The following is a 72,089-nucleotide window of genomic DNA, read 5'->3' as shown; positions in this document are numbered from 1 at the left end:
CTACTTGTAACGCGTATTCTGGGTTTATTTTGATTAACATTCACAATTTGATTGATTGATTGATTGATTGGTCGATCGATCGATCGCTTGATTGATTGATTGATTGATTGATTGATTGATTGATTGATTGATTGATTGATTGTGCGGCTTGACGCGCTGACACAACCTAGGCGATGAGGCGCGCCGTAGTGGAGGGCTCCGGAATAATTTTAACCACCTGGGGACTTTAAACTTGCGCCGAAATCTCGTATATACGGGCGTTTTTGCTTTTCGCCTCCATCAGAATAGTGGCCGCGGCCTGGAATTGAATCTACGGCCTCGTGCTCAGCAGCACAATGCCTTAGCCACTTATCAACCGCGGAGGGTAACATTCACAATTTAAACGGGGTTTGTTGTATCTTGTTTTTATACCAAAGGCTACATATTTTTACGTTCTCATAGTTCGAAGAGACTGTCAAAATGGAAACTACTTGTTGACAAACAGGCAGCCACTGGAATAAAATGACTTCATAAATGACTTGTCTACTTTAACTGAAAGATGAGATGGCGTTTGGCGTCATACGTACGGTATGAAGTTTTGCAAAAACTACTCAGATAAATGATGTGGTACAGACGCGCAGCATCGTTCGGCCCTAAGTAGTAGACACGTGTTTGTAGCATTGCAATAAATACCCATTGTTCTCCAACCAAAAATGATCCACCGTATTACGACGGCACTCAGTTGCCTAATTAAAACAAATTCCTTCATGAATCATGATGGCGGCTATTTCGCTCGTCCTTTGCATTATCACTATTTTTCTCCTGAGATAAAAAACTGCAACCCTTCCTTCTCGTTCAGGAATGCTAAATTGTCCTTTCTTTACAAACCTGAAGTAGTGTTCCCTTTGATTGTCTCGTTCACGGTGACGATTGTAAAGAAAGATCATGTAAAAGTGGCACCATGAGTTTCGTTTTAAAACAGACTCTAATTTGTTGACAAGTCCCTAGGACCAATTTTTTCTGATGTAACATTCTTCACACCATACAATCATATAACGAAACAGCTGCCAAAGCACTATTTAGCACGTACTAATGGAAAAAAGTGTTTGTTTTGAGTTCGCCTCGTTTGGGCCAAGTATGTGTGGATAAATCCCGTCGCAAAGGCATTCGACGGCCAAGCGAAGGTTTCGTGGCACAAGTGAACCTACACACTTGTCCTACGCCAAGAATCGTAAAAACGTGTTTACCTTTCAGATAATCGCTTCGGATTATATTCACTGTCATGTCAACTCCAGTTCTACTTTCTTCTAATTACACAGGCTCAAAATAACGGAAACTGAAAACAAAAGTTTTAAATGAGCCCTATAAAGACATTGCGTCCCAGAAACAACAAAAACGAAACTAGAAAGTAGTCTCAAATAGAGATTGCTCGAATGTAGACAAAGTGACTTTGCACTCGTGCGTGAACGGGATCTCAACTTTCACGCGAGTGGTACGGTGAAAAGCTTCGACACGGTAAGCAATGCCCCAGATATGTTCCTGGCCAAAATAGAACCAGATTAGTCCCTGGGGGAATCCGTTTCAAATGGCTGCGCCCTCCCCTTATATTTCCCCGTAATTCTGATGATGATGGTTGGAGTTTTTTTGGCGCAAGGCCAGATGGGGCAAAGAGCGCCAAACAAATCCCTGTAATTCTGCCAGGTTGTTGGCACGTGTAAGCGTTGGGCCCTGCTGTGCGCCTGGGTGAACCCTTTACCAGGGTTGACGGCATGGTATAGTTAATGTTTCGGAAATGTTATGTGGCGAAAATTGGCTCTGAGAGACGAGAGAGTCGGCGGGAACTTCTTTTGAAGGCCAGGCGAAGATTTCGTAGGGCAAGTGAACCGACCCGCTTGTCCTACGCCAGGCATCGTAAAAACGTCTGTTTACCTTGTAAGATAATCACTTCAAATTTTCTGCACTGTCATCTCGATCCGGTTTTACATTCTTCAAATTTAACTGGCTTAGAATAACGGAAAATGAAAAAAATTGTTTTGAAGGAGCCCCGAAGACCTTAAGTCCAAGAAACGACTAAAAAAAGTAGAAAACAGTCTCAGACGCAGAATGCCGAAATGTCAACAAAGTGAATTACCCGCTCGTGCACGAACAGGATGTTAACTTTCACTGGAGTGGTACAGCGACAAGCGTCGATGCAGTAAGCAATGTCCAAAACATCTTCCAGGCAAAATCAGAAACAATCCAGCCTCTGGCGGAATTCGTTTGAGTTGCCTGCGCCCTTCTGTTACTTTTCTTTGTAATTTAGCCAGTTTGTTGGCACGTGTAAGCGTTGGGTCGTGCTGTGTGCGCGGGTGAACCCTTTACCAGAGCTGACAGCACGATATGGTTAAGGCTTCGGACATGTTATGTGGCGAAAATTGGCTCTGAGAGACGTCAGAGTCGCCGAGAACTTCTTTAGGACAAAGAAACATGTGTAACTCTTGTGGAAAGTGCTTGTTTTTGGCTTTCCCGTGCGTTCACAGCTATGATCGTCAACTTTGATCAATGTTGTATAGTCAGAGTGAAAAACACCTTTTCTGGAAGAAAATACCTCATTGAATTGGAAACGAAGTAACTCGTTCACGGGAACACCAACAACATTGCAACTGTGCTTTTACAGTTAAGAATACGACCTTTAGAGTCAAGGAAACAAAACGTCGGAATTTGAAGTTCAAGCTATTTTGCAAATGTGCATCTCATTTAAAGATGACTAACATAGGGCCATTTTACAGGGTTTTATGCTGATAGCTTCCCTAACGTAGACCGGAAACTCATTGTTCAGGAGAAACTCAATGTTCTAGTACAGACATGCGCTTTGATGAAATGCCTCCACGATATAGAAAAAAAAACAATCTAAAAGAACATGCTTTTACATTACGTGTATACAATAGCTGAAAGATGGGAAGGATGTTTGCATTAAACGGTACATAATTATAATTTTTTCCACACCACTACGATTAACCCCGTATACTGAATCCCTCCTCCACTCCAGGTTCCAGTGAACAAGATCATTGAAAGCAATTTTCGCATGTGAAAGCATTGTGGCATCCTCTACCCACGGAGTGGATAGAAAACATGAAGTTGAGATGGACTTAGAATACCGCCAAACGTATATCGAACTACGTTCGCCGAAATCGCGAAGACAAGGGTGTTTTTCGCTTTTCGCCTTCATCAGAAAAGCGGCCGCCGCGCCCAGAAATCGAACCCCCGTCGTTGGGCTCAGCAGCACGTCGCCATAGCCACTCTGCCACCGCAGCGGGCTTGTTATGATGGCAACGTGGAGATCAAAACGTCGTTTTGGCTGTTAAATTATCATTTATTGTATCCTTAAAGGATCATGTGTCTTTTGCCGAAGATATACATGGCTTTTACAAATCTGAGGGAAGTCGTTACAATTACGGTACGTCGGGAAAAGCTGGGTGGATAGGGCTCCACGCTCGCGCTTCAGGAACAAGGTGTGGCAACATGATTTTTATGATTATGCAAGTGCATCTAAGGGCAAATATCTGGGCACAATGGGAGAAAAAACGATGTCTTTTTATATACGCTCCTAAACTTTGTGTTTTTCAATTTTTTCTTCGAACTTGCGTGCTTGTTGCATCTTGACCGTGCGGTACACCTTTATAATATTCAACGTAATAAGGGCAAATTGCACAGAAAGCTTGCCGGCTACGAACGCCGGGGTGGCCGGTGGGTTTTAGTGTTACCGTTGGAACTTTTTTCTCCACACAAGAAATTTTTTAGCTTTAGCCGCACGCTTCCTTGTTCCAGCAATAATGTGGGCAAAAAGGAAACCTAACTTTGATAATATTTGAACATCACTTTGGGAATCGCAGTCCGAGAAATGTCCGATGCTTCACACCAAAGAACAATGATACTAAAAAAAGCAGTGACATTGGTTTCCGGCCTCTGATTTTGCAGCCCGCCAATGTCAGTCTTCCCTAGCCGCCATTTCCATTTGTTCACCTAAACCAAGCGCAGTGGCGGAAGAATCAATTTTTAACAAATACGAGCAGTCGCGGTAGTCGCAAGGCACGTCGAGCCAGCGGCAGCTGGCGCTTCGTGCTTCAGCTTGTCGGCATGGCACCGTTCCGAGGTTCCCAAGGCTCACCTCGCCAATTCTCCACTCGGTCGTTTTCTGCTCCTCTATCGCTCTCTCTCTGGTTGCAGGACGACAAGAATGTGATAGCGCAATAAAAGGTTTGCTGAGATGCCGAAATAATTACTAACCCACTAACCAATTCAGTTGGCCCACAACTTTTTGTTCGCCAGTGGTAGTTGGGCTAGCAGCAATTGCGATATAAGCAACTTCTACATTTGGCTGATCTTTACACTTAAAAGGACACTGAAATGATTTGTAAACACTGCGCGATTACGAGCGAAAATTGTAGTCCGGAGTCGCTAGGCCCTGTTTCGATCACTCTGAGCGCGTTTACGCGAATTTATTTAGTCGAAAAATCAATTCAAAAATGCTGTCTTCCTGTCTGGACCCTCGTCCATTTTCTGTGGTGTTTTCGGGTGACGCCGGCACGAGATGAGCTGGGAATTGGCTGCGCTACTGCACGGCTTCCCGGCCTTCAGACAGGGTCAGTCGGCCCAGCGTTTCGTCCGCCGGTCACCGACGGGTCGTCGCAATTAGTTCGCTCAGTTGAAACGAAGCCAGGACACGTTTGTAAATGGAAGAATGTGCCTTTGTTTACTTCGTTAGTTTGTACACTGTATCTAGCTCCAAGTCAAGGTCGCTTCACACAAGCGCTGCACAAGCGCACATGCGACGCTTCGCTAACTGCTACGCCAGTAGGAAAATAGAAGGCCTCTTGAGCGCGGGAGAAGAGTAAGCAAAGTCAATATACGTACTAAGGAAATCACATCAACTGATACTTTTACCGTACCGCTTAAAACGAGGGCGCGGGAAGCACTTTCTTGCGGTGGGCGAACAAGCACAGCTGTCAGCCGCACGTCCACGCATCTGAGAACGCTTTTCCGTCTAAGAAAGGCGATTTTTAGACGTGAGATATTGTTGAAACTTGTAGGACGCTTACTGCACGAGCGCAATACAACAAATAGTAACCTAAGCTACTGAAAATGCTAAAACTAAATAAAAGGGTAAACAGGTTAAACATTATATACCTTACATTTTCAAGGTCGGCAGCACTCGCCCTTTGCCGATTCAGTGCATAGGATTTTCGCAGGGTGACTGGCAAAGTAGGCCAGTGTTTTTCGAGAACATGTTTTGGACGATAACTCCGGCCAGGTGTCTGGGCATCCCACTTGAAAACTACCAGGACGCCAGAGAGTACTGGGACGGAGAAACTGATACAGTTAGAGAGAAATTAACACAATTGGGGGGAACGAATCTGTCAATGTTTGCCCGTGCATCAGTATGCAATGTGTTTGCTGTTGCCAAGTTATGGTACGTTCTACAGGCGATTTGTATGTTAAGAAGAAACATACAAAAGCTTCACAGAGTGTTTGCGGTGTTTTTGTGGGGCTCAAGTTGGGAGCGCATGAGTCGAACTAATTTGTTTCGCTCAGTGAAAAATGGGGTATTGGGACTGGCACATTTGTTTATCTGCCAAATAGTTTCCAGGTTTATGTTTCTGAGAGATCAGAGAGATTGCTTTCTACGTACTGTGGTACAAGATCCGGACTACGTGATGCTATACCAGACTATGTAGCTTCAACTTCTGAAATGCGATGTGTACGTGTGCGTGGGTTCTTGCGCGAAGTTGTGGAGGCTTTTAGGATTTCAAGAGTTAGGTTTTCCTCGGAGTATTTGAGTAGTGTACAGCGGAAACATTTTTACAAAGATATGATTGATGTGTGTCTGTCTGTTCCGGTTTATCGTCAGTTATATGCAGTGGGTTCAGGAAAAGATGTTCTAAAAAGAGTGAAACACATGCCAGTACGTTCATCGGTTAAATCTTTCTTTTTTAAACTTCATAGCAGCACGGCACCGGTAAAACCCTGGCTGCAGAAAAAAGGACTATATGTACACCCATGGAGACTTAACTGTAGATTATGCCAAAAGCTGGAAACAATTGAGCACATCTTTCTGGACTTTTGGGATGTGGTGTTTCACTGGGACATCCTCCGACGAACCCTGATAAAAGACTTGCCATTAACGCCTTATGGCATTCGCTTTTTCCCGTAAACAATGATGGAGGCGTGCCCTATGATATGTTCATTGCACTTAGTCTGCATTCTATGTGGAAAACTCGCATAGCGGTTCAAAATGACGAAGAGGATGCTCGCACAGCGCGAGAGTACTTCATTGAAAGCGTTGCTTAAATAAGAGAAGTTTATCGAGTCATGCCGGAAGAACCTGAGTGGTTACCCATTCTGGATGTTCTAGCGCAATTTAAGATGTTTTAAGCCCCTCCATTCAGCCGATTGGTGGCTGGAGCTACTAATTTGTGTACTGAGCAGTGCGTATTGTGTTGTCGCCAAGCAGGCAATAAAGAAAAAAAAAGCCCGTGCCCGATTTGTCTGGAGCGCTAGGTATGTCATTGCAAGTGTTTTGCAAGTCACGAGTTCGAATCCCCACGGGTTCATTCTTTTTTTACAGGTTAACTTTTTCGTTTTGCGCCGATATTTTCTGTGCGGAGTTCACCTTTTTTTGGGCCGCAACGTTCATTGCTCCACGAACTAGGTCACAGAACGCGCGCAGGCGGACACTGGTGCGCTAGCAAGTTCTCTTTGGCGTGCTGTTGCCATAAGCATCGACTGCTTGCGGGCAGTGGGCACAGGCCAGAATCAACGCACTCTTGGCCTGGTGCCAACACGCTTTTTACGATACAGGCATGCGTGAGGCAAGCTTTAAATATGGGGGAAAAGCGCATGGCATTTGAGCGTCTGCGCGGACGCGGAGGGCGTTCGTACACTGCGTAGGCCTCGGCTAGTGATTCCAAGCCGTCCTGGGAGGCTTATCTTATGCATTTTATAGCCGACGACATGGCAGAAGCGCGGGACGACGATTACCGAGGTATTGCGAATGCCCATCCAAGGATGCCGTCGGATGTCAAGCACGTTGTTTTACAGAACCGAAACCGAAACTTGTTTGGTTGCTAACCTTGGGCATCGTCCAATCACGGTGCGGCTCCTCCTGTCGTCACAGCCTTTAGTTGGTGCGGCCGCCGCAAACCGCGCAAGCTAGTTTTTCTTCTTTCGCGCTTTGTAAAATAATTACCGACTTGTCAACCGCATAAACGATGAAAAGTGTGCTAATTTTAGCCAGCCTACGCAGTGCAAGAGGAAACGGGAGCTTGAGACATTCATTTCAGTGTCCCTTTAATAGCGTTTCCATCTAACGCCAATATAATAAATGGACGCGGGAAACTTAACAGGAGGCTGGCCGAATTTTCGAAGGGGCACTATACACAACGGGGTTCGCCATTCCTCAAGGCTTACTTGTGGGGGGCATATTTAAAGCCATTGTTGTTCCTTCTTAAAGACGCTAACAGAACTATGAGCCGAATTTAAGCTTTAGGGAACGCATATTGTGTTATTTTTACTTTAGAGAACGCATATTGTGTTATTTTTACTCAAACATCAACACCACCCGATGCATTTGTTAAATCGTAGGCATACATTTTGCCTGGTAATCTATTTTAAACCATGTTTTTCCAGTTATATCTAAGGTTTGGCGAAGCGGCTGCCAGACAGCCGCTTTTGTGGGAGCAACTGCGGCATCCTCAAATGCACCACGGAAAACAAGCTGGCGCTGCTAAGCACCACTGGTGCTAAAGCGAAGTGAAACTGCGCAGTGAGCGCGCAGTGTACGAAGTGAAGCCGATTGCTATAAGCGATAGCTCGGTTTTCGCGGCAAGAGCGCGCTGTGAACCGGCGCCCGAGGCGCCAGCTTGACCTTGGCTGAGCTTATATGTCAGAGGGGCACTGCCAAGCGTTTCGTGTGTTTGAAGCTGCAGGAATAGGCTTCGTTAAAAAAATTTCACCGTCTTCTCGTAGGCGAAGCCTGAGTAGTATGCGTAGCGGCCATGGGGTCGACTCTAGTTCCCAAAAGTTTTCAGTTCGTTCGCGGCGTTTCGGGAAGAGATTGAGGGGAGCGGAGTGCGCGCGCGCGTCATTTATACCGCTGAGCTACAGTGGCGCTCCCAGCGGAGTATGCAGGGGCTACCGTCGCGTCTCTAACGCTAAGCTGCTTCGTAATATTGCGCGCGGAGCCGCAGGTGTTGCCATTCGTTTCGCAATCTCGGAGAGGAAAGGAGTTTCGGAGAGGAGAGGAGGAATGCCGCAAAGGAGAGCAGCGTCGGAGAGGAGAGGAAGAAAGCCTCGCATATTACTCAGGGTTCCCCTGCGGGAAGATGATGATGGTGGTTGAACGCGAAGCTATCTCGTGATGGATTCTTTGGTTGCCCAATCCCTAGGGGCATCCTGCCACAATCATCATCGACAGCGCCCACACAACGTAGTAGGGAACAGGCTCGACTATAAGCTGCTTCGCATCTAAAAACCGCCCTCCTTTTTATAATGAAATTGCGCTAGAAGTGCGGCCATTTGAAACTGAAAATGTTCAAGAGCCTGTACCCCATCGATGAGTGGGGTTAAAGGAAATATAAAAAAATCACTCTTTAATGGAACAATAACGCTGCCTACTCGGAAGAGTTGACCTTTAAAAATGCCGTGATGTTTGCGCACTCCAGAAAATAAAAACAGTTTTTTTCATTAAAAATCATGCAGCCCCGTCTATGTTCGAACACAAAGATTTGTCGTCATGGATTCCTTTGTTGTCGTGTGTGTTTGGTCTTTGACTCGCAGACCATTCAGACTTTGATTCGTTGAGCCTTAATTTTGACGTGCACACAGTTTGTACTGTTGTTTGGAGCGGATGTTCCTTCCATCCTTCACCATTTGATTTCGCATGACGAAAGGTTCGAATTTAATTATCGTCGTCAATAGAGGGAAGGGTGCATAATTTTTTCTGATTTTAAAAATCTGTGCACCCTGCTCGAAATTCTAACTCCCTAATTTGTGTCGGAATGGTGCGATCGAATCAATGTTGGCGTGATACTGCTAAGGACCCCAGTTGAATTGCAACAATGCGAAGTGTGTTTTAATCTCAATTTAACCACGATCATCATCATCGTCAGAGAAAGTTGACATTCCTGCAGTGCGTTTGCGAGGCGACATAAGCCTCAGTAAGACATGGCAAGCTTCGCCTTAAAATGGCAGTACACGTGTAAAAATTGCAGATCCGACTGGGAACAGGGAGTTGCAAATTACTATCAAAGCACAAAAACAGACAGATAAGACACACTGGTGTGGCACGATCGCAGACAGATAAGACACACTGGTGTGGCACGATCGCTAGTGAGGGCAAAGGTGTATAGCTTTCGCTGGAAATGCTTATAAAGACAGGTATAAATACGTGAAAAATCATAGTGGGTAACGAAAACCGAGGGAAGCGGGCAACAGCAAAACGTGTAGTGATTACACGGCATAATGACGCCATTATGGGGAACGTGCAGTAGCCAAGTTTCAAAGGTCATGTCTTCGCTAATGCTGCCCCAGCGGAAAATAGCTGTAACCCAAGGAAGACACGTCAAGTCGGAGATACGAAGCGTATCACCGCACTAGCAGGATGGCAGACATGGCTTAAAAGGTGGGCGTCCCAGGCGTGAATATGGGGAATCACGATGTATTAGCACCACCGGCAGATTTCGCCTCTTTTAAGCACGGCGTGTCCCCAGAGCTGTAAGATAAGCGCTCATTTTGCCTAAGTCATATCGAGGTCTTACATGTGTCACTGCGACGACGTGGGCAGTCTGGAAAGATAAAATTAAACGTTTCCACCGGACTTACATAATTATGGCTAGAAAAGACCCCATAGTAAGTGCGACGTGGATGTTGAAGAACAAAGACCGGGGAGCTGCTTCCCGATAAGCTCAAAGTAACGGTACAATCCTTAAAACTATTTTTTATTCCTGGCTCAATTTTCTGAAAAATACTGGGTTTGTTTTGGCTTTGGAAGGTTATTGCGCTTGTTTACTTTGTCACGTCATGAAATAGGAGCCTTAACATCGCATCCTGCCAGGTTTCTGCAGAACTTTGTCTTGGATTTTCAAATGGGGTGTATTGTGAAGTGCTTTGTTCTTTTTGTACAAGAGCTGCCTGAAGACTATGTTCGGCAAAGAGCGACTGTGTGATTCATAAAGCTTTGCTGAAGGATCTCTGCTCAAAGCGTGTATAGTTTTGGCTAGATAGAGGCAAACAAGAAAGGCAACGACGGAGCATGCAGAACGATGTCCTTCATCATGGCATGCTAAGATAAAATTTACCTTGTTTGTCGCACACGCGATAGCCGATACCTTCTTTTCTCTGAGATCGGTCGTATGCGGTTTTCTCACATACACTATATTCTTTTGTTCATTTCCACGTTCATTGTTGTGGTAATGTTAGTGGGAGCTCGGTAGACCGGGAAGAAGGGCAGGACCTAGACGGACAGATCCAGTATCAGCAAATACCTGTTTCTTATATTAACCTTATCAGCGGCCTGTTTCTGCGGGCAGGCAGAAGGACATCTTGGTGTAAAGGCTCCTTCCTTGAAAGAGAAGCGAAGCATATAGAATAAAATCACTTCTGCAACGCATTTTTATAACATTGTGCCAGCTGTTCAAAATTTTGTAGATGCTATTTTTGACCTGTTTTTTTATTTTGGGTGTGACTCATTTGTCATTGTGTTACAGTTGTGTTAATTTACGTATTCTAATAATTATTTTGCCTATTGGTGGTAATGTGCTAATTTCTGTTGTGTTATACTGGCGTTCGCACCCTATCTGCCGTATCATGTACTCAAAATTTGCTATTCATTTTTGTCTTGCAGCGTGCTTTGCACTATGTATACGGCAATCTTTCGTGTTTTTTTGTGATTATAAAAATTCCGTTGTATTGCTGTAGTAAATTTAAGCCCGGATCCCAACCATGAGGCAGAGATAATTAGAAGGACAAGAATGAAATGGAGTGCATTCGGAAGGCATTCTCATATAACGAATGGCAGCCTACCATTGTCGCTAAAGAAGAAAGGGTGTGACAGCTGCATCTTACCGGTACTCACCTACGAGGCATAAACTAGGAGGGTCACTAAAAGGATCAACTTAAATTGAAGACGACTCAGTGAGCAATGGAACGGAAGATGATGGGTGTAACATTAACGGACAAGAAGAAAGCGAAGTGGTTCAGGGAACAAACGCATGTTAAGGACATATTAGTAGAAATTAAAAAAAAGAAATGGGTGAGGGCAGGGCGTGCAATGCGAAGGCAAGATAACCGTTGGTCATTAAGGGCAACAGAGTAGATCTCTAGAGAAAGCATGAGTGGCAGGGGGCGGCAGAAAGTTAGATGGGCAGATGAGATCAAGATGTTTGTACGAATAAATTGGTCGCAGTTTGCACGGGACCGAGACCATTGGGGATATGTGGGAAAGGGTTTTGCCCTACTGTGGGCGTGAATCTGATGATGATGACGATGACAATGATGATGATGATAATATTTTATGTGTTATGACAGTAAAGAAGCCCCGTGGGCTGTCAAGCTGGCCTATTTCAGCTTTATGGCCGGTATCTCGCGTCAAGCGGATAATAAAATATGAAGTTTTGTTTCATTATTTCACAGTAAACGGACTTAACCAAGCAGCATTTTGGCAATTGGACCTTTGTTTCTTGCATACCAGCACTAAACTGAAGAAATCCGCTGCGCAGGATGATCGGCAAGTGTAACTAGCACACTGAGTTATCTGCACAAGCAGTGGCAGACGGCCTCCCAAGGATTGAAGAGGGAAGAATGAACACGACTGCGGAAACAAGTATGTTTCTTGAAAAGACTGATGTCTGGGGAAACTCCGATAATCACGAAGGTATAAACCAATCGAATAATCTGTAGCCTTCTGTATATATACAATAATATGGAACTGGGAAAAAAGCTGTTCAATGCAGCTTGGCGAATTTGCATCCGGCGTAAAACGTTGGTAGCCTTATGGCTAAAAGCATACGCTTAATACAGAAGAAAGACCAATAACTAACACTCCGAAGAAACCGAAATGAATAAAAATATTCAAAAGAAAGATAGAATAATAAAAACTTCAACAAGCAACCGCGTATAAGGAGCATAATTTTTTCACCGTCATATTATCCCCAAAACACTAAAAAGCATTGTACAAAAATCCACTCAGCCTTTCCTCGGGAAGTAGTTGTGTTCGATTTGTCTCATAAAATATTTTTTCATCATTAGCGGGAAACAGACACTGTTTTCATCAATGTTCTTTTACGATGGACTGAGGCGTTGACGGGGCTTTAAAAGTATTTCCTCTTAAAGGAACTTACGTCCACTGGCACCCCACCCAGCCTCTATTTTCGCCATAGCCACCTGCAAGGCGGCACTTTTTCGTGACATATTCAATGTAAACCGTTAACCCATATTTATAACAGATGAACATGTCTTAAAGGTAAATAAAAGTTACCATTGAAACACCAATAATTATTGAGCTAAAGGATGCATAGCCTAATTTTATTTTAAATAACATAAACATTGTTGGGCACTTCAATTGCTGTGCACTCAATGGTTTCAAGAACCCGCGGTTTTAATTCTTTTGAGCGCACCTTTTACCGATTACCGAATGGTTCCACGCAAGATAACGCGTGTTTTATTGAACAAGTTCGCGCTTCAAGCTTGGAGGACTACTTGTCGAAATGCTCGGATCCTTACAACTGAAAACAGCGCTTATGCTTCCCCGTTATAATGTAACGTAACCACCCGAATAACAGCAGTCAGATGTAGCAGTGTGTTGAACGCCAGTTGGAAAAGCACATAATAAAAAGTGAAGGCTCTCACTTTCGCTTTGTTTGGGCATTTGTAAAAATTATGAAGCTGAAGAAAGTGCGTCTCAGAGAGCGAACGTTTTGAGTATTGGAGTAAACCCTCTAAGCTTTTTGTGCCTTTTTTAGCAAGAGTGCCTTACTTAGAACGCCTGTGGACTTTGTGTGGACAAGCATGGGAACAATCATGGGAACGCGTGTGAACCTAATTTCTAGGGTGAAACACCCCTCGACCACAAAATATGGTTTCTAGGTTGACAGCTAACTTTTGGCAATGAATAACATCATTATTTAATGTACAAACCGCATTCTAGGAAAGGCTTTCTGCTATCCGACTCCCCACACTAGAAACTTGTAAGGCGCAACATTGCAAAAATGTGTTTCCACAGTGGCCTATACAAGAGCTGCCTTCCCTTTGTTGAGCAGGGCTTCGGCCAACAGGTGGAGGGGCTGATAGCCGCCGGGTGGCAGTGGCAGAAACGCTGTTAAAAATTTAAAACAAACCCTCAGAACACCAATAACGCCTCAAACACATGAGGATCTGGGAATGAAAACCGCAGTAATGTCTTACTCCCGTGCTCGGGCACAACCTAAAGAAGAAACCACTAAGGCACAACGCACGTTTGGTATTCTCGTTCCCCACAAAGCTGTCAGGCTTGTGTCCTCGCATTGAAAAGAAGGACCAGAAGCAAGGTGCCTGTCACCCGCAGCACCGCACCGAATTCGCTCAATGCGCAGAGGGTACGGTTTCTTCCATTGCATGGCCTGTAAAAGGGTCCACATCGGCAAAACGGGCCTGTGCGTTAACGACCGCATGCGCGCGCACCAAAAGGCCTCATCGATGGCGCAGGAAGTCACTTGGTGCAGAACGTGCGTGAGTGGAAGTGGCAGTACACTCCTGATTGGAAATGTGTGGCCATTGACGGGCGGGGTGCATTGAAGAACGAGCGAGAACTGATAGAGGCCTTTGTGATCAAGAAAGGAGAAAATGCATCTGTGAGCCTTCAGTGTCATGAACGGATGAAGCAATTGCGTTTCTTAATGCGAAATCAAATGAAACGTGCGTGAGAAGAGGTTTTATGGTGATATTGAACTTTTGTAAGGGATTAGGAGTAACGCAGCTGCGGGTGCGCCATTGTGGGCGAAAAACGAAGAACTTATGGGTGCTCCTTCAATACAGTTTTGTTGGTCCAGTGAATCTCCCTGTGTCTTGTCTTTCATTTTGTGTAGCGTGTTTTCCTTGGTTTTTTTTCCTGAATATCATTAACCAGCATTTCCAGGCCTCCAATTTACCTAATTAGATTTGTATTTGGAAAATTGCTTTTGTCAGTTGTACTCTAAGCAAACTGTCCACCAACATCCCCCTTATGCAGCCAATAACTCTACAGCCTGCGAACTATACCATCAAACCTGTTAACGCATTAGTAATGTCTTTGTGCGCAGTGAGTTTGAGAGTTTTGTTGAATTTGTTTTGGTATCCTGTAACGATTTATTGCTGTCTTCCTCCGTTCTGCCCACAGGTGAGGACATCTATGTCAGTGCTATACCTGTTGCGTCGTTTTGCCCTTCTCAATTTTTTTGCAAGCACTTTTGAAGCACTAGAATGTGTCTAAGAAATATTGAATTGTTTGCAGAAACCCGACGCTTCCCAAATCGCTAAATATTTAAGCAAGTGATTCTGTATTAAACACCGGAATTTGTACCTGGGCAAAACATAGCGGTAATGAACGGTAAAAAAACAAGTGTTGGAAAATAGCTTTCCTCAGTTGTGTTCTGTAAAACTGTCAAACAACCGCCACTTATTCCATCCAATAATTGTGCAGCCTGCGGGCTGTGGTATCAAACCATCTAAAGCATGTTACTACAGAAAATCACCTCGAGAAAGGAGGTTCTGGTTCGTACCTACTTTATCCTGTGGCAAGGCTACACGAATGCCTATGGCCAACAGCTTGGCACAGTTAAGACAAATTTGATCTTGCCCGCAGAAAGTAATTCTGTGTCAAAAGGGGCCGAGGAAACGACCTTTCATGTTACAGGTTATGATAGGCATACGAATACGAATTGCTGGCTGGCCCAGATGAACAAGGAACTTGCATAACAAAAAGAAAAAGATTTTATAGCGCAGCATATTCACGAGACGTTTCATGACCTGGTAGTGTTCCTGACACAGTTGTCTTCCTGGGCCCTGTGTGCGCTGTCTTTTTGAACCTGGTCTGAATCGTCACAAAGAGCCAAACCCACACAAATACTTTCCTGTCACATTTTCAATGACGCTTCATTATAAAGTCCTTAATGATGCGAAATATCCAAAACACTACTTTCTCTGAAAACATTACCTGCCACCCAAATGGTAGGTTGAACAACTAGAAATATATGCCAAGTGAATAATCATACATCACAGATCTCAGATCCCACGTCGCCAATGCTGCGTATGACCTTCAGCGAAAGCTAGTTATAGAGCGTAGAATGCGGAATAGTCAACTAAAGAGGCCTTCTGAATAAGGCTTTGCCAGACAGGCTTCCCATAAAAGGCTTCACAATACATGCTTCACAAAACAGGTTTCAAAAAGCTGGCTTCACGATTTGCGCCAAACAGGCAACGGTATATATGACAATAGAGCTTTTGCAATAACGTGGTAAAATGTTCAGAACACATTTCATCTGCATAAGAAAAAAATGTTTTAGCTGTTGTCAAGGTCGTAAAGAAAGCAGATGGCAAAATGTGTTTGTAGAGAAATGCACGACAAATACAGGAGCATGAGAAACATGAAGGAAAGGCAAGTGTATACCCGCTAAAACGTAGGAGGATGGAAGGAACGGTGCTCGAGTACAATTTTCCATCACGAAGCGGCCCTTCATAATTTATTTCTATACTTACATGCTTATTCATTACAACGCCGCACCCCCAGAAAACCCGCGCGATAATGAATGCGAGATTAAACAGCTACATTTCACTACGAGCTGATATCTGCGATCATATTTTTTACATTGCGAAGCGATTGTATGGGGTAAAATATCAATCAAACGCACAGAAGACTCAAAGGGAATCTTTTTGCACAGACTTGTAAATCAAAACTACTTGAGGTAAAAGAACTACTAATGCACAAAAAACTGCGAAGGGGGCGTGGCGCTTCAGGCAGCCTTATTACCCAGAAGGCTAGAGAATCAAAAATGCTGCCAGCTAAATTTTAGCTACTCAGACACATTACAAGGAACTTAAAGTAGTCGGCCATACATTATTCCAAACCTTTTCGCAGCAAAGTGTGCACTTTAACTAAAACAAGCGTAAGGCAGATGACAGCGCTGTGATCTTCTTTCCAAACTATTATTGCTCATCACAGGAACAATTTTTTCTTTATGACTACATACGACATATTCGACTCGAAGTAAGTGAGTCCTTCTCAAACGGTCTAGTTACCTCTTAAGGCCATTGCATCTCATTTTCAATCTAGAATAGGAATACCCATTCCTTCGTAGAGATGTGAGCAGTTGAAAAAAACAAAAAAGCATTAGGAAAAAAACATGTTTTTTTCGTTTTTTTCAACTAAGGTAAAATTGAAAAAAACACAGTACCCCCCTCCCCTCCTCCGCGGAATTGTGTTGTTATGCAGCTCCTTTTGACGTGCTTGAAAGTTTCTTGTTTAACTTTTAGTAATTGTACTATTTTTGTGCTTCTTTCTTACCGCTCCATTTATTTCGCGTTAGTGATCCCCAGGAAACGGGGGTGCAAGCCTTGCTGTTTCCGAACAACCGAACGTTACACCACTGCGGCTTCAGTTGCGTAGTCTCTGCTAGGGCACCACGGCGTCAGCGGCTAGCGCCGATACAACGGCAGCCGTATCAGATAGCGCGCGCGCGTGCTTAGCGCGGCGGCAACGCCCAATATCGCGCCTGCGCCAAATTCAATACAGCACAGTAGTGCTGCGCTAGTGAAGTGAACGGATGGGCGTTTGAGCACCTTTTTTCAATTACCCTGCGATTATTTCAGTCAATCCAACAAGCTATTCATGAGTACTTCAGCGTAGAAAATATAACCCAGTTTCCGCTATGGTACGTCCGCGGTCGCACGTTTGGAAACATTTTAACGTCTGCGACTCGCCTCCCTCGGGGATGAAGCAGCAAGCCTTCTGCAAGTACTGCAATGCATCCCATGGTTTCCTCAACGCTACCCGCCTTACGAAACATCTTTGGTCCTGCAAAAAGTGCCCACAAGAGGTTAAGGAGCGGTACGGCTTTCCATCCGAAAAAAAGCAACCAAGGATCTCATCGGCGGCCTCGTCAAGTGAGTACCAAAGCACCGGTATCTCAGCAGCAAGCTTCTCAGTTGTAAAATCAGCAAGTCTCTCGTCTTTTGTTGACATAATTACACCTGAAATGCAACAAAAAATTGTCGGGTTTTTAAAACAGTGTGCGCACAAGTCTTTTTTTTCCAAGTTTTCGTAATTTTCTGAAAAAAACTAGAAAAAACCTGTTTTTTTCAAGCACCTCAAATTTTCATGAAAACTTGCATCTCTATTCCTTCGCACGCCAGAGGATGCGCCGTCGACCGGAAAGTGAACTTGCCAATCGCGACTATTCTTGGCGCTACAGGAACCGGACTGATCTCCTCATCTGTTGATGCTATTAATATCTCGAGGTAATAATAGCGAGATAATACGCGGCATGGTTTAATAGGATACTTTGCGACCTTCTTCTGACCCCCAGATGAATTCCTCCACTTCTTTGTCAATTAGGTAACTTCTTCTTTTGCGCTCTCAGGATAATCAGCTCTGATTTTGTCCTTTCCATACCGTTGATTACATGAGTCAGTTTGTGGTTGAAAAGATCCTAAAGCCCATAAACTAGCTCAGCCGAGGTAAAAAAAAAACATTGTCTCAGTCACCCGCTAGCTCCCAGAGCGGGGGGGGGGGGGTGAAGGACCTGAGGAGGGGTGTGCGTGCGTGTGTGTGTGTGTGTGTGTGTGTGTGTGTGTGTGTGTGTGTGTGTGTGTGTGTGTGTGTGTGTGTGTGTGCGTGTATGTGTGTGTGTGTGTGTGTGTGTGTGTGTGTGATCGTGTGTGTGTGCGTGCGTGTGCGTGCGTGTGTTTGTGCGTGTGTGTGCGTGTGTGTGTGTGAGAGAGAGAGAGCGATAGACATCACCTCAGAATCTGCAACCAACAGAACGGGAATTGATCGGTTATTGCGCAAAGCGTGGCTACGCGTGCACGACCCGACACTCCCGCCCCCCCCCCCCCCTCTACATCATACCCACCTCTGCACGAATTATGCAACCGGTCTTCTTCTAGTTCTTAGACGTCAAAAACGCCTACCAAAACGCCACTTCAGTACTCCGTCAAGCTGGAAATGAACTCTGGCCAAAACGTCACCCCGGTGCCTTGAAGAGGGAAACCCAAATGACTTGTTCTTCGGGACTGTTGTGCCAGAGCGCCTGGCCCAAAGGCGTTGCACGAGGCGACGCGCCGACAGCGAGGCTGAGTCACGCCTCTCCCTTTGTCGCTGCGGCGCGGCCGAATCCTGCATCTCGAAACGCTGCGGCGCGGCCGACTCCTGCATCTCGAAACGCTTAGGCGCGGCCGAATCTCTCAGCGGAGAACGACCCAAACAAGGGCACGTCGCTACGCCCGGAGGCGAGGTCACGGAGACGGCGGCGGCATCGCTCTCCCTTTCCCCATTGGCGGCGCAGCTGACTCACCGCTTCGCTACCATTCGTCGGAATTCAAACTTCAGGCAGCGAGAGCCCTGATTGGAGCATTTCGAACTTCTTGGGGCCACAACGAACTCCCGGGCTATAAAAGAAGCCCGGAGGCTCTCATCGTCGGCTTTCCTCGGCGGCTTCTCTCCGGCACCAGTCTCTTCGGAAGCACCGAGTGAAAGGGTGCTGTCGCCTTTGTGCGAATGATGTAACTTTTGCTTACCCTGTAAATACTGTATATAAATGTTACTTCAACTCTTCGTCGGCTCGAGGACTTCGTCGCTCTGCTCTGCGCCGCGTCGATAGCGGACGGAGCAAGGCAACATCGCTACACCGGTGACTGCGCTCGGGTGGCCAGTCGCAACAGTGGTGGCAGCGGTGGGATGGCTGATTCCCAACCTCGGTGACGAGCAGGAAGGCGAGTCACAACCTTGGCGACCGCCCTGGGATCGTCATTCCCAAAAGGGGTGCCAGCGGTGGGGTCGTCATTCCCAACAGTGGCGGCAGCGGTGGGATCAGCTCTTTCCCAACATTGGATGGCAGCTGCGGGATCGACCGGCAACGGCTACTACCTGGTGTGGTAAGCGCTCGACGTTTTCTCTCAGTTCACCAGACTTCTCTAGCACAGGTTATGGTAGTTTAGAGAAGGGCTGGGTGAAGCACTGTGTATAGCTTTGAGTGTTTCAAGCCTAGAGAAAGTGCGTTGAAACCAAAGCTAGTGCCGAGAGGTAAACAAAAGAGCGTAGAGAATTACTTGCGCGTGTCTTACTAGTAGCTCGATAGTACAGGAACGGCAAGGGAATTCTAAAGCGGGTAAGCAGCAAGAGGCCAGTGCAAACGATGGAGGACCTTAAAGTGAAGGAACTCATCGAAATTTGCGAGGAGCTGGGCCTTGACTTAGGCCGTGCGAAACGGAAGCATGCGATCCTTGAGATCATGCGGAAGGAGAACGTAACGGCTGAGGAAGTCAATGAGGCCAGGGATGATATCAAAGAGCGCCGCGAGCGCGAGGAGGCCGTAGAAGAAGAGCGCCGCGAGCGCGAGGAAGCGGAATGGCAGAAACGGAGAGAGGAAGCGGAAAAGCAGGAACGGAGGGAGGAAGCTGAAAGGCAGAAACGGGAAGCCAAAAGGCAGCTCGAGTTGATGAGGCTAGAGTCGGAGCTCCGGCAGGGTTCGCCGGCGCCTAGCGTGACTTGTCTAACGGTTCAGGCGAGCGGTCCGAGAAGTCAGGACCAACGGCCGCCGTTCGCTGTTGAGAGGTCAGGGCCGGAAGACGGAGCGCGCCAGGGCAAACGCGAAGCGACCGCACTCGTATTCTTGGACAGAGAAGCGAGCCAGGAAAGCGAGAACGGCGCGGAGGCAGAGAAGCCGCTTCGAAATAAAGGTTTCGAAACGCGCGCACAGTCCGCGAGCAGTGGCCAGTGCATGGCACTTACGAGTTCGCAAGCGGGGAAGCTCTCGGAGAATGTTGACTCTTCCCCAGCGAGCGAGACGCGAAAGGACGCCGAGCAACGTAGCTCGAACTGCGAGCCGACCGAAAACTCTCGCGGTAGGTTAGTCGAATCGCCAGCGGCTGAGGCGGGTTGCGTGAAACCCTTCGGTGGAGAAACGGAGCCGGGCGACACGGAGAGTACGTTGTCACCGTTTTCCGATCAGCCGTTACGCGAAGACGAGCTCAAGGTCGAAGCGCTGCCGAGAGAGATATCCAGTCAACTCGTAGCGAGTGAAGTTGACAGAGACTGTACCGCCGTCTCGGAGAGCAATGGCATACCTAAAGTAGATAACGCACTTGCTGAGACGTCCGATAGAGGGCCGTGCGGGTCCGCTGATCGTGTTCATGTGTCGGTCTCAGGTTCAACGATCTCGGCAGAACGCTCAGAATCAGAGGAGGCCTCAGAGACGGTTTCCAACAGGATCGCGCTCAGTGCGCGAGATAGCGAGGTTTCGCAGGAAAGTTTGGACGGCGAGGCTAGCCAGACGAGGCCGCTAGAGTCCCCGGAAACAGAAAGCGTTCCTTCGGGTACGAGCTCTAGCGCTGGCGATGTGATGGCTAAGCCTGCGAGCGGGACACGAGAGACGCGCGAGCAACGAAGGCCGAGCGGCGAGCGGACCGAAAGCTCTGGCAGTAGCTTAGCGGAGCCGCCGACGGCCGAAGCGGGTTGCGTCATCCCCATCGGCGGGGAAACCCAGGTGGCCGAGTGTTGCGAGGCGAACTCGATGTTGTCCCCAGTTCGTGATGACTTGCTTGAAAGCAAGGTGGGGCACTTTCACCCGCATTTCAAGCCAGTGGAGCGAAGACGCACAGTGCGAAAGCGAAAGTTCAGAGCTTTCTGCTATGAGCGGAAACGCGGTTGCGAGGCATGCGTGCCGGCCGCGATGTTGGCCTTGAAGTCAGCTCCGCGCGAGATTACGGGCGTCAGCTTTGCGAGGCTTGTATATGACCGCGGAAAGAGAACGCGTTTCGAATAAGGACTTTTCGGGTTTGACTGGATATGGCTAAACTTAGCGGAGAGATTACTCAGCACTGGCTAGTCCTTTGACTGACGCCTTCAGAAAGACTGAGCCAGTGAGGGTAGAATGGGGCACAGAGTAGGAGGACGCGTTTTAAGCGCTGAAACGAGCTTTGAGCGAGGAGCCAGTTCTAACGGTCCCCGACTTTTCGAAAGGTTCGTTATTCAGTGCGATCGAGCGATCGTGGCATGGAAGTTGTACTATGCCAAGAGGATGCGAACGGCCGGGAACCGCCAGTTTGTACTTAAGTCGCAAGTTCACTTGCCGGGAAGAGGCTTACAGTAATTCTGGAAAGGAATGTGGCTGCGTCGTGTGAGCAGTGCAGAAGTTTGCATGCTCTGTAGCCGGTAACTCAGACGCACTAAGCCGTGCGTTCTAAGTAAGGCTACATTCGTCCTCCCCGTGTCTTTCGTTTCGTTTCCTCGTGAGTAGCTTTTATCTTAGCAGGTAGATGGGAGCAAAATTATTGCCCTGATTTGCTGCCTCAGTTGATTATTTCCGCACCGCGTGATTTCAAGTAATCAACCTTAGTTATCATTTAATGTCGTGTGTTACGTTTGACACTTAGTGTGAGTTTTTCTTTTAAGAGTTTTACGTCCCGCATGGGCCTCTTGGTGTAGAGGGTCCAAATTTGGGGATAGACACTTAGCTAGGACAGTTTGTCACGCTTTGGAGTCTGGTGTTCTGACAGAGGACAGAGGGTGCTTGCGTGCGCTTGGTGTTGCCTGTTGTCGGTCGGTTCTTTGCAAGCTCCAGAACGATAAGCAACCGGTGCTAAGGACAGACCGGAAGAGCCGGACGAAGCTGGTCGAGACACCTGGGCAGCACGGCGAGGTACCTGTGATCCAGACCTGGCAGGCAGTACCTGTTCAAGGAGAGGAACTTGGTGGAGCCACCCTTTTCCTGGGGCACTGGAGGTGTACCTGGATGAGCCTGGCGAACGAGCGCGCCCAGCATCCGAGCCACGTGGAGGCAGCTCGTCTTCACGGCGCATTGTCTGGCGGCGGGGGTGCTGTTGTGCCAGAGCGCCTGGCCCAAAGGCGTTGCACGAGGCGACGCGCCGACAGCGAGGCTGAGTCACGCCTCTCCCTTTGTCGCTGCGGCGCGGCCGAATCCTGCATCTCGAAACGCTGCGGCGCGGCCGACTCCTGTAAGGTCCCTAAAATTACTAAGGTAGCGCCATCTTTAGATCTCGCCGCCTTTCGCCCTCGCCCGCGCTCCTCTCTTACTTCGTTTTTTGCCATTTTCTTTTTCGCCGGCGAACGCCGCGCGCCATTGGCCAAGGGAAAAGTCACGTGGTTTTGTTTTTTTTGCTCCGCCGACGGGTCGCCTCGCCGATGCCTCGCCGGCTGGGACATTGCGCAACGCCGCCGCTGCGACGCCATTGCTGGCTTCCGAGCCACCGTCGCCACCGTGCTTCAGCACCGGAAGTAGCTGCTCGCTTCGAAAAAATGTCGCACCGGTGTCGTTTTAGGTTGCTTCTCGGTGTCGATGTGTTGTGCCTTAGGCAGCGCGAATATCGTCGGGCAGGGCACAAGACTTCGTTATTCCGTCCGGGAAACGCGACGCAGAAAGGAGAAAAGTTTGGTTGCATAGATTTGAACGGGCATACTTCAGGCCGACGCTACCATCACTCTTTTGCGAGGTAAGTTTCTGAATGCTTGTTCTTGCTCTGTTAAATTCTGCGCGAGCTTGAGCGGTCACTTACGAAGAAATGCGTATTCCCTTCGCGACCGTCGTCCACGCTTTGTTCTGAGTAGGCATTGCGCGCAGCGCCGAGTTCGTCCCGTCGTAAGCTTTGGTTTGGATAAGAGGCCGTGTATTTGTCATGTGCGCACTTAACTTCCAGCATCAATATCAGCGGCGTAGCATGTTCAGTCAGTTGTCGTAAGGGTTTCGTGACGCGAGAATTGTTCACCTGAATTCATGCTTGTTTTGGCCGACGGCAGCTTGCGTCTGACCATGTATCGTGTGCGTTCCGAGTGCGTGTACGCTCTTTTTGGCGTGAAGTCATGTTTTGTGTGTTAGCTACCCGGGTGGTATTATAATCCCGTTGTTATGACATCGGAGTGATTTGCTGCGTAATATGGGCTTGGTCGGTGCGGCGCAAATTGAGGCTGTTGCGAGAAAAAAAAAATTGCGGCTAGGTAAAACAATTTAAGGTCAGCTAATATAGTGACCGCGCCGTTGACGTACGTTTGATGCGCAATTTCTGTTATCGCTTTATTAAATTCGCGCACGTTTGAATGAGCACTTCAAATGCATATTCGCACCGTAACGGCTGTACGCCCTTTCTTCCGTGTATGCACAGAGGAACGTTAATTACGACTTACGTTTGCATTACACGTGATGCCGTACATTTGCAGTGTGCGCGCTTACTTCATCTTAATAGTCAATGGCGCAGCGTATCCAGTCATTGCGATTTGAACCAAAACACACTGGGCGACTATATTATTTTCAGCAGACGTATTTTTGTCCAGTAAAGCGCTTGCTAAACGGGTTTAGTGTAGCGAGTTGAGCGGACGCGGCACTGAGCAGATGCGCGAACACGAATTTGACCATGCTACGGTAGAACAGTCACTAACTCCCTTCTGCAATGCATTATTGCCTATATTTGCGGAGTGTTTGTGGCGCATCTCAAACTCGGTGGCGACATTTCTTTTCCCTTCTCAATAGGATTATTTCACGGATCAATTTGAGCAACGGATATTGGAGAAGCTTGGCGTTAAAAAAACTAAACCCAAATGCCACTCCCAACATTTTTTCTCACGGGAAGCCACGTCAGCAGCACAAGCCACCTGCACGACGTCATTACGGACGTTTGTTCCAATAAAATATCTATTTGCTGGCACCAATTCATTTTTGTGATTTATTGTTTTCTCTTGATAATCATCGTGACATTGGTCCTCTTTCGAATTTCTTTCGGGTGTATCCCTGTGTTAGTGCAATGTACAAATCTGCCAGAATATATCCCAGCACAAAACAATTCTGTCCAGGCGCCTCCATTAATAACGGCTGTAAACGACCGCGCCCGGTGAAAAAACGTATTGCATGATTAATTAACTGCAGTAACTAGTTACATAATTTGTACATAGAGGGACTGTAATTTCAGTTTACCCGATCGATTGATCGCAGTCTTCTCTGGCGCGTATTCCCAGAATTACAAGTCTGCGTTTTTCACTAGGTTCGCACATGAACGTACGGCCGCGAGTGTAGTTTAGTGTATCCGGCTGCGAAGTCGGGGAAGCAGGGGCTTTTCACGTCGCTGTACGTGCACACACGCACAACAGCATGTGTATGTTTTTAGTCTACTCACAGCAGCCTATAACGACATGAAGGTGAAGGAAACATTTCTACAAAAACGGCAAAGCACTCTAAACTGCGCGTAATTAAGGTAGGCTGTAGGTCGTTAGTAAAAGCGGGCGCAGAGTGAACGCCGCTGAGGATACACAATTATCGCAAGAAAGGCGAGTGCAAGGACGCCAGCGCAGCGCTCGAACTACGGCATTTGCGAATGAAGCGCACTGTATACTGCCGCGAACCGTGCGCAAGACCTCTGTGCAGTGATTGCACGACCACAGTCACGCGAATGCAAGAACGGAACCACCGTAACAGAGCAGTTTGAAATGTCCACGCTCGATCCTTTCGCATTCACGAGCTATCCTGAGGTGTTACAGAATGCCGCACACGTAAACAAAAACCGCGCTGTGCGTATGCGCCAGCGGCATCCGCCCCGCAAATATCCCCTTGTAGACAAAAATATAAAACAAAACACTATCACTCAGTGCCTGTTGGTAAAACGGGGCTCTAGAAATCCTATAAATGCTACCAAAGAGCGATTTCGGCGCGAAAACAAGAGCAAACTGCAGCGAGCGCCCTGGAGCGTAGCGAGGGCGTCTGCTCTCAAGTGGCCAACAAATATGGCGGCCCCGCCGCGGAGTTAAAGGGACGGCGGCACCGCGGGTGAGGGGAGAGAAAAAAGAGGAGGGCAGCGGAGAAGGAGGGAGCAGTTGGCGCTACCTTAGTTCTTTGAGGGACCTTAGACTCCTGCATCTCGAAACGCTGCGGCGCGGCCGAATCTCTCAGCGGAGAACGACCCAAACAAGGGCATGTCGCTACGCCCGGAGGCGAGGTCACGGAGACGGCGGCGGCATCGCTCTCCCTTTCCCCATTGGCGGCGCAGCTGACTCACCGCTTCGCTACCATTCGTCGGAATTCAAACTTCAGGCAGCGAGAGCCCTGATTGGAGCATTTCGAACTTCTTGGGGCCACAACGAACTCCCGGGCTATAAAAGAAGCCCGGAGGCTCTCATCGTCGGCTTTCCTCGGCGGCTTCTCTCCGGCACCAGTCTCTTCGGAAGCACCGAGTGAAAGGGTGCTGTCGCCTTTGTGCGAATGATGTAACTTTTGCTTACCCTGTAAATACTGTATATAAATGTTACTTCAACTCTTCGTCGGCTCGAGGACTTCGTCGCTCTGCTCTGCGCCGCGTCGATAGCGGACGGAGCAAGGCAACATCGCTACACCGGTGACTGCGCTCGGGTGGCCAGTCGCAACAGTGGTGGCAGCGGTGGGATGGCTGATTCCCAACCTCGGTGACGAGCAGGAAGGCGAGTCACAACCTTGGCGACCGCCCTGGGATCGTCATTCCCAAAAGGGGTGCCAGCGGTGGGGTCGTCATTCCCAACAGGACACAAAAATTTCCGTTATACCCTGATTTCTCTACGCAGACGGATACATACACAACTATGCTTGGAAATGTTCTTCCACCAAAGCATTTGGGTTTAGAAGTGATGTCGTATATAGGGTCGTTGTAAGCAATATTACTCAAAGCTGGCTTTTCCACATTGTGTGTTGCATAGTGAAGCGTGCTCAACATTACGCCTAAGGCTTCCGTGGCGCCACGGCACGGTTTGAGTTGGAGTTCGCGTTCCCCAGGTAACCCATAAACCGTTCCACTGGTCATCCACACCATCACAGAATGGAATGGCACATAATTTTTACGATAGAAGCAGGAAATGAACCCCCTCTTTAGTCCATCTTTGGTGAAATAGAAAGGCCCCTGAGCGGCTTACATTATTCTGCAGTCCTACAAAATGCAATCATTCAGGCGAGAAGGTGATAAAAGGAATCAAGACGAATGTGCCTCACCTCCGTACCACTGTTGATTTGTGAGTGCCACGGGGATACCGCACTAGCACTTGGAGCTGTTGGTTGAGGAGGCAAATAATATACATAAATGACTGCAACTAAAACTTCCCAAGTTCTAGATAAAAATCAGCTTCATTACTTCTCTTCACGAGAAGAGTCTCGCCATCTTTAAAATACTGTTTGTTGGCTAAATCTTCGCAGTAGAAACCATGTTACGCGATTTTAGTTAGTATCTCTTCTGGTGAAGCTACGAAGGCAAGGCAAAATAAATCTACATAAATCGCATTCCCATGGCAAATTCTCCCAGTGGATAATTTTATTCAAGGAGAGGTCATAGGAAAGCAGTTATTCTAGAAACGGATGTAAGAGCAGCTCATTTGTAAGGGGGAAGAGGAACACATATTACAATAGTAATGTTTTTGTAATGCAGCTCCCCTCAAACGTATTGATCATAGCAACATTTTGTGCCCACTCGCACTGACAGAGGCAGAATTTACAAAAAAATGGCAGCATCTCCACTCTGTGGATAATGTGGAGGCTGCGTTGTACGAGGACTCGAAATGATATCCAATTTGCTCCCCGAGCGACATCCGATTGTCACCCCGACCTTCATTCAATTTGAGCCGTGACTTGCACCTTGATTATTCCCTGAATGAAGCTGCAACTCATGGCCCAAATCTATTTTCGCTTGATTTTCGCTTGATGATGGTGTGCGCACGGATAGACGAGGACGACGTTGGGTGGTCCTAAGGTACTCCGCGGTTAAAAGCGAGGGAGTAAGCCGGTTGACTCTCGAGAACTAACTCACGGTCGTAGCCCCCTAGGTAAAACGACTGACACTAACTCCTCCTGGTCTACCAGAAACAGGCTCAAATCCTGCCGGTGGCTCGGTGATTTTTTGCGATTTTGACGGACATTAGGCCGTCTAAGGTGCTCCGCACCTAAAAATCTATCTTTTATTTTGAGGTCTAATTTCAGGTGGGCTGAGCAAACCGTGGATTTTCTTTGACGCGGCTCTACGTTTGACCTAATGAGTACACGACTTTCTTCGACCGTTCCACTGTAACCTCGGCCATTATCTTCTTCGGGGGTTCATCAAGCACCGCGCGCAAGTTCCTAACTCAGAGCCATTTCAACACGCCTTGTAACAGTAATGACCTCTAGGTTAAGTTTAACTAACAGTCTTCTGAACGTTGCGCAATGTAAATTCATGCTGGGAGAGTGCTAATGGCGAAAGCTTCACTTGAACACGTTTGTCAAGTGACGTGCCAAAAAAGAGGACCTTGGTGACGTAGCGCCATAACAAGTAGGTCGTACGACCACAATATGCGGCACAAATGACCTTGTGCCGTCCCCTGGAGAGCTCTCTGGTCACGTAAGTATGAATGTCGATTACCAACCTACCACGCATCGAGAGCAGCCTCGTTTTTACCGGGGCGAACTCCTATTTAGCCGGCGGGGGAGTGACCCCAGGAGCTCGGGTGCGTAAAGTGATGCCGTAATTAGGGGGTGCCGATGATCCTTCGAAAAACCCAGAAGAATAATTTCGGATGCTGCGAGGGTAAGTGGTCACTACATAAACTGCAGCTGGGCGCATTACCATTCCACTATAAAAATTGCATCAAATTAGGTTTAGACAGAATGTGCCTTCAAACTTTGAACCCGACGACATTTTTTTCTTTCCAAATCTGTACTCATAACACGACGACGTCCTGAACCGATTTATTTTTACATATAAAAAAGTTACACAGTAATTTAGAACAAGCTACCAAGATTATACGAAAGAACCATGGCTAATTTGCACATAAGAAGGTACTACATTTTATGCTTACGTGTTGCGACCTAGCCTACTGTGACACCCTACTTCAGCTTCAGCCAAGCTCAGGTACGTCAGGTCCTACCCTTAAAGGAGTACTGACACGAAATTTTCGTGTTACGTTTTTTTCGCTGCTATGTGTGCCTGCCAGCCCACTAATCATAGAATGACAGATATGACGGTCGAGTGCAGCGTAAACATTCATTTACGGCGTCATTTATTCGTGCCAGTTTCGGTTTCGACTGAAAAACGCCCAGCGGCCGCCATAACAGGATGTATCACATGACGTCACCATTCTTGCCGCATCGCTGCCTCTCTGGAAGCGCGCGCGAGCGAGCGCACGCTCGCGCCCAGACCGGCCGAGGTTTTCGCCGTCATCACAGGCCCGGGCAGCATGACGTCAGTCCCAAAACCATGACGTGTAGATACGCCCGAGCAGCGCGCGCAAACCACAGCCAGCGCGTCAGCTTTGTCACGGGAGCCCCGACGTCGGCAGTTTGGGGCAAGTAGCACATGATGTCATGTCGGCCCGCTCTGGGCTTTCTCGTGCGGGCGAAGATTAAAATGGATTTTAAATATGTTTCGCTGAACTGTTGCTGTTGAAACTTGCTGGGAGATATCTCCTGATAAAAAGGAAGCGTTTTACATAGTTACCACAGCATTGAAATTTCGTGTCAGTACTCCTTTAAGAACTCAGTAATTGCTCCAAGTCACACTCGGTTAATGAGTGAGAGAAGAGCATTAATTGAGGGTTTTAATGGGCTACAGAAACGTGGGTTTTTTGGTCAAATTGGAGAAAGGGGTCGAGCGATACAAGGGACACTGAAGACAAAAAACCAGTTGCTATAGATCGAATATTAAACTACCGAAAACACAAATATACCACTGTTAGGTTTTTTTGTTTTAAAAACATTTTGGTCTTGATCTTCGCTGTTAAACAATTAAATGCGTTAATTACTTCAAATATGGATTCATACGCAGATGTACGGCGTTGATGGTTCCTGGTGGGGGTACTCGGGAAACAATGCTTACCAATTAAAGGGGCGCATGACCAACATATCAGGGAGCTGCACGGTACTAAATCTTCAGCGCAGGCCGCTAGCTGACAATCGTGCTGCTGGCTAGTACTGCCAAGTAAGGCGCTGCCATGTGCTACTTTCGAGAGAAACTAAGCGTTGCGGCTGAAATCTTGAGAGATTGAAGTGTACTGACAAGGAACAACCAACATTCGCACTGAGGTATTTTTACAGCAGGAGCTGGGCCGGGAGGTGTCACGCCGATAGTTCTTGCATGCCGCTCGCGTTGTCCGTTTTATTCCGTTTTATTTTGTGGCCGCCTATACTGCACTACCTTCTGCTGAAGGCTAATTAACAACAGATTAAAGAATTTTAAACGCTTTTTTAGGTGGTGGTCGGAGAACTGATGTCGGCAAGAAAAATATTGCTGTGAGGAAAGCTTTACATCATTTTCTGAAAATGTTTCACGCTCTTTTGCACGAAAGTTGACTGCGAATTGTTTTGAGACCTAAAATATAAAAGATAACTTATAAAGCTGTTCTACTTTACCAATATGTTACGGAAGGGTCAAGCTAGCTTGGTAAATATAAGAGCCGCTTCATCCTTGATATCCTGCTTCATTTGAAGTCATGCACGGTGTAAGAAAGTTACGTGACAGTAGCATCCCTTCTTGAGGTCGCACATCCAACCCGTTGGTTGTTTCGGCCACGGAATCTCCAGTTTAAATAATGGGATATCCATCTGTGCCAGATAATCATATGTCTTTAGGTACTGTAGGAAAAAAGCATTTATAATAACGTAGCCCAGTAGCTAGATGCCAATAAAGGCTGAAGTAAATTTGGCGAACGACAAAGACATAAATATGCTGAGAACTGGAATCAATGTATGGTATAGTACGAGACAATGCACTGCAATTTAATAGGTGAGTACTGACGTGCTGCATCCTCGTAATGAGTACAGTCCGACGCAACTTTCCAAAATATCCAGTTTAAGATCAAGAAAGGCGAGATAACACGGAGTCTGCCCTGAGGAATAAAGTGTGCAATACAAAGTTACTTACAAAGTAAACTGTGGAAAGGAAGCCTTAAGGACTAAACACACTGAAGTAGGGATGCAAAGTTATCATCATCATCATCATAATCATCATCATTATCAAATACGAAAACACCAACAGAAGCAGCAGGCTACCCAGGTTCACAGTAGTACGGAGGCCTCTCCCATTGGCTTCCAACCACTACGGTCATGCACTTCTCGAGTCCACGGTCGGCCTTCGAATTTTGTTCTTTTATCCCTCCGTCGTTTTATTGGCCTTCTCCCATTTCTAGACAGATGTTTTGGTGTGCACCCTGTTACTCTAATTGTCCACCGCTTGTCGGTTCGTTTCACTATGTGGCCAGCCCAAGCCCATTTCTTTTTCTCTACTTGAACTATGATATCATCTAATTGAGTTTGTTCCCCGATCCAGGAAGCTCGTTTCCAGTACCTACGTGTTACTTCTGTTATTATACGTTTCACGGCCTTGTTTACCCAGTCTAAGTCTACCTTCCAGTTGTTTAGACGGGCGGCTAGTTTCATCTGCGTGTGTCATCCCTGGCAGCATACACTATTTGTACATTTTTCTTTTGAGGGATCGACGTTGCTTACTTTGTATTATTTGGGAGCGGTTGCATATCTCTCCCCAGCCATTACCTATTCTTCGCCGAATGTGTATTACGGTTTGGTCAGCACTAACCATCTGTCGGAGGTACTTATATTTTTTTCCTTCTTCAGGCATTTTATTTCTTATTCGCCCACTTCGGGCCGACCTGGACGGCTCTGCCATTCGGCCAGGACACCACTCGTCCTTCTTGGAAGCAGATCTTCAGAGCATCCTCAGCGCGATGAACCACCTGACCTGCAGCATTGCAACGCCACCCCCTCAACGTTTTCGGATCCTCACGGACTCCCGTCAGGCACTTCAAGAAACTAAGCAAGCCCCTGAGTGATAACCTAACTGTACACTAAATCGAAGACATGATCGTCATTGTGGCTCGCATTGGCAGACACTGTCCGTTTGACATGGGGGCAAGGTCACACAGACTTGGATGGGGACAACCAGGCTGCACACGATGCAGCAAGAGAGTGTATCGCTAGTACCCCTCACCTAGACTACGACGACTCGCGCCCCTCTCCTGACCCTCGCCTTCAACTTGACCACGCATGCCACGCTCGGAAGATACCCCTTGCACCCATTACTCCCAGGGCGGCTTGGCTCTGGCTCACCCGATGCTTCGCTCTGCAAAATTCTTAAACCAAACAATTGCTAATGCAGTCCTCACACCCCACATTATGATAAAATGAATTCACCCGCCAAGATCTCCACCTGCGCACTGTCCCTGCTGTCAAATGTCAGTGTTCGCCACCCTCAACCACTTATTCTGGCACTGCGCCACATTTTTTTTCTACCGCCATATGCTCATTAACGCTTTTCCACGTGGCGCCTCTAAAGACGGCCCCTTCTTCGAAGACCCTAATTTTCTCACAGCCCTTGGGGTGTTCGGCCTAGAGAGTGGTCTTTACGATTAGTGCAAAGCAGGCCCTACGCCATCATAATAGTTGACTCATATGATCCCAACACTAACCTGGCCCTGCTGACGGCAGTGATCTCTTCGATGGTGTTCAAGGACTCGCCATTTGTGCTACTCGCCTACTGCTCCCTGCCTCTTCCCGTACTTTGGCCGCATGGCCTTCCCTTTGAAATAAAGGACTACAACAACAACAATTTCGTATACTGAACAGGGCCTTGAAGAGGGTGCAACAAGAAACAAATTTCGAATGAATTCGTACCGCAGTGTTCGTGAACCGGTTAAAGAAAGAAATAAATGTCCCTGTGATCAGCAAGAAAAAGTGTAAAACTAAATGTGGGATTCTTTAGCCACTAAGGACGAGAGAGGCCTTCAGACAACGGATGGAGCGACCGAGCGGTGGGAAGGTTTATTGGCGACTTAAAAGAAGAGGTAGCGCGAGCGCACGCCGATCGTGCAATGACGACAGGCTTCGATGATGGTGATGTCTTCGGTGCAACGTTGACGATGATAGATTCTACAGTAAATATAGGCAAATAATTCAATACAGGGCCTGCTATCAGTGGAGCGGTGGCATTATGGTTACCTGTTTTTCTGGACAACGGCGTATGCGAAGGAAATCACCAGCTTTGTTACTGTCGGCGATGTTGCATTTGTATGAGAAGATAAGTAGTACGCTTTGTTTTCAAAATCCGGCTACGTCAGTAAGTGAGGCACAGCTTTCCTCATCATTTATTGTTGCAACGGAAGACAATTTTTATATGGTGCTTCCGGAAGAAACTGATATGTGGCGTCTCAGCAACGCCCGAGGCGCGCATAACAGGGATGTGCACGCGAGTTCAAAGTTCACTTCTTCAGCAACCAAGCAATATCACGCTGAGGTTTCTTTTATCGGTATAATGACTCATTGTTTGAGATAAATAAAAATTTAGGTTGCTTTTATTGCTTACGAATTTATCATGGCAATGGTGCAATTCCACACATGACAGCAAAGAGTAGAAAGGTGACTGCTGTATTTATAATGTTAAGACCGCTTTTACCGATAGAGGCACGTAATATGAATATTCACTTACCTCCGCCCGGCTTCACCCATATCTTTTCTCTGAAACCATTGATGGCAGCGCTAAAAATAATAATATACAGAGCGAAGTAATATCTTGAAATTCTAAACATTGTACTATCTGCCTGTTCTTTTACACTTAAAACATTCTGCCGTTAGTTGTAAAGGAAGGTTGTAGAGTGAATAAAAAAATTTGGTCACGCTTTTGCTATCTTCCCTCGTCAAAAACCCATAGCTTTCCGCCACCTCTGCCATATAACTGATTTGTTTCTATGAGCCCCAGTCGCACATTAGGGACGTTTGCGCTTCGTGTTCCCCTTACGTATTTGTTCCTTCTTGGGCCGTGCGTGCAAATTTGGTTTTCAAAATGTCTTATCAAACACGATGGCCTTCTCGGCTACAAAATTGTCCATCTGCAGTGACTACGCTGTCTTTTTGTTAAACCACCGCATGATGGCCTCGAATTTTTAAAGCAGTTCGTTTGGCTCTTCTCGAAATATGTTACGCGCATTCACTGGATTTTGTCTGCTACAAATCAGTTTAGTGTCCTTGTTTCTTGACTGAGATTACCTCTCTTCAAGATTGTGTAATGATGACTCGCCTTGAATGTGCCAGTAATTCAGTTGGCGTTGCACATGTTGACATGCAATAAATTTGCAACGGGCGTCTATACGTATGCAAGTGTGTTTACCCTATATATACGCTTTAATTGAAAGCTGGTATATACAAAGGAATTGCCCGTGAGGGAAGTTGGCTCCAAGTTGCGGCGTCAAGAATGTTCAGGGTTTGGCCAACCTGAGCTTCACACACACGCATAAAGGATAAGCGACTTTACTAACTGCAGGGTATTTCAAATGCTTGTTCAGGAAGACAATAGCAAAGGAACGACACGTGGGAGAAAGTTAGGATTGTTGATGTCAACGATACCGCTCGGGGCATACGTTTTCGCGCGGATATTTGTACCTTTAATATCTTATGTATTGCCCCGAGTACAGCGGCTAAGACGAAGATACACGAACGTCTGACACCAGTGCATTATGCATCCAAGCATCAAGCCGACCATTTCCCGCATAGATGAGGCGAACTTGCGGCACAGAAAGCAGCTCGGCGAAATGACTCTAAGAGAAGCTAAACAAGACTTACGGTGTTTATCCTCACTTATGTCATGAGGCCTCGGGCCATATCGTAAAGCCACGGGGACGACCTCGAACACGCGACGACGTCATGTCGTAAATATTGCCCACGTGTAACGTTCCCTCCACTTTGTGGCTGTAGTTCATGTATCCGTTAGAACGAAGTATGTGCCGGGTTATACAGCAGCCGCGACCCTCCATTAGGAGGATATATTTTTAATGCAGCTTACCCAGCACATCAAGCTTCCAAACGAAGCTAAAGTGCCATCAATGGAGCATAAAATGCGGCGGGTAAACAGTATGTCTTTAAGAATAAACAAAGCCGGAAGACGGAATTCTGTGTTGGTAACTGATAGGGGCCTTGGGGTCGTCCTTGTTTGTGACCTGCTTGGGCTTTTGAACGAAATCTGCACAAGGAGCATATCGTGTCACAGGCCGCGTCTATATGTGATATAGCTTTGGGTAATGTTGTTGAAGAGGAGTACACATAAGTAAGAGGACGCGAATCACGTGAAGTGCGTTGGGCAGGCATTCTCAGATTATGAATGGCAGCCTACCATTGTCCCTGAATAAGAAAGTGTATGAGAGATGCATCTTACCGGTACTCACCGAAGGGGCAGAAACTTGGAGGCTCACTAAGAGGGCTCAACTTAAATTGAGAACGACTCAGCGGGCAATGGGAGGGAAGATGGTCGGTGTAACGTTAAGGGACAAGAAGAGAGCGGAGTGGGTCAAGGGACAAATGCATGTTATGGACATCTTTATAGAAATTAGAAGAATATATGGGTAGGGGCAGGGCATACATTGCGAAGGTAAGGTAACCATAACCGTTGGCGGAGTGGTGGAGTGGTTAGCGGAGTGGATCCCTCGGGAAGGCAACCGTGGCAGGAGGCGACAGAGGGTTCGATGAGCAGATGAGATTAATAAGCTTGCGGGGATAAATTTGTAACTGTTAGCCCAGGACCTCGATAATTGGAGATCTATGGGAGAGTCCTTTGTCCTGAAGTGGGCGTAGACAGGCTGATAATGACGATGATCATGAGGATTACACGGTGATGATGAGACCTCCGCCAGTGCACTGATTGATTGATTGATTGTAGGGTTTAACGCGCCGACGCAACGCAGGCGATGAGGCGCGCCGTAGTGGAGGGCTCCGGATTAATTTTGACCACCTGGGGATCTTTAACGTGCGCCGAAATCTCGTACACACGGGCGTTTTTGCTTTTCGCCTCCCGCCGCTCTACTGGCAGCTGTGGCCATTTTCTGATTGTTGGGACCACACTTCCCTACGTTTGCACACTTCTGCCTTTTTCCATTCAATATATCAGTCCCCTAACTTTTCTGTCGTCGTGCCTTATTGTTTATCTCACTACTGCTAAATTATTTTCACGGTTCCTCATTATACTATTGGAGTCGGTCCTATTCCATCACCTCATTTTTTAGTTACAAGATAAAAGCGTTCTGTCCAAAATACACTGGAACTGTAGGAGTCAACGGTGCTTTGGTTGCAACTATTTGAAATACCTTTTCATTCTTCGCGTTCAATGTCGAGCGCTATAAAGTTGTATGCACAGCTTCACGTGGACCTAATAGTCCAGGCGGCAAACAACAATGCACATTTTCTACAAAACGCCGAACTCCAACTGCCTGCGAAAATCGTAGTGATAAATGATTTTGGAATAAAACACTTGCCTGCAACGTGAGTAGAAACAAAAAATGTTTTGCTATTTGATGCCATCATGGTAAAATGGTAGCCGGCAAGAGGTTTGCGAGAAACGGGCCGAGGTTTCCCTTTATTATAGCAATATGGGAACCTTGCATGCACGTTTCTTGTTGTATAAGGTGATGTAGTACACCTGTGGTTACATAGGAAGCGGGAGACAGCCCCAGCACACACCTATATAACAAAGAAATGAATTTATGTTAATGTTGCACATTCAAGCCACATGGTAGTCAACCGCTATGGGAATACGGGACTACCTTAATTCGATAGCGTACCAGTAAAACAATTTGTGTGATTCGGCCCCACCAGCAGTGAATCATTCAGACTCGGACAGCAGTAAACCGGCGCAACTTTCATTTTGATAAATATACAGGTTCAAAACCTGAACACAAATTACATGGCACAATGAATATGCTGTCGCCTGGTACTTCCTTGTGAGAAAATATTGGGAAGGATGTCAACATCTTTAATTATACGGTGTCATACTGGACAACAGACCGCAAAGAGAAAGTAACAAGTGCAACGGCAGTGCTCGCGGAATCTATAGGAACCAATGTGGCAGCTCCCAGCTGGCTGAACTGGTATTGTTCGCTCCTATCTATACGGAGAACCGGTGGAAAGTTTTCGCAATAACTTTATTCCTCTCTATCCCCCATTACGAGTATCTACTCACCCCTTCTTATAAAATTGTCCGGCTATCTAGAGCATAAAATAAAATGTTCGTAAATGATTAGATTTATGAAAGGGCTAGTGTGAGGGTCTTTGAATTTGAAATCTGGACAAATAATCAGGGACATTTCAAATCAGTTATCATGTCAGTAATAAAATTCTAGGACAATTTCTATAAAAGACTACGCTCAATAAATGAGGACTAGGATAGATCACTAAGCGGCGATTTCCCCAAATGACACCCATACATAAACCTTATATTTCAGTGTTGACCATTTGGCCACGGCGTTTGGAGCGTTCCTAATAGGCACGACCTCAGAAAATTTAGATTTGATGTGCGGTACGCTTCATGCAGCACTTTTACATAGAGAGGAAGAAAGTTCGTGTGAGCCAAACTTAGGATAAATTAGAGACAGAAAGATTATCTGAAGATTGAAGACTACATTTGCCTCTTGAAATTGTTCATTCGTTTAAATTTGTATAACAGATTTTGATTTGATTTGGCCTGTTGACAGTGTGCAGGTTAACTTGAGGCGCTTGTTTCGAAGCATGGTTTTTTTATTGGTGGAAGGATTGAATCTTCTTGTTCTTGGGGTATAAACCCGTTGACGGACGTAACCAGTGTGAACCATTGCAAGTTGTACTATTTTTATTACGACTCAGATAGTTCAAAAATCGAATATCAAACCACTAACCAGTACACAAGAAATTGTTGTTTCGAATTACCCCCCACCCCATGCATTGTTTACGGGTTTTTTTGTTAACGAGAACCGAAGAGGTTCAATACATGGTCGGGAACAGATGGAAAGGAATCGCTCATAGGTTTTACCATGACAGTGATAGCTGCGTCCTTGTACCTGTTATTCAACATATGAAAGTAGCATTTTTTATTTCAGCGATGTTTATGATGGCGCATGCGTTTTTGGGGTCGTTTTTTTTATAAATATGCCTCTATTACATGAACATCATTGTAGCGAACAAAAGTAAAAAACGAAAAAAGCGCAGACCTTTGATGACACGCTGTATCGCCCATCTAAAACGCAAAATAAACAATTGAAAAAACCGGACCTGGACCGAATTGTTGATTGGTTTGATTGATTATGGAGTTTAACGAACCGACGATACTCACGCGATTAGGCCCGCTGTAGTGGAGGGCTCCGGGTTAATTTTGACCACCTGGAGGTCTTTAGCATACACCCGAAATTTCGAACGCACGGTCGTTTTTTTCTTTCCGACTCTATGAGAAATGCGGCCGCCGTGCCCAGTAATCCAACCTGCGTCCGTGGGCTCAACAGCACAACGCCTTGACCACTCAGCTGCCGCAGCTGGTGCCATTCGAATTGAGATTCAAGAGCTACAAAGCAGCGTTGCAAATGAGGTGAAAATTTCTGAGCGCGTTCGCATATTCAGCAATACGTGGGCCTAATACGTTTTTTTTTTCTTTTTTGGCCGATAAACTTTGCCATAGCGGGGAGGTGACGAACATTTTTACTTTTACCTCCTGTGATACACATAGTGGATTCCGTCTTCAAGATTGTACTCCTGACTCTGACAATCGGAAACATGAAAAAAAAAGCGAGGTGTGTGCATACTTGCCGTCATCATATACCGCAGGACCACCTTGATGCGCAGAAATTCACCATGACAACACCCAATTGCAAAGTCAGAGGGCACAGTAAATTTAGGGGCAAAATCAATTTCACGTCTCTGGAATGCGGGAGCAGAACGCAATTAACGTCACGCCTGTACGGCACCCTTCCTGAGCATGGCAGCAGCCGTTATGATTGATGATCTGAGATGAAAAATGTCCATGTTTTGAATCTTCCCCCGTCCGCTTCCACCGCGATACATTCCCTGCCTTTTTGTCACCAAGTGTACCTGGTACGTATGAGCACTCTACAGTGTCGGCCAATGAGGACGCTTACCAAATTGCTATTTATCTTGCGAAGGCATGAAACACGAGAAAGAAAACCAAAAAAATTGACCAACACAGAAAAAAAATGTTACTATGGTCCACCCAAGCCGTCTGTTTGGCGCTTCTCCTATGATTAATAAGGGCTGCTAGCTTTCCGTACCGCTTCGTGTCCATGCGACTCTTCACGTAAATGCATGCTATGTCAGTCTTTCTGCTCATGATTTCCCAGTCATGCCTGATTTTTCTTTAGGGTGCGAACCGGCACGTTCATCAATTTTGTTTCTGAAGGTGAATGTATTGTAAGGATGGTTTTGTAATTTACTGAACGAGCCGTGTAGTTGTGATTGCGAGAAATGGTGTTATGCCATTTTGCGTTGCTTCCGTTTTGCTTTTTTACGCCACCTGATACCACTACGTTGATAATACCCTGCCTTACCAAAACAATCATGCTTCATTGTTATTTCTTTATTTACCAGAATGAAATAACAGTTTACCGCGTGGTGTATTCCTGTTTTATTTTGCCCCCCCCCCCCCCTACGCAATGCTCTTCAGAGCCTGTGAAGTACTGTGAAATAAATAAATAAATAAATAAATAAATAAATAAATAAATAAATAATAAAAATAAATAAATAAAAAGTAAATAAGTAAATAAATAAATAAATAAAAAATAAATAAATAACTGACGCATCACAGCATCACGTCTGAAGGTATTTGGTATCGATGACTTAGGTACAAGACGTATCAACTGTGTATATAAACCTGCCAAAGCTATAAAGCAGCCAAAGTCAATGTTCTCTAAATTCCAAGATTCAGTTGAGATGCTGCGTTTATTTTAAAATGTTTGTAAAGTACAGCACAACAGTGGTACAAACTTTGTTATTGGACATTGCTGAATCTCTTCCTGATTGCTGTTGCGCAACCATGAAAGGTGAGCTGTAATATTTTGTTGTAGCTTAGAAGCAGGTCACCTGAATGGCCTAGGTACAGTATAGATTGTAAAAATGGAATTGGGGGAGGCCCTTTTTGTTGAACACCCTGCAACCACCTTATGTTATTCTGAACTAGGGCATTCCCAAGGTCATTACAGGAAGACAATACATTTTGGCATTTACGAAGCATTTTACTGCAAGAAACTGGTGAGGCTTCAGAGTGAGATTATATGGTTTAACGCGCCAAAACTTCGACTTGGCTCTAAGCTGTGCCATAGTCGACGGCTCCGGAATAATTTTGACCACCTGGGACTGGCTTCCAAACCTCTACACACGGACGTTATCGCATTTCGCCTCTCCAGAAAAGCAGTTACCGAGGCCAGGATCGAAACGGCAATAGGTTTATTTACCCGCCGCCATATCTAAACGGCTAAGTCCGGTGGCAGTGTTTGTACTTGTCAACATTGTTGAACAAGAACAAGACATTACCCTTATCTGGGGCGATAAATCAATAATAAGAAATACGCGCAGCGTTTTAATTATAAACATACACGTATGGTTGATTAAAAAAAGATACGTCCAGAAAGACATAAAAGTGGTCGTCCACGATTTCCCTAGCCGCTTTTTGAATATTCAATCGGCAACACTAACGAAAGGTTCTTCTAGATAGTTTTCACGTTGCGCTTGGAACGCACGTGGAGTAAAAGGGTGCCTCGATTCACGCAAGTCTCCGCCGTGCGGGAGCGCTTTCGTAGAGGCATTCGGCGTGGAGCAGTGAAACTTGGTAATTTTAAATTTACTTTAGTGAACCGCCAGCGTTTCTATCTTGGGAGGAGCAAGACGGCAGCGGAACAGCATGAAAAGCGAGTACGAAAGGTACGGGAGACACTTACTTTGCAGGGACGCGAAATGACTGTAGTCTTTCGTCGACGTTTGAAACGAAGTGAGGAGGTACACTGCCAATTTTTTTTGTTTCTGCGTGAGCTGGGCTCCAGTCATCACACAGCTCCACAGCTACTGAGCTACCACGGCTGGTCAAACTTTTTTGTTAGGTTTCCTTTAGCCATTCCCGCTTTACTGCTGGTGGTAATTCTTGTCAGTATTTTTTTTCTCCTACTCCTCGTGAACATTCGATTGGTTCGTCCCAGTTAAAGTTTCCATCAAGCTTCAATGGGGCCTGAGGGAAAGAAAAATAATATCTGTACGCGGAATATTTAAAAATCCAAAATGGCTGTCAGTCTGATGAAAATATTCATAGTAAACTAATTTTGTCGATTATATCTCTGTTGCAGTGTTTAAGCGGCAAATGAGGACGCGTGTTCCTGGATGTTCGTTTCTCGCCTCATCATTTACCAGACGCATTTCGTATAGCAAATGCAACTTTGAAGTTTATCACAAAAGCATACCTCACAGAATAATGGGCAATGCTCCAAGACAAAACAATATTCAGTCAACAATTAACCTATTGAATCCAGATTTAACAAAAGTCCAATTTGACGAAGATATCCCGAACACCCCCTCACAGGCCCATTGACCCTAACGCTTTGACCAACTCGAAATAACGAAACCAATATCGTGATCTGTCCCTTGTTAACAATCCTTTTCTCAAAATATGCAGCTCACAAAGTTTCCTTTTTGGTTTATTTTATTGATAACGCATCAAAGTTGAGTCATGGTGCTCCAATGTTAACATCACAGAGAACCTTCGCCCAGTTTTTACGAAACCGCGTTGCGCAAAACGGGAGTTGTACTTTTCAGTTAAACTCACCAGATGGCTCCAGGAGTAAAAAAACGTTTTGGTCGGATTTTTTCGGCCGTGCTTTATGTTCTTGAGAACCAGTTGGGCTTGTTGGTCCCGTCGTCCCGTCGGTAGCGCTCGTCCCGTCTTGTTGGTAGCGCTCGTCCCGTCTGTTCCTTACTTGTCCGTCGTCGTTTCTGCGCTGCAACCATTTTAACAGTGCTTTATGTTGTTCGTTTGGCATCATTCTGTGGTTAGACCCCGCGCTTTCGCGTTTCTTTTACTTCGTTCTCTGTTAGAACTCATCTTGTTTTCTTGTGTTCAAGTTCTTTAGCGTACAATTCATCTACCATTGCTACTCGTGTCCAAGAGAGCGCACAACTAAACCTTCAGACGAGCGTATCGGACGTGGAACCCACAGTCTCGTGCACCAGAGGGATCATGCCTGAGAACACCTATACTCAATGGACGATGTGCCCGTCGGGATAAGCTTCTCTGAATACGTGAGCGCCGAAGGAAACGCAGGGACTACGGAAGTTTTGGATGTGCGAGATTCTTCAGATTCTTTAGGTAACAATTTTTGTGGTCTCTTTTCATACGCGCAAGCCGCAATTGTATTTTCGGAGCATTTACGCTTCGCAAATAGGACTCCGCAAAACATCCTGGATGCCGTTACGGTGTACAAGCAAATACTCCAAAGTAAGTAACCAGGAAATTGTCTAACTCGATTGCACGAAGTTCTTGATTTAATTGAATATCTTGCGACTCCCTTCAACTTCGTTAAGCCCAGTTTTCTCTGTATGCCGCATCCCTCCGATCATCACAGTACTCCAAACCCTGTTGTTGATTTCAGTGGTCTTCAATTGTTATGACCCTATGTTAATTTGTTATGTTGATATGACCTTTAAATACCCCCCTTTGCTGACTATGGTATTGCCCCGACCTTCTGTGGTAGAAAGCAGTGAACAGGTGTAGCACAGCTGCTCGTGGTTGATAGGCTTTCTGCATGCAAATAAATCCTCGCACAGTGACACACTGGATAAAACCCGCGGTACTATTCACTTTATTCGTATACACTTAATAAGTATGTTGGGAGCAATAAAAGTTATCAAACCTAAGGGCTAGCAACGTTCCTGGCAGTAATATGAATACAATTGGCTGGATTACCAATGTTCCTCAACTAATGAGAACGCTATCGGAGTATGAAGGGGCAAAAACCAAATGTCTTTACAACATTTTCGTTAAAACATATCCTGAGGGCGCGATTATGATTTGCATTCGCCGGACATTAGTCGTGGGATATAACATTGGTGGAATTTAAAGAAGTGAAGGAATTTAACAGCCTCTAAAGTGTTTCCAGTGCTGATACAAACATATAATTCAGTATACAATATGCATAAACAGGTGTGCATTCAGGAAGCACTTTCGGGGAACAAATATTGGAATGATTTTACAACCGAAAATGAGTGGAAAAAAGGCTCATCATGGCAGTGGAAAGAACTAATTTGGGGACTCACCGTAAGGTTGAAATATCTGTTGGGTCACATCTAGGAGCTGCGCAACGAGAGAGACAAAACGAATAAATAAATAAATAAATAAATAAATAAATAAATAAATAAATAAATAAATAAATAAATAAATAAATAAATAAATAAATAAATAAATAAATAAATAAGAATAGAGGTAATGCCGTACCACGTGGAAAACAAGCAAGGCGAATAAAGAAAAAAAATAAAGCAGCCGTTCCACTCAATGTGGAAGCTGTCGGAATCGCAGAGCAGTAATTTGCCATGATGGGGTGTACCGCCGTTACAGAATAACTGCTACTACCCAATGCAGATCAATTTTCCCGCCTTCGCAATGCTCGCGAGCCCCCTGCCTGAAACTGCGCAAGCAGGAATTCTGTTCTTTTTCTGCGTGCTTTTGTTGTGCGCAAGTGCCGGCGTTGCACTGCCCATTGTTCGGCTTACTATTGTAAAAACCAACCCAACAAGCGTTCCTAACTAAATTAAGGCGGTGCTGCCGGTTATTTACGTATATTTTGCCTGAAATGTAGCTGCAGTTTTCTTTGAGCTAAACAATGGGGAGATGTATGACAAGCGCAAGCGGTTCACGAGTTTCGAACGCTTAGGACTATATAAACCGTTTCGCTTTCGAACCCTCGGGGTTACGCCGCGACGACCGCCGCGAATGAAAGCTGTGTGGCTCTGCATGGGTCTTGCGAGCGAGCTACGACGACACGGCGAGCTCCTTAAGTGCTCTGCACTTTAAAGCTCTGAGTAAAGGTGTCGCAACTCAAATTACGGGAAAGAAGTAAAGATAGGCAGTGCATGTGTTTCGGATAACAAAAAACAGCTGGGCAGTGCCCATTTGTATAAGGCAATACTCGCCACCTAATGAGATTTGTCCTCAGATACATAAAAAAAGACCATATCATATTAGAATGTCGAAGTATTCGCCCAATATGATACAGAACGCTCACCTATCTCTGAAACCCGGTTTTACAGTTGATAGAACCGTGTGCATTAGAGGGTATGAAGCGCAAACTGCGGTACTGGTAAAAAGCACCGAAAGGGCATCGACAGGACCTTTCCAAAAGACAGCTGGTTTAAGCACATGAACAAAAATGTGAAAGAAGTTCAAAAAACAACAACGAACCACGCCCACTAAATTACTTGCACGCGCAAAGCGCCATTTTGAATGACTCCAAGGGAAAATGGAACCACATTGCTAACATCGCCGTCAGGTATGTGCAGAAACAAGACTTGAAATTGTAGAAGACTCGATGGCGGGATGAGGTTGAAACTTCAGAGCAAATGAACATTCAGATGACACAATGGCGGTAAAGTTTGCATTATCAGAGATGCCGACGCCCTGCGACCAAAACAAGCTGGTGATAACAATTATAAATGTATTGATGCTGTGAATACTCTTCCGGTTGACCACTGGCAAGAGAAGAAATACGTTGTCATTACGACATTCAACACTGCATGTTGTATTTTATCTCGCGCTGCTTTTGCGTGGTATGAAACAGAAAATAACGAGGCATTACCTTAATTTGGGCAGAGATATTATGATTGCCAAATTATAAGAAAACATTTTCTTCTATGTACTAAACGTATATAAGCGAGTGTTACAAAAAGGCGGACATTGTGACTTTCTTAGTCAAACATGCAGGGCTGTTAACACACTTCTGATACTAAGGCAAAGACCATGTCGAGTACAATATTTTCATCCAAGTACTCGACACGAGCTTTGCCTAATGGCACATGTGTGCGAACAGCCCTGGAATTTTTATCAAGGAAGTCACAATTTCCGCCTTTTTGTAACACTAGTTCTTCCACTAAGTTTTCATGTATTGTATGTCGGCAGATTGCCTCCCTTGATGCAGCGAAGAACCTATGCTATATTAAAAATTCTTATTGGGGTTTCATCTCTCGGGAAAGCAAAGCAGGGTTGCCTAACACAGTTATTTCCCCATCACTTAATGTGCCAACGTGGCAATAGTGGCACCTAAGCTGTACCCCAATACCGTCTGTTGAAATTAAAGTGTGCGTGTGTTTTTTAAACATTATATTTTACGGCACAACGGCGCATCTTTAAATAAAAATAAAAAGGAATAACTCTGCTTTAAATTGTGTCTCTCAATGCAACAAGAAAACAGACGGCATAAACTTTCGTTCTTTCGGTTGCTACACTAAACCAAAAACCATCGGTATTTTTTTAATTGAGCTTCAAAAAAAAGCGCAAAATAAAATTTTCAGAAAAATTTGTATTTTGTCTTCATGATCCCTTTACTCTTACTCTCGTGTTAATTACAGAACTCTTAATCCTCATATTCTGAAAGAATAACTCTGTCAGGAGCAGATTAAGCTGCAGCTTTTGAACCGCGTCAAAGAACGACAAGGCCCAATAGTTGCTGGCCAATGTAACACTAACAGCATTGCTACAAAGATGGTTGCAACGAGACAAAACTAAATAACGAGCACAGATTCGGAGCTATTCCCCCGCTGTATAAACAACGCCATTTCATTGAGACCGCAAAGTATGAAGGAAACGGCTTTTTTGGAATAAATTAAGTTGACCGGATATCTTGGCTTGATCTGGACCCTAGAAGTGACGTGAGCGAAGTCTGAATTGAGGGCAGCCAAGGACACTCATTCCTCACAGCAGGCAATCACAGTCCAGGGCAAAAAAAACGCAACTGACACGAGGTCGAAGTTCATGTAAGTAAGGTCTCGTTGAGGGACTTCAGACAAACCACAGAAAAATATCCAGGAGCTAGACCTATTTGACGAAGACAAGAGATCTATTTTTTCCGCGTTTCGTGAGAGCGCTGATATTATTTTCAAGAAAAATATACGCAGTAACGCATTTGTCGTACTGAAAGAAATATTGTGAGAAGACAAATACGGCTCATGGAAGATGTTTAGGCTTATTTGCAAAGCGGCCCTTGTGGCACTCCAGTGACCGTCAAGCGCAGAACACCGCTGAATAGAACATCACGATCGACCCTCGTGTTGGTGCAAGAGTACCGACGACACGAAATTTCAGAAGCGGTTAAAATATTCACATTACTCAGTACCTCAATTTATGACCCCTCACACACTTCTGAGAACGCCCAAACCTTAAGCATACTTACTTCAAACTTTTTAAGCAACGTAAAACATACCCTTCTGGTACCCCTTGATTTCTTCGGACCATAACAAAGCGGTACACAACAGCTACGGCATAACTGATTTGCTTTTTACGTGTGTTTATTTATTCGGAAGTGCCTACCAACCTAATCAGGCGTTTAGGGTTTACGCAGTAATAATATAGAAAACTGCGGACAAAAAAAATAATGAAATATGGGTGCTAGATGCAGAGTGCAGTGAATAACGAAACGTAGTGTATATACAATCGCACAAACACACACACGCATGCCCGCACGCACACGCACACGGACCGCTACACCCAGACACATCCGTACCCGCGCACACACGCGCGCACACGTACACATACGCGGACACTCACACACGCACAAACTCTGCGCCACTTGGTGAACAATGAAGTACAAAAAAATACCACTACTCTAAAAGCAACCTGATTGTTGGTCCGGGCATTGTTTGCTAAAATGCCTAATATAACACTAAAAATTCGAACGTGAAGCAAACACACAACGAGCGCATTTCCATTGTCTTCTGTCTGACGGATGGGTCGCAGTGCCAAGCAGTGGATCATTCCGCATCCGAGTAATTTAGCTTCGCTGCTCTCTTCTGTGCACTCTCGTATTGCCAACAGATAATTTCAATTGTTGAAGTTGTTTGATATTTATAAAAAGACCATCTTTTCAAATAACGAATTTTTTCTGTTAACGCACTTCACATCAGGCGAAAGCATTACATACTTCAATGCGATCACTGTTCTTGGCCTGCTTCATCCAGTTTGTGGTGCGTTGGTTGTCTAGTTCATCATTTTAAACAATAGGTGTGTGCGGACAATTTTGTACTGTGGGAATAGGTGTAATCGTTTTACTGACGCCCGTATAACTCTCAAGATGCGCAATTTGGCATAAGCAACAAAGTAGACAGCGAAAGGGTGAAAGGGTGCCGGAGGAGCTCAAAGAGAAATGAATTTAAAGGCGCAATCTGACCACTCAAAATATTAACGATGAAGGCGTAATGAGAGGGACTGGAATGAGGCAACGAAGCAGGGCGCGGGGGGGAGGAGGGGGGGTCTGACGGACGACAAGGGGAATGGCAGGAGAAGCGTTTCTGGACAAGGTTAATGCAAGGAGTCTGCACTAAGCGTGTAACAAAAAGGTTGCTAGTGGTATGTTGATATGTGTGTGGCATGCATTTTCGATGAGTGGCAAAATTAACAACACGATAAATTTGTGCATTGTAAGAACAAGGAGACTAGAAAACTAGGTGGAACCTGGTGCTCTATCGACAACAAAGCGTTTATATGTTTTATGAGGGTCTACACGTTATATACTTTGCTCTTATTCACCAAATATTGCTTTTGTAGGATCTCCAGAAAGCGGAAGATGTATGCCTCTTGATGCCATATATTTCAAACAGTGAAATCAGAAAACAGAATAACCTCCTAAACTAGGCTAATTGGAGGGGGATTAATTAAGGTTGTTGCAGCTGTGGAATCCTTGTGCGTACGTCAGACTGTTGGCAGTTTTCTGTCGCAACGCTTAACTTCAACGTTTGCATATTTATAGTGCAATTTTCATGTATTAAAAACTACGTGAAGTAGTGCGAAGCGCTAGGCGATTCTTTCTTATATCCCACCTTTACGGGAAAAAATGTATTGACTTTTCCGCTGCAAGCAAATGGAAACTTCAGAAATCTGATTACTATCGCAGCTGACATCTGTCAGTACGCCTTTTGCGCAGTTACATTTCATACAATATATTTTTTCTTTAGTTCGGGGATTCGGGGGTGACTTGGCAAGTTTTACTGGTCAACGTTATTTTGTTAACGTCTGCCCATCACCTCAGACGGCTTTATCCTTGAGCGCTCACGTTCGGGTCTCATTAAACTGGTCGTGCGAGTAGCCAATTTGTGAGGTTAATCAATCGAGTAAATTAGAAGCGACATTCTTGAAAAAGCAAGCCATCTTCCTCATCCACTACGCGCACTAACAAGACTTGTTTATTTTGTCATTGTTCTGCAGTAACAGTGATGCATTCCAGGCCAAGTAAACATCGTCAGGTGCCCCACCACTGACCTTAAATAAGCAGTGAAATCTCTACCTTTTCCTTATTTTGATCCTCAGCTCCAATTTATTTCAACGTACAGTTACCTTATCCGGAATGGGCGTGGTGACAAGCCTAAAGCTCAGGAATTCAAGTTGTATTTACTTAACGTTCTTAGCTGTGGCATTTGTCAAGAGCAGTACATAATTTGATATAAGGAAGCCAACGAACATTAAACCGAAGTTGAAAAATAGCAAGAAGAATTTTTCAAAGTACTCTGCAACTTGAAAACTCTTGGCTTCATATCTGAGAAGTATCGAAGTGAATGCACAAACGTAAATCTCAATCACCATGCGAATATAAAAAATGGCTGTGGACCTAAAACCGAAGGTTGTATTTGAGACTTCTAGCCTCCTCAAGCCATGTGCCTTTCAAGCAGTCACCATTACTCATGTTTACTCGTGTCCGGAATCTTCCCAGAGGGAATATTTTAATGGTGATGTATCTTTCGAGAACCTCGGTACAATGTCAGATTTTTGGTATGTGGCAGATGCATATTCAGAACACTGTCAAAATATTGTAGAACAAAATGTTGTAGACTTGTTTGATATGTTTGGTTTCTACAGCTCCCCTAGCAAATGTGCACGACAGTTCAGACGTGACAATTATTGCTGAACGGCTTTACTGCAGAGAGAATATCGATGGGGGGCTGGTGGCCGTTATGCTTGTCGGACATGGAATGTTTCGGGGGTGTTCTACTAATTTTGGGTGTCATACAGGCTAAGAACTGCTTGATTGCTCTAAAGGTTTTTGTAGCATGAGCTACACTGGCCGAGATTGAGCAGTCTCGCGTGGCTCCTGGAGAGCCGTGCTGCTCAAGTGCTAGGAGCAGTGATGTCTCGTGGCACACAGTTGGCGCGCCGGAGCCGCCACCGCCGCCACTGGACTGGACTGGACTGGACTGGATTGAATTATATTGAATTCAATTGGATTGTAAATAGTTTTACCAGCAGTAAGCATGATAATCAGACAATCCTAGACAACCAGAAAACCTGAGAACAGCCAGCTGAGCCATAGCTTACGCTACGTATATCCTGGCATAACCGAACTAAGCCACTGCTAATTTTTGATAAACGTTACTTTTTGTGGTTTTTGTAGCGCCGCTTTTCCAATAATTTCGTGCAAAGGAACCATTACATAGCCGGGACAATAGAGAGTGGCATATATCAAAGCAACACTGCCCACGTATTAGGGCAGCACTGCTGCCCTTAAAAAACAAAGCCAACAAAAACTCTAAATTCTAAAAGGCACCTAGCTTTACCTATTGAAATGCGTACTTGTATATTATACGTCGAGGCTCTAGGCACATGTACATGTGGAGTTAGTAGCGCAGCAAACGTCTTCCACTCGAATCTGAATTCCCTGCGGGAAAGAATGATTGCTTGAGTTGTGACGCAGTCATAGGTGTCCGTGTCATCGCAGTCACGGTTTTAGTATTCCTACATGTTACAACTTCTAGCCTCAACATTCCAAGACGAGACCGCTTTACTGCATGTAGATACACCAGCGAGATTACGAAATACGTGTATCACGTCTGAAGGAATATAGGCCTAACAGCCGGTTGTCGTTTAGTCTGCCGATGCGCCAGCTCACAAGTCTCTTCACTTAAGCCATCTTGCTTCCGTCGCGATCATTTTTGCCCAGTGATAATTTACTTCATTTATCAGTGTTCTGGAAACTAAAACCACGACCTGATTCCTGTGTGCCTCGATTTCAAACCGGTCTCTCATGATGCATGCATTGCGACTTGATGCAAGTCGATCGCATTTTTCAAAGATAGGTATAATACTAAGCTAATGTTTCCTAAAGTCATTTAGGGTAGCAAAAAGGGTAATCCACCGAAATACGCGCCGGAGGATTGACTGACGTCAGTAGGCGGCAGGGAGATTTTTTCTCATTTGTGGTTACCGTTGGTTTCTCTAGGTATAAAGGCGAATTATATATAGCCTGAAATAATAAATAGGCATAACAAACTGAAATTTCAATGTTTAAACCTATTGATAGGACACGTGCACATATAGTTATATATATGTTATAAATGTATGAATTTAAAGTTACAAATTTAGATATACAAATACCTGGAACTATAAATTATGGCAGGCTTCAGAAGAGCGCTTCGTTTCGCCACGCTAAATGTGCGAGGCATTGGTGACAGGCGCAAACAGTACCAGCTGAAAAGGATAATGCTGGAAAAAGAAGTGCAGAACAAAAAGTGGTGAAGGCCTTGTAGGAACCCACCCTGGCCATCGACGCTTGGACAAGTGCGTGTGTTTACGTGCGAGCATTGAAGCAGCGCGACCGGCATATCTTGTTGATCGCGCACCAGGAAAGAGCCTCGCGATTACCCTGCGCAGAAGTATGCGCGGTGGCTCGGATGATTCTGTATAACCGGCGTGCGCGCCAGCACGGGGGGCTCTTTTTCTTGCTTGCTTGCAGGGACAGCTGCTGACGACTGCGCCGGACACCACCCCCGCGGAGCAAGGCCCGCGGAAAGGACCCTGCCACGTTTGGGCCTTCTGCAAAGACCCCCGGGTCTTACGAGGCCACCTGTGGCACCGTTCTGTGGCCATCCGGGCTGAGCCGTGGGAGCCTCTGTGGAAGGCGGACGCCTTCACGCAGGGTCCCTGTCGAGAGTGCCGGCGACTGCAGCTGAGGGCAGCCAGCGTCGGCCGTGAACGCGCCGCCGCCGATACTTCGGGAAGGACCACCCGGTTTTGGAAGATCGCCACTGGCGCCCGACTGCACCCGTCAAGCACCAATTGTGTTGTGATCGGCGAATAAACCGCTGCGTTTTTGAGCCACTGCTTCAGCGTATGCTCCTTGCCGGTAGCAGCAAGGCCAATTTTGCAACAGTGGCGCCCAACGTGGTTTTGCAACCGGCTTGTGTGCTACGTTTTATCGGTGGTTCCGTGACTTCGTTTAGTATATGCTGTTCACTGCTGTGATTGTCGGTTTTTGTTGGCAGCGATGGTGAATGCAGACGACGTCCTTGGGGAAAGTGGCCAGCCTTCGCGACGTCATCACTAACCGCCTCTTGCTGTTGGAAAATTCAGCACCACCACCGCCAGTCACCGTTCCAGTACATGGCGGCTACGATGACCCGCAGAGCGTTGCGGACTTTTTGGACCGCCTGGGCGTCTACAAAGCAGCTTTCGGAGCATAGGAGAGTCGCATGCTCAAGCGGGTAGTGCCGCTGGCATTTCGTGGTTCAGCGGCATGTTGGTGGCGCCTGCAGGCTCCATTCCACACCTGGGACGAGTTCTGTTGGCGTTTCCGCGGCGAATTCTTGCCTCCAGGGTATGAATACCGTATACTCCGTGAACTTGACCTTCGAACCCAGCATCCGAACGAATGTCTTTTGGAGTACGTTCGAGCTCTGGAGGACTTGTACCGCAGAGCAAGCCCGCTAACGCCAGAGTCTGACCGCGTAGCGAGGCTTCTGCGACAGTGCCACGCTCGCTTCATGCGTTACCTTCATGTTCGCAGATTTTCGAGCCTTGAGGACGTTGCCAAACATGCGCGTTCTATTCAGGACTGCTTGCTCGCAGCCGCGGAGTACGTGCCTCCACCGCCATGCGACGTGTCCTTGGAACCCAGCTGTGCCTGGAGGGGACACCCTGACTACGAACCATGGCCTTCAGCACCCGCAGCAAGGAGGCCTAAGCGGTACCATTCCCGCGCCTCCAACAGAGCGGGCTACGGGGCCAGAGGCTACCCGGTCTTAGACGACGCGGGCTACGGGGCCAGAGGCCACCCGTTCACAGATGGCGCGGTCTATGGGGCCAGGGGCCACCCTGTTCCTGCTAACGCGAGCTACGGAGCTGAGAGCCACCCGGTCCTAGACGAACCTACAACTTGGTCGCATTTGCTTGTTCGTGAAGAAGCGAACCTGGATGGTGAGCCGCCTGCTGCCGCTAATTCTGGTGAGCCCGCCCTGATACCCTCTGTTTGCCGCGTCCCAATTCTGCCAGGGTCGCTTGAACCAAAAATAAGCGTCAAAGTGCTCCGTACGATGGTAACAGCACTGCTAGACACCGGTTCGAGTATTCCCTTATTGGTGACTTTCTATGCGAGCACTGCAAAGCAAAGAACGTAAGGTTTCGAGACGCCAACGTTCAATTACGCATGGCATCAAACACCGCAGTTGTGAGTAAGAGCGCTGTACGTCTACGTATCACGCTGGATGGAAAGGTTTTTACACCTCTCGCACATGCCGGTCGAAATGATCCTGGGGCGAGACTTTATTGCAGATAGCAAGATGTTGCTTGACATCGCCGCTGGTAGTTGCAAGCTTGGTGCGGAGGGCGCCTTTATCCCATTTGCGACGCTGCCTGAGAGCGTCCCGGTTATCACGGAAACCTCGGCCGCTGTTCGAGCAACGCTGCCAGAGCCTGTACAACACCAGCTGTAAAAATGCCAAGGAACAGCAGGTCAGAGGAAGCGGCTCGAAACGCTTTTGACGCAGTTTGCCAGTATGCTTACAGAGAAACCAGGAAAAACGACTGTGTTAAAACATTGTGTAGACACCAGCAACGCCCGCTCTTGGCGGTGCAATTCAAGGCCGCTGAGCCACCGGAAAAGAGTGGGCGTTGATAAGGCATTAGATGAAATGTTAGCAACCGGCACGATCCGCCCGTCCAAAAGCTTGTGGGCGTTTCCAATTGTCCCCGTGGAAAAGAAAGATGGGTCGACACGTATTTGTGTGGACTACCGCAAGCTAAATGAGATAACCGTCAGAGATGCCTACCCTTTTCCGTCTATTCAGGAAATCACCTATGCAATGTCTATTGCAACGTACTTCACTACCCTTGACTGCTCTCGTGGGAATTTGCAAATTGAAATGCACCGGGCTGACGTGCAAAAGACTGCGTTCACTTCTCACCGCGGGCTGTTTGAATTTGTACGCATGCCCTTTGGTTTGAGCAACAGTCCAAGTACCTATCAAAGAATGATGGACATAGTTCTCTGCGATGCAAAACACAAATTCGCCCTTTGGTATTTGGATGATGTGACTGTCTTTTCACGCTCATTTGAAGAGCACATTGAACATTTGCGTATTATACTCGAGCGCATGCGTGCTGCCGGGCTCACGCTTCACCCCAGTAAAATTCAGCTCGCGACTGATAAGATTGACCTGTTGGGTTTTGTGATCGAGAAAGGCCACCTTCGGCCTAATCCGGACAAGCTGCAGGCAAATCTTCAGTACCCACCACCACGGGGTGTGAAAAGTTTGCAGCGCTTTCTTGGCATGCTTGCATTTTCTCGGCAGTTTATCCCACAGTGCGTAAACATTTCCCGGCCGTTAACCCAGCTCTTGCGCAAAGGTACGAAGTGTGGCTGGGGGAAAGATCAGCAGAGCGCTTTTGTGACGCTGCTTCAAACAATAGCTGAAAACGCATCGTTGAAACTGCCGGACCTTAACAAACCGTTTGTTTTGCAGACAGACGCCAGTGAGTTTGGATTGGGAGCCGTCTTGCTTCAGAAGAGCGATAACGCTCTGAGGCCTGTGGCGTTCGCCAGTCAAACGCTCACCCCGGCCGAACGCAACTATTCGGTAACTGAAAAGGAGTGCCTGGCCATTATCTTTGCACTTAAAAACTTTGACATGTTTTTAGATGGAGCTGAATTCATGATCCAGACAGATCACCAAGCCCTGTCCTGGCTGAAACTTCTTCATAACCCGGCTGGTCGACTGGCGAGATGGGCGCTGACATTACAGCGCTACAATTACTCCATTGAGTACAGAAAGGGATCCACGAACGCAGTTGCCGATGCGCTCTCACGTGCTCCTGTTGGTACTCACGCGCAGGTAGAACCGGACGAAGGAGCGCTAGTCGCTGCTGTGCAGGAAACCATGGACAACTGCTGGGGTAGCTTGATGAGCACTGAGGACCTCCGCTCCGCCCAACACGAGGACGGATTATGCCGTAAAGTGATCGACAAGCTCGCCACGCAAGAATCAGTCGACAGCGCAAGCGACGAGGAATTTGACTCCTATGTGCTGGGAGACGGTGGCTTGCTGTACCGCTACATCCCTCAGGCTGACGAAAACATGGGCGAGCCAGTCCGGGTCGTTGTCCCCCGCCAACTGCGTAAGTCATTCATCCGCTACTACCACGATTCTGCCCTTGCTGGTCATGCATCCGGGCAGAAAACTTTCGAGAAACTGTGCAGGACAGTGACTTGGCCTGGGATGCGCCAAGATGTTTTGCGTTACGTACGCTCCTGCTCTGTTTGCCAGAAAGCGAAGCCACGTGGTGCTTTCCCCCTTGGGACAATGAACTCTGTAGACAGCAACGTGCCATGACAAGTCGTTGCTTGTGATGTGATGGGCCGTTTTCGTAGAAGCCCTCGCGGAAATCAATTTCTTCTTGTTGTCACTGACCACTTCACTAAGTGGGTCGAGCTCATTCCATTGCGGAAACTGACTTCTCAGAAAGTGTGGGAGTCTTTGGTTGAAGTCTTAACTAGGTTCGGCTTCCCTTCCCGCCTGATCACGGACAACGCGACGTACTTCACGAGCAAGGTATTCGTAGACTGCTGTGATACACTGCGAATTCATCACGCTCGAACGTCAACCTACCACCCACAGGCAAACATCACCGCAAGGGTAAACCGAAATTTGAAATCCATGCTTGTCGCCCACACTGTCCGCCACAAGGACTGGGATTTAAAGCTTCCTGAAATGGCTTTTGCGACACGCACCACGGTTAAAAGATCAACTGGCTTTTCTCCTGCACAACTGAACTTTGGGAAGGAGTTACAATTTTTTCTGGACAATTTGTTGCAGCCGGCTGCAGTTGGAGTTTCGACATCTCACGCAAAGTTCCCAGGTGACCTCCGCAAGCGGCTGACGGAAACCATACGAGAGGCTCGCGAACAACTGGCGGTTTCGAGACTGGAACAAGCCGAACAGTATGACAAGCGCCGACGAGATGTTAGGTTCAACGTTGGCGATCTGGTACTGAGGCGTACACATCCCCTCAGTGACGCAGCACGAGGGTTTACGGCGTCACTTGCAAACAGGTTGGATGGACCCTACAGAGTGAGTACTCGGTCACGGCTGTCGTACCTGTTGCCTAACTGCGCTACAGGGGAACAGTGCGGCCCAATTCTTGTTTCCGATCTTAAGCAGTTTCACCAGGCCGAGGAACAAGACGAAGGCCAAGAGGGTGCCTCATCACCCGCTCCCGGCCCGGAAGAACAGCGCTCCGCCGGAGGGTTAATTCCTCCCTCCCGGCGTTACAGTCTGCGCCGCCACCCCCGAGGGCCAGAATTGCATTGTCAACCGCGGGACTGACTTCCCTGCGGTTTCGTTTTGAGAGGGGGGGAGTGTAGGAACCCACGCTGGCCATTGACGCTTGGACACGTGTGTGTGTTTACGTGCGAGCATTGAAGCAGCGCGACCGGCATATCTTGTCGATCGCGCACCAGGAAAGAGCCTCGCGATTACCCTGCGCAGAAGTATGCGCGGTGGCTCGGATGATTCTTTATAACCGGCGTGCGCGCCAGCCCGGGGGGCTATTTTTCTTTCTTGCTTGCAGGGACAGCTGCTGACGACTGCGCCGGACACCACCCCCGCGGAGCAAGGCCCGCGGACAGGACCCTGCCACGTTTGGGCCTCCTGCAAGGACCCCCGGTTCTTAGGAGGCCACCTGTGGCACCGTTCTGCTGCCATCCGGGCTCAGCTGTGGGAGCCTCTGTTGAAGGCGGACGCCTTCACGCAGGGTCCCTGTCGAGAGTGCCGGCGACTGCAGCTGAGGGCAGCCAGCGTCGGCCGTGAACGCGCCGCCGCCGATACTTCGGGAAGGACCACCCAGTTTTGGAAGATCACCACTGGCGCCCGACTGCACCCGTCAAGCACCAATTGTGTTTTGATCGGCGAATAAACCGGTGTGTTTTTGAACCACTGCTTCAGCGTATGCTCCTTGCCGGTAGCAGCAAGGCCAATTTTGCAACAGCCTCTAATAAATGGCATGTGGACGTACAACGGAACGATGCTGTGCGGAATGAGTAACTGCGGGAAGCCCGTTAACGGTCCATACCGGGTTTCTGTTTTAATTTGGAAATAAGCTAGCCACACGTGTCGCTAATGGGTTCGGGGGATATGAAATTGGTACATAGTTCCCGAAGCTTCACTTACTCTCAGCTCTGCTCTCCGATTATCCTTTGACCTTTGCGAGCTCACACCGACGCTAAGCGTGTTGATGATTTGAAGGCAGTGACCCCGAAGCCGATGTTCAACGTTACCTCTCTCGACCTTTACTTATCGTTTTCGTTCATGGTAATGAGCGTAAGCGAAGTGTAGAAAGTCAGGGTCAATCGCGGGGACAACCTTATTCATCATAGGTTTATTTGTTTTGTTGTGCGGAAAGATTCAGATAAACCTCGAAAAGGTCGGGCAGATATAATCCGTGCTTCCTTTCCTACATTCATTTTGACCTTTGTTAAGGATCAGTAGTTTCCAGTTATCGTTACTTTTGACGCTTCATAGAACAACTAGGAAAAGCCCTGAAGGTGAGTTTAGGTTACCGGAGACAAACATTATTGCGAGCAAAGTGCATCCGGATGTTTTAACGACTTTCCTGGATTAAAATCGTTTCGTTGTTTGCTATGTCTTGTTCAAAGCATGCATTTGCCACCCGAACAAGCCATTTGTTTTCTTTTGTGGTGTTAAAAACTTTTCTTCTTATGTAGGCTAAATAGGGAATTTAATATGTCGGGGCAGATTATTCAACCAACCCGTCCATTCTATTGATGCTTTGGGTGGAATATTAAAATTAAAATTGGTTCGAATGCGTGCGCTAGACTATTTTCGGCCATATTTGCATGTCTGTCTGTAATTCTTGGTACGGTGGGCAAGGGTCAAAAAGAGTATCACAACATTTTTTCAAGAATACTGAATTATGATTCTGACCATCCTATGACGTATACTGGTATAAAAAAACGTTCTCTCCTAATACGCGGAGGCGATGCACTGCTACTCGGGCAAAAATCAAGTGGTTTTACGTTCAGGGTGATAGGCAGAGAGAGTAATGCGATTTCAACAACAAAACCAAGGAAGCAAAGGAAGCAACAACAAAACAAAATCGTAACCAATGGTGGCTGCTTAAATGGTCCCAAGGACTACGTAAGGGCCAGGCGGGAAAGAAGCTCGTAAATCGTCACTATTTTATGTTTTCCTTAATATATACATAATATATATATATATATACAGGAAGAAATGCCGGCAGTCTACAACGCCAAAGAAGGCATAGGGGAATGGTTAGAATATTTTTTACCGTTCGTGACGTTACATTATTATTTATTATTATTAATTACGTGAGAAAGAAAGAAAGAAAAACACGCGCCCAGAGTGGGGACCGAACCCACGCCTTTCGATTAGATCTCGAATGCCTTACCAATTCGGCTATCTGGGCGACTGTGTTCCGCTTCACTTTCTTAGGTATTTATATATACTACAACTGTATCTGACGCTTGAGGGTGGTAGCCAGCGCCACTCAGACTACACGGGGAGAAGGGGACCTTCTTTTCAACCCCCGGGGCGTGACGCGAACGTCTACAGCCTGTCATAAGCGGGTAACTGGAGGGAAACCCTCTTATGCTACCTTGGCAACAAGGCTGCCAGAACCGAGGCCCTCGCTAAGCTTTCGCATGTTAATAGGGTTTGTAAATGAGGGGCTCCTCAATGAGCCCCTCATTTACAAACCCTATATATATATATATATATATATATATATATATATATATATATATATATATATATATATATATATATATATATATATATATATATTTACGTACTCTACAAGAATATATTAGGAGCCTCCACACTTCAATACACCTGCCCGTAATTCCGTAATTGTTCTACTAGTTATCCATCCAGAAACTCTCCAAGAAGACGCGGTAATATAACAAGGTGTTTTTCCAATGCTGCGGAAACGAATACACATCTTGTTTATGGCTATAGTAATTCCTGTTTAAAAGGGAGCCTATTTGTGCATTATTGTCGACGCACCCCGCCGGAAGAGCCTGTTAACGTCTTTCACAATACACATCCCTCAGCACTAATCTTTTTGCTCCCGGTAGTCTATTTATTACAATCAACTAGATCATCATTATCTTTCCTTTTGTTTTAGTGATAGCCAGCCGGGTCAAAGCGGGCCGCTCCACTTAATGCAGTGTTTGGCTTTGTTCAAAAATAAACACCTTGCGCGGAACGTTCGACAATACCCAGTTTCTGGGGATTTACCCCGACACTTCCTAGACATTTTTTGGTTAAAGGTCCTTATTTTTATATTTACTGGCTTAGAAAGACGTAGACCGGGCCCTGATGCCTGCATTCAGTCGCACGTATTTGAATACTCCGTAAGGCAAACATTTGGTACAATTGGGGGGATGCGGAGGTCAGTGCAATGTGGATGCACCTCTTTCAAGGCACAAAACACATCAGCCAAACGGCGGCGCCCTCTAATAGGATATTTATTTATATTGATGTTTATCTACCATTCTACACTTTCAGGCAATGTTTTTTTCCACCGACGCGTTTATATTTTCAACAAACCAGGCTGTGCAAAAGGCGACAAAAAGAAAATTTTAGAGCTACCCAATACTCCACACCTTTGATCTTTAACTTGGGCCAATAAATTCATGGATGTCACTTCACGGCAGCAGACAGCTTGCTGCCCCGGGAAGCTAAGTGCCTTATTTTTGCTAATTGCGGGCATGAGATGACGGGTGACCCAGCGGATATTAACCGCAATTTTTTTTTTTTTACTCAAAGCGTATAGGGATGAAGTTACTTGTGTTTTGCATGTCCGGGAATAAATATTCCCCATAATGCACGTCCTTCCAAGTGTGAGGAGTTCTATAGCCCGATGCATAAGAAAAGGGATGTCGCGGTGTGTAGCGCTATTAGCGCGCCGTAACCACGAAAGCCGGACGCCTTTGCAAACATTATTTGCACGTAAAACTGATATATCTGATCTCTTGCATGGGCAGTTCAAGTGGATGATTTATTAACAAGCACCATCTTCAAGATCAACCTATGATTTAGACCTCAAGCTTGTTAATACGTTTGATCGTTTGTACACGAATTATGATTAGGGTATTCATGAACAGGCACCGTATTTAGTATCAAAGGAATAAAAATAAAAGTGTGTGCCCGCATCTATTGCATAAATGGAACAGTGCTAAGACGGGAAAGATTTAACTGCAAAAATTTCAAACCAAACAATACAACACGCAATCAAGAACAAACGGTGGCACACCGGGCTATGGACCTTTTTTTTCTGTAGTTCTTTGTTCACAAACCCACTTAAAGCAGCTGACTTGATGCTGCACTCAATGAGAAAAGCGGGTGTAAGAAAGAATGATTTAATTTTTACTAAGTCCTTGTGCTCTTGACCATTCGATTAATGTTTTTCGAGATACCAACTTTAAGTTTATGTCGGCATCCCCTTGGCTGGTTCTTAAAACACGATATTTTCTCGATGAGTTGAACTCACTGGAGTGAGGGAAATGCTTAACTGCATTTGGGAGCTCTGCGCAGGGTCTGGCTAGGGGCCATCAGAAATTTGACACAACAGCGTGCAGCTAACAACTATGTTGTAAACCTTGAATACGATTGTTTTTATAGCCCATGAATAACAAGATACGGAGGACAAAATTTCGCTGTCTACATATTTAATATAAAACATTCCGTTCTCAATCCTTGCAGTGGAATACTTGTCTGCCTGGCTTAAATATACGTTAATTGATAATGCTATGAAACCAGACGCTAGCGCGATTTTCTCCGCTCCTCATTCAGTATACATGTCGTAATACTCTCTACAACTTGAAATTCGGGGAAGAAAACTAGGTAATTATTTGAAGTGAGAGTAGAGCACTCAGGCTAACAACAGCCCCGACGAAATGGCTTGAAGCCATCAACCGTTTCGTTTTCGAAAGCCTGTGCAATCCCAAGATTAAGCACATAAATTCCGTGCTGTTTAGAAAGGAGGCAACAAACAACATAACAGCACACTCTTTCCTTAGGCCAATATTATTGCTGAAACTTTTAATCGTCCTACGCTTGCTATTGTCCTGGGGAACAGAGGTAAGGGACTCAAGGCCGCCGACGTCTTGAAGCTTCTTTTTCAGCGCCTTCAGCAGGGTTTCGTTTATGGGGGGTAGCGTAAGATGGTCGAATACAAAAAAAGCAGTAAACGTTGGAAGCACAAAAAGCTAAAACTCAAAATGATATAAGTAAGGACACCCATCCGCAAAATTTACCGGATACTTTTTTTGTTTTTTGTGTATTTTTGGATTTTAAAATAACTAGTCATTGCCCTGGGAGCCGACGCCGAAGCTAGAACGCTTTACTCACCACTTTAGCGACTAAAAAATCAAAAGAAGCATTGACTTTTTTTATTCCTTTCGGGCTCACCTCAAACTCAGAAATGACAGCTATTCTACCTAACCTAGTAACTACCGCGTCGAAATTTTCTCGCTGCTTGCTGCCTATCTGAGAGAAAAAAAATAGGTGCACTAAATTTGCTTTAAAATTTTATGCGTGAGGTTGTTTATTTTTCTATCATCAATCGGAAATCCGCAAACATATTCATACACAACACCTAAACCAACCATGTTTGCTTGTTTACAACGGGAACTTGTAGTTCTAGTCAACTGGTGTTTGCGGGCTTACGGACGAAGCACAGCGAACTCGAGAAAGTACCCGGTTATTTTGAATTTCGTGATGCTTTTTAAACATTTTAGCGGGGAATGGGCAGTCAACCAACGCACACAGTAGTTTACCCTATGGACCGTATAACACCGTGGTATGCTAGATGTGGCACCACGCAGCTTCGTCGAATGCCTCGCATATTTCTCCCAGATTAGGTTTTTGTTACTTTGACACTGTGTTTTCTAACCTTATGATAAATGCATTTTATGCTTTGCCGCTCTAGTTATACCTGGAACAGCCACGCTTGGTGCAACACTTTTCCCGTGTTGTTGTTCTAGCCAACATACGTGACAGAAGGAATCCAGAGCTACGAAAGAAGTCACAGTGTAGTAAGTGCAAAAAAGAAAGTGGGACAGACCACTAATAAAGAGCGTGTGCACGTAGTAACAGAACTATGCTGTGGGAGGTGAGTAACTACGCGTAGGCCGTTAACGCTCCGTAACGGGTTGTTGTTCTAACCCCGAAATTAGCTAGGCACATGTATCGCAATTAGGTATGCTCGATATAAAATTGGTAGATCGTTTATAAAGCTTCACCTGGTCTCAGTTCTCGCCGCCGACGATCCTTTGACCTTTGCATGCTCATACCGATGCTCAGTTGGGTGATGAATTTAAGGCAGTTATCCCTAAGCTCAAATTTGCCGCTCTCGAACTTTTCTTGCCGTTTTCATTCATGGTAATAAGCATAAGCAAAATTCTAACTAGAAAATGTTGGTCAACCGCAGGGACAACCTTTATTCCCCTTGGTTTATTTATTTTGTGTGCAGAAAGATTGAGATTAACCTCGAAGACTTGGGGCAGATATAATTCGCGCATTCTTTCCTACATCAACTTTGACCTCTTCGCAGGAACAGTAGTTTCCTATTTTCGTTACATTTGATGCTTCATCGCATAATTAGAAAAAGCCCCGAAGGTTGGTTTAGGGTTTAGACACACGTTGTTGCGAGAAATGTGCAGCCTGAAGGATTTATGAATGTTAGAACGACTTTCCCCGAGTAAAATTGTTTTGTTGTTTACTCTTCCTTGTTCCAAGCACGTTTGCAGCACCAGAAGAAGCCATTTCTTTGTGTTTTGGGGCCGTAAATTTGTGTTATTAGGTTTGCTAAGTGGGGAATTTATTATACCAAACGGTAGGACTCAGCTAGTTGGCACATGTTTGAATGGATGAAAAACCGGCGCTATATACAGAACACAGAACCATCGTTGCTTTCCAACTGCGTCCTGTGTTTACCGCTGGTCAAACAGGAATTTAATATGTCGGTACAAATTATTAAACAAACAAATTTTTACTTGCATTGCTGTTTTGGGTAAAATGTTTCCGTTGACATTTGTCTCAATGCGTGTGCCAGTGTCGTCTACGGCAATACTTGCCTGCCTGTCTATAATGCTGGGGTCAAATAGGGTACCATGACGACACCTATTAGTACTGACGTATGATTATGACCGCACACAATAACGTATACGCATGTTCTGATGTCTGCTTTCTTTCTCTCAGACTATGACCCACTGCTAAATTTGAATGCTCAATTGTGGTTACGACTTTGATTACGACTTCGTTGGTTCACTGAGTTCAGAAGTCGTTCACGGACCCGTTAAACACGCGGATGGGTATCTATAGAGATGAGCAGCTGGAAAAAGGAAATTTGTACTCTCTGAAACTTTTCCATAGGAAGACTCCGCATATTTTTAATACATGGCTTCTGTGCTTTACACAGGCGTCTTGTACAGTAGCCATGATATACTGGTATCCGTTCCGGACTTTTTTTTTTCGGTTTTACAGCGTACAAGTTAAGGTTCGCTTTCTCCGTGATCATTACTGTCAGGGCATGATCGAGTTGGTGAAGTCAAGGCTACTTCGAAATTACATCTACTTCTAAAAAAGGCGGAAGAGCGCTGCGGCCATGGCAGTATAGCGCGGCTCATCAATAAAATCCTGACTCCTGCGAGCTGTTTCATAAAATTACTGAGTTCATTACCATTACCTAAGTTCATTACCTGAGTTCATTACCTTATTTAAAATTATTTTGGATTGGTTGCAATAAAGTACACATTTTACAAAGCTTTACGCATCCCTATTGTAATGATTGGGATGCGTAACCTAACTCAGTTTGTGAACGATACCCAGTATTTGCTGCCCCTAGTACAATCATTAAACACCTCCTCTTACCACAATAGCCTCTCATGAAGGTCGAATTGAATGCGTTCAATACATCTGCCGAAAGTGTGCTTAGTATACCCAGTGAGCACATGATATTTTTCAAGTATATCATTTAAATACCGGCGAAAAATTACCGGCCCGGTTTCAACGAGCACGGCACCAGACGCATAGACAGTGAAAGTTCTAAGTGCAGAACAATAAATATACCGTTCTGAAGAAAGCATTCGCCGTTTGTTATCTTCGAATGAGGCGAAAACTCACAGAACTCACTAAACAATGAAAACCCGGGGTCGATAAATTCTTGGTAACTCAAACTAGTATTCCGCCCTACGCTTCTTTTACCGAGAATGCATGTAGAGGCAAAGGTATTGCAGCAAACTTCCGTTTTCATAACCAAGCTCAAGAAGTTCGAAATCGTGATTAATCTATGAAAGGTTTAATTATCAGTTCGGGTTGTCGTTTCTGCAAAACTCACGAAAAGTGCCTTTCCTCGCAGAATTGATGTTTTGAATCCTACAAGAAATTCTTTTCTATGTAAATCACCTGCCGTGCGAAAACATCTGAAACTTTCTCTGCCGTTCCTTTTTCAGTTGGGAAGCGCGAGCAAATTTACATAAAATGAGGCTGTGCAGTGATTGTCTAACAGATCTTCGTTTCTATTTTCAAACCATATTGATGCCTCTTGGAAGAAAACTAACTGCTTACACTCAGAAATTTTCGCGCCGTTGTATATTTTTGTATTTTCTAAAAGCCGATTCTTAGAAAATGCTGGTCGAGGGAAAGTTTCGCATGAAGAAAGATTTTTTCTATTTACAAAAAACGGAGTAAAAATTCTTTGGACGCGCGCGCATGCGGTGCTTAGATAGCTATGTAGAAAGCAGAAAAATACGCGAATATTTCTGCTGGCAACGTAACAAATTTGAGTCCTCTTGTTCTAATGTTCGTATAACATAAACGCTACACAGTCATTTAATGTACCAACTACTCATAATGGGTTGACGTAGCTGAGTCACTCCAGCCGGCGGGATAAGCTAATTTTACCCTTAATGAGAAACCTGCCAAATCATTGAATGCAGCGATATCTTTACGCGTGAAGGCACTAGTAGCTTCTACGACGGAAGTCCTTTGGCTGTACAATCTTCCGGAAGTGCGCGCTTCCCTTCGAAAAAGACCTCCACGTTCAAGCGGCACCATTCACACCGTTTGCAATGTGATGCTTCCGGATTATATCAGTAAAAATGTTGGGAAAGGTTCCGAAACAGCTACCAAACTATGATGCACACCTCCAGAGCTTCTGAGCTTCGTTTAAGCGCGTCGCCAGGCCTTCCCCGACTAGTAACGTGACAGGTTCTTGTCGAAAGGCGTCAACTTTTCGTTGCGATGTAAATCTGTATTAAGACTAGCGGTGACAAGAAATATTGGTACTTAGGTTAAGGAAGACAGCCTAATGCTTCTAACCTCTGACGAGGATCCAGGATTCCTGTTGGTTACTAATGTTTTTTATGTCGAAAGCCTAGCTTGCTTTGGCCTCTATTTTACATATAAGACAATGTTTCCTTTTAACATGTAAAAAGCAGGCCAAGAATATGGGCAAGGAATTGAACCTGCTCAGAAAATTTTTTGATGGTGATGGGTCTCTATTCTGACAATTATTTTGTTCCAAAACTTTTAAAATTTATTGCCCACTTCACTTCATAGCCTCGCAAAGTGGTAGATGGCAAAAGAAGGTAGATTTGTTCTTGCAAACAAGGATAAAAATGCTGCCTGTAACCAATCCTTTCGTTATGAAGGACTGGGGTGATGTTAATAAATTTTTTTAACAGACCAGTCCCGGAGCTTTTTTGCTTGCTCGTTTGATGTACAGGACCTGTATTACTTATTGCCACCCGATATGGTCGCAGCTTGTGTTGAGGCGGCGGTGGACGAGTATGGGGGGGTGAGGTTTCAAAGTGAACCAGCTTCAACTGTGCTGGCGTTCCTCGACATGCTGAACGTGTATTTGAACTCAAGTTAAGCTTTTTTTGAAGAAATCAAGCACGGCCGGAAAACCGGTGTGTGCAGCGGATCACGCAGTGCACCGATGCTTACCGACTTAGCGCTAGCAAGCATTGACAGCTTTAGATGAGCAAGTGCAATACGGGAGTATCGCGAAATATTTGCGATAAGTGGAAGAATATCTTGTGCTCATGGAGACAAGACAGGGGCATTTAGAAAGTGTAAAAAAAGGGTGTCTGACATGTTTAAAGTGAGCATAGCTCGGCTGAGAGTTACATGTGAGGCCCCTGTTTGAGGTCAGCTAGAGTCCCTGGACCTCACGCTTTCACTTTCCTCAGAGCGTTCCTGTTGGATGCATTGCAAGGTTGGCAGCAAGCCGTTGCTACCATTTGATTCGGCTCGCTCTTCACTAGTAAAGAGAGCTATAATTATGTAGCTATAAGAATGCCCTCAAGTAATCTTGATACCACGCAGTCTAAGAGAGCTTCTGCAGTCAAGCACAACCCTTCGAGGAAGTGGGGTACCAAAGTAACCTTTTGTCTAGCTGTTTTCCTGTGGATGTTCAAGAAACTTGGAAAATTCGGCTCGGAACAATCCCAAAAAATATAATCCAGAATTAAGAAAGATAAGTCAACGATGGTTCCGTACATGCATGGGGTCTCCCACGCGGAAGAGAAAATCGCGCAAGATCCAGGAGTCACTGTAGTCCGCTCCCCACAAGCTGCATAACTTTGCAGAAAAATTAACACTGAGTATGTACAGGGGAGAAATGTGCGATAAGCAGCACGCAGCAACGTTTTCGCCGAGTATAAAAAGAGTGGGGTATTTGCTGTCCCTTCATCCTTGCTACGAGCCGCACGTCGGCCAAAGAGGCCGCTGCCTTAAAGGGAAGCTGAAGCGCTTTCCAAAAAAATTGAGTCAGAGTAACAGTTCTATAGTTTCTTGCGCGCTGATTCCGAATATCACATTGAATTTATCGTACATGAGTCCAAGTGGCATTTATCTTGCGAAAAGCGGGGCCCCGTTTGAAAGACGCGCTCTTTTCGTCTTTTCACGCCCCTGATTGGTTGCGCCCGTCATGACGTCAAAGGAGGACACCCTTCGGCCGCGCGGGTTGTCGGCAGCATTGCGAACGATCGCACGGTTGCCTCTGCGGCAATTTAGCTTGCAGTTTAATTTTCGCACATGACTGGAAGTTTGTTTTATAATTTCCCGTGCTGTTGGTTCAATTATCTTGGAGCCTTAATTTGCTTTACACGACAGAGAACCTCAAAGCAGTGAGTGTGACGTCAACTAGTGGGTTCCATCAAAATATTTTTGAATTAGGCAACCAGCATAGGGGGATTTTATACCTTATGTTAATATTAGGCACGGCCTTAACTGTTTCTTATTATACACAAAACCATTTATGCCGAAGATTAAAGGGCGTTTTGTAAACAATCTACCAGCGAAAAGCACGTACGTGCACTGCGCGACAAAATAGCGTTCATGCGCTGTAAACGTATATGCGAGGCACATCTTGCCGGTACACGCATAAACCAACAACCAGACTCTGCTTCCGCATTTTCTTTGTTCGTTGTCGCCCACCCAGCCCCGTTACTCATCCCCGTACACAGACCCACACGCGCGCGCCATTTCGGCAGCGGCGCTACGGCGTCTCCGCGATTGCTAGCTGCACTTCGATGAGTGGCGTCTTACTGCTTCACATGCATTTATTCTGAAAACACTACAGCATAATAGTGCCTGCTCAGCATTATTGGCTGTAGTAGGGCTTGATTTTCGCTTGTGCGTTGCGCATTCTGCTACAATATTACGGCCACCTCGTTATAATTAACAGACCAGTCGGACAAGGCAGTTACGTTACTTTAGGTAACAATCACCAAACGTTTGTGATAATGAATCGTTGGCCTGTTTCAGCATTTCTAGATTTAAGCATTTACCGCGCCAGTCGGACAGATGCCGTATATTTACTCTGCGCTCCTAATTTTTTTAGTATCATCATTATACATATCACCGACTATCACTGGAGCACACTTGAGGTTCAGTGACAGCAGTGCTTGCCAGGTTATAATATGCAGCCACACGGAATCTTGGGCAAAAAATTAGGCCCCCGCAGGCAACACAAATTATGGCACGGTGGTGGTTCGGAGTGGTGTTTTTTTTTAAATTCCAGACAAACATCACCTTATCGTGACATCATCATCACCAGCCTGTCTACGCCCACTGCAGGGCAAAGGCCTCTCCCATTATTCTCCAATTACCTCGGTCCTGTGCCAACTGTGACCAAATATACTTGCAAAATAAGTAATCTGGTTGTCTTGGTTCTTTTACTTTGTAGGAATACTGTTTATCTCTTAGCCGGGACAGAACTTCTCTCAGGATTGGCCGCTTGTTTTAGTTTCGCCAAAAAATTGTTTTTTTGAACACTCTCCTGAGCCCATGGATAGGGAAAGAAAACCGACGCGTTTAACGGAACAAGTATTTCCTGAACAAATGTGACTTGGTTTCTGGAATGGAACGAAACATCCCCCGCAAAAGTACAGCAGTATTCCCCATCCTTCCTAAATCTACAATCTAATGTGAACATTCACGTCCATCGCATCAAAAAAAAAAAAACGCATTGGAGCGGTTTACAAAGTATTTAACGTAGTGTAGTATATTCTCTATCATCAAGCACAGCCACCTCGGCTGTCGCTTCCGTATGTTATCAAGCATCCCGGCGTGGCATTATTCTGCTTAGGAATATGGCATGATAACGTATGCCTCGTTTGGCGTTCGTGTGTACTTTTTGAACACGAAAATTGTACAAATGAGTGCTATCAACCACAACAAGTATCATTCACAAGGAAACACCGCGAAAAGAGCATGGCCGAGGCGGCCGGTCCGGCCGGAAGTCCAGGTATGACGTTTTTCAGCCGGTTTTCGCTCGCGCTCTTCGGTCTTCCGGCATCGCGCGGCGAGATGGGGGCGGGGCATCGGGCCACTTTTGTTTGCTCATTGCGCCGCTTCTATTGCATGTATTGCGAAAATATTTCGTACACATGAACTATTCAATGTGTACTTGCTGCTCGTCAACTTTTCTTTTATTTCTAAAACCGCTTCACCTTCCCTTTAATGAAAGACTACGTGAACACAACAACGTATCAAATACTGCTAGTGGCCATTTGGGCTCCCATTGTCTCCGGTGTGGCTGCGGGCCACATTTTCAATGATGCACATTTATATCGCGAACCAGACATCAAACAACCCGATAATTTATAGCAGCAGTGGAAATTCACAGATTAGATGACCAGTGTATCAGCGTTCCCTCTGTATCACTGTCAACAAAATACTTGCGCTATTTATCAACTCGCGGCTAATAGATGTCAATGGCTTAGAGTTACAAGTGACAAGGTATATTGTTAAGGCAATTTTTTTGAAGCTCCCTCATAAAAGCGCTGTTTTACAGCGACCATTCTGCTAACGGATATTATTTATTTTTAATTCCCCTAAACAACCGCAACAGAGCAAATTACATTGGGGGGGGGGGGGGGAGGCGCACACAGACTGTGAACATGTACATACGTCAAAAGCAATACAAGAAAAAGGAAAAAGTAATACAGAAGAACAAAAAATCTTCAATACAAAAAAATTTGTCTCGAATTCGAATTGTTAGTCAAAAATAAAAACCATGATCAGATAGGGCCCAAAGATCACTTACAAAAGGCAAGGAATTAACACTACGATAAAAGAGCACCAAAGGAAAAGACTGCACGTAAAAAGCAGAAAAGAAAAAAAACAAAAGAAAAGAAAGATGAGCGCGGATACACAACACTGCAATGCAATTCAACGACATTACATTCGGTGGAGTGGAACAGCTCTTCAAATCGAGTAATGTCGGTTTGGGTTGCTGTATGCGATGTCGTTGGCAAATAAAAATTCAGTTCATAGCAGAGCGTGCTGTTGTCCACGTTTTTGTCATCTTCTCTTGACCTCATCTTAGTTTGTGTTTCTCACCGCTGCGATGTTTCACCAGCTCGCCTAAGCTTCCGCTCTTGTGAGTTGTAATCCTCTTATGTCTAAGCTACTGGTTCCGTTTCAGGTTGAAAGACTTCAAAGTGCGATTTCATGCACTCGTGACAAAGCTGCAGCAACGTTGCTGACATTTTTTATAAAGATCGCAAAACCGACAATTCAACAATAATAAATAAAATACTTCTTGGGCAGATGAAGTTTTCTTGATAGTTTTATAAGACCGTTCGTAGTAATGCAACCGCATCAGTGTCAAATTCAGAGCGAGCGCTCGTATTCCGTCTGCCGCAGCACCAATGTGCACCAACCACAAATGAGTATAACACAGCGAGACATAAACCCCAATCCCTGGCCAATCGCTCCGCTGGGTATGTGTAACAATTAGAGGGGCAATAAACCACGCAATGTTCTGGATAACTTCGCATGTTCTCATACTCGCAAACGTTCCTGTTCCCTTGATTCCTCTTGCGATTTCCCAAAATACTCCACAGCTCGTGGCCATTTGCAACACAGTACCGAAATGTGTTAAGCAACTTTTTTAGAAAAGCGTGTGACTCCTCCACAAAAAATCGGCGAAGCAGTTTGTGCTTCTTCATTCGGCTGGCGTCATTTTGGGATGATATTCCTAATTCATAAATATCACAACTGACAAGAAATTTCTATTCCCGTATTTCTTGGTTGGGGTTTCGCGTGTATATCGGAAATGTTGGGCGGCACGCTTACTTGAAGCTTCCGGCAGAAGCTTATATGCTACGTTTCACAGGATTTTTGCCAAATAACGAGGCAAGTTAAGTAGAGTGTTTGCTCTTAAATATTTTCCCACAAGAGTACTAACCGCAAAATTGCCTTTTCTGTGCAACAGAATTACCTTGGCTTGTAATTTCATCTAGATTTTGCAGAACCACAGCGTGCCTACCGGAAGTAATAGCCGATACCACAAAACACCTTCAATTTTGCTTGGTGATAAACGATACTACTTCGAAAGCCGAAACACAGTCTTCAACAGCGACTGCAATAAATCAGTTGTGTCCGCTGGTTACATCTTCCAGCTGTATTTATTCACCCCTCATCATTTCACTGAAAGCCCTCAGACTTTTCATTCATTTTCTTCTGAAGCGTTGGCACCCGCATCGTATGTGTATCTAAATCTGAAACAAATATTCTCTTAACTCCTCGGGAAGATTTCCGTCGCTGCTTTACTCAAGCTGTCAAATACCAAAAGGCGGTTCTTGGTGGCGCAATAGCACCATTCTCTGTTATTACGACTTGTGCCCTATCCCACACCAATGCCAACGTATGACCATGTCCATTCAAACATTTGATTAAGATGCCGCGAAATCCTTCAAGCACCGCAGATTTAGATTAGGTTTAAACAAAGAACCCCTTCAAGCAATTGGGAGGAAATAACATCATTTTTTTCAGTGTGCCTGTACTAACTTCAACTAAAACAGTGAATTTTCTTGCATTAGATGCTGCTTCCTGCGCCAAGAAAAAAAACTGTGACAGAAGCACCCATAACAATAGGCGGGAGCACATAAAGGAAACTGCCGTTTCAAAGAAACGTGTCGGTATAATAGACTAGTCGGAAAACTAGGGAGCGACCTATAACGTTTCTGGCCGGAAGTTGCGTCGTTGTATTAAAAAATGGCGACCGGCACTTCTACCCTTCCCCACCGACGCGTTTCTACTACTCTGCGCCCCTTGTAAAAAACCGTTATAGAAAGCAAAAACTGCAAAAAAAGATGTTTATACAAGCTTAAATAATTTAGTTAATCCCTAGTTCACAATACCGCCCTTGTTCCTTAGCTCTAGGTGATAGCGCTGTGTCCTCATGAGCTTATTTGATGCCCGTCCTTCAAGGGGGATGAAGTAGGGAGCGAGAGCAGCGCCATCTGAACAATACTTTGTTTTCCCGTCACACAAAATTATGGTTTATAATAGGTCAGCAGGGAGTCGTCTCTTCAAAGAAAAAAAAAACTCTAAATGAAGTTAGAAAAGTTTTCGGAGACAAAAGCGGGCGATGAGAGGCTCACGAAAATTGCGGGATGTGCGATCTCTTGGCTAGACATTTTCTTGCCCGGTACGTTATTGATAGTACATTTACCTTTGGAACGTTTCCAAGACAGGCTATCTAAAAACTTGTCCCCAGAGCGCCAGATCGATGGGTAAAAGAGTCCTTGATGTCACCGCTGCTCAAGGCAGCTCTTTACAAGACCACTTAAGGAATACTTCGAAAGCTGACGCTCGTCTTTCCTCCAAATTTTCTATCTTTGTTTGCTCAAGTGAACACCTGCCTCTCCGGTGTTCTTAGGAGTTTCTTTCAGGATTTGGCGCTGTTATCGGTATATGTGACAGTTCCCTTGAACGCTTGTTCTGCCTCTGGGTTGTCGATAGCTAACATGGAGAGAAAACATTCCTTTGATTCGTTTTCGATTACTGTGCAAACTTCGTCGATTATGTTAGGTGCTGTATCGCAAGCGTTTTTTATATGCCTTCAGATTATACCCTTTTATGCGCTACTAACTTGACACTCCATTTCTGTACAAGTGTCACTGAGTACCAACAAAGCAAAAGTAACCACATCTGGGAGTACCCCCACCGTTGAGAGTTTTGCTAAAGCTACTCTTGTGACTAAAACTCGGCCGAATAGCAAAGCTATATTTTGACATCTTCTGTTTATAGCTTTAGCACCGACGAACTAGCCAAAAAGGGGACTTTAAGTGCGATGAGAAGCCGAAATGTACTAGTTAGAAGGTATTGCGGACACCGTGATAATATAATTGGGCTGCAACTCAACCACCAATCCTATTAGGAACTCGCAGACTGTCAATCCGCTCCGTGTTTTGGCCGAGTACGTTCTCTGTGTTGAGTTAAGCTGGGTTACTGATTTACTTGTCACAGGCTGTTTACCCGTTGCTCAATAACAAAATTGTAGAGTACAAACCGCTCCGTAGGGAGTTTCCGTTGATTGTACCGAGACTTTAGTCGATGCAAAACTTTGAATGAAATAGTTCTATAACCCAGAGTGATTGCGTACCTGCGCCATATCCTTCTATCTTCAGTAGGATTGTAGGAATACTTTGTTTTTGATTGTTTAGGTATGACACATGCCAGGTGGAGAAAATGTTGTTCAGAGACCTCTCTATACTACATCAGCCTACTGTTAAAGCAGAATTCTGCATGGACCTTTTTTGATCTCATTAAGGCAATTTAGTCATGTATTACTCAGGTGGCGGATGATGCGGATGCCAATTTCTGACGTTTTGAAATTATGAATGTGTGTCAAATGGGGTTTCTTGAAATTAGGCAAACATAACGCATGTGAAGAAAAGTATGCTTGTAAATTCGGAAAGACTTTTGTATTTGTTGCCTACAACACAGTGTGACAAAAGTGAACAAACAAAACCTAGTCACGATTTACATCTGCAATTTACATTCGGCGCAATTCACGATGTACATCCGGTGAATCACCCAAAAATGAACGCTGCAAGGTGCTGGTAAAAACCTGTTCCCACGGAATTTCTCACAACATGGTAGCCCAAAAACATGGTGTAAACTGGTATTTCATGCCCGCGCAAGTGCTCGGGCTTGTGTTGTCGTATACACAACAAGCAGCCCAATAAATATTCCTGCCCAACGCAGTATAGAACAAGATTCGTTGACTGCGCTGACCGTGTCATATATTCGACT

The 72,089-nt window shown here is 45.7% G+C and overlaps 1 protein-coding gene across 1 annotated transcript; it reads left to right on the top strand.

Moving 5' to 3' along the window:
* Nucleotides 1-16,631: 16,631 nt before the first annotated feature.
* Nucleotides 16,632-55,369, top strand: LOC144137955 (uncharacterized). The gene is made up of 3 exons (XM_077669995.1): nucleotides 16,632-17,127; nucleotides 49,949-51,435; nucleotides 55,057-55,369. The coding sequence occupies exons 2-3, from the start codon at nucleotides 50,685-50,687 to the stop codon at nucleotides 55,293-55,295; spliced, it is 990 nt and encodes a 329-aa protein (XP_077526121.1). The 5' UTR covers nucleotides 16,632-17,127; nucleotides 49,949-50,684; the 3' UTR covers nucleotides 55,296-55,369.
* The last annotated feature ends 16,720 nt before the right edge of the window (nucleotides 55,370-72,089 follow it).

Source organism: Haemaphysalis longicornis, unplaced genomic scaffold (genome assembly GCF_048455015.1).
Source record: "Haemaphysalis longicornis isolate Haplotype H1 unplaced genomic scaffold, Haemaphysalis longicornis Haplotype H1 scaffold_5, whole genome shotgun sequence".
NCBI lineage: Eukaryota > Metazoa > Arthropoda > Arachnida > Ixodida > Ixodidae > Haemaphysalis > Haemaphysalis longicornis.
This window is presented reverse-complemented; position numbering and strand designations above follow the sequence as displayed.

Excerpts from the sequence above, each read along its gene's own strand:
- LOC144137955 (XM_077669995.1), top strand. The coding sequence starts at position 50,685 with ATGCTCAAGCGGGTAGTGCCGCTGGCATTTCGTGGTTCAGCGGCATGT. Across the intron at positions 51,436-55,056 it reads GCCTGCTGCCGCTAATTCTG|GGACAGCTGCTGACGACTGC; the intron begins GTGAGCCCGCCC and ends TCTTGCTTGCAG.